At 45.1% G+C, this 72,089-nt stretch overlaps 1 protein-coding gene across 1 annotated transcript; it reads left to right on the plus strand.

The window, feature by feature from the left end:
• Positions 1-11,597: 11,597 nt before the first annotated feature.
• ACBD3 (acyl-CoA binding domain containing 3) lies at positions 11,598-38,020 on the plus strand. The gene is made up of 8 exons (XM_006268764.4): positions 11,598-11,858; positions 22,360-22,501; positions 24,039-24,179; positions 24,994-25,152; positions 27,479-27,653; positions 31,343-31,535; positions 32,533-32,817; positions 35,852-38,020. Exons 1-8 carry the CDS (start codon positions 11,654-11,656, stop codon positions 36,061-36,063), a joined length of 1,512 nt encoding a protein of 503 aa, XP_006268826.1. The 5' UTR covers positions 11,598-11,653; the 3' UTR covers positions 36,064-38,020.
• The last annotated feature ends 34,069 nt before the right edge of the window (positions 38,021-72,089 follow it).

The raw sequence follows: 72,089 nt of genomic DNA on the forward strand, positions 1-72,089 counted from the left end.
ACAGGAATTTTTTTCTGGCCCAGTTTATATATAATGAAGCAAATTAAACACATAGGCTAGGGACAGAAGTTACACATAAACCAGTTTAAGTGATCCAAAACTTGTTTAAACCTATAACAGAACAGAAGTTCAGTGCACATAAGCCAGTTTCAAAATGGCAGAAACTAGTTTAAGATAAATGTGGTTGCATGTATTATCAGACTTAACTGATTTAGTTAAACTGGTTTATGGAACTTCTTTCCAGATCAAAATGATTGTGACAGAGCAGCTCCAGTGCTCTGTTACTTTAAGGGCTGGAGCAGGCACCAGGCAGGTGTTTGATTAGGGTGGTCATTTAAGAGCCAGCTCTCTGGGCCCTGGCAGCAGTTTGCTGCCAGACACCAAGGGAGAAACATCATCCTGCTACTGCTCCAGGAACATATTGGAAGGGCTATGGGGAAGGAGGAGGCCGCTGGTCCTGGGCATGACCGAAAACTGCACCCTGCTGGAGAAGGGAGGCCCACCAGGGACTGCCAGTGACAGGGCAGCCCCATGTAAATACCAGGACCGCTAACTTCCCCAGTGAAAGGCGGGTTGGGATGCCTCAATAACCCCAGCTCCTATCATCCAGTGGGTTACTGGAGGGGAGTACTGGGGCCAGGTACTTCTACTAAGAGGCACCTGAGCCCTAAGGGGTGTAAGACCCTGTGCCTTAGCCAGAGTACAGAGTGGGGCCAGATCTGCTCAGAGAGCCTGCAGGGGTGTAAGATCCCAGACTCCAGCATAGGTGTGGAGTGTTGGCCCAAGGAAGGGGCAAAGTGGCCCAGTGAGGGACTAGGGGGTGAAGTTGGCCCATAGTTGGTTAATTGCCCAGCCTAGTTCACATAAGGGTCATGGGAGAGACCCAAAAGGCTGTGCTAGGACTGACCGAAGAGAGGAGAGCAAAGTCTGATGGCCAATGGGAGCCGCTTAAAGGAGCAGAGCAGAATGATTGAGGTGCAAAGGGGCACATGTGAAAGCAGGCAGAGAGGAAAAGGCCCCAGTGTGTGTGTGGCCCAAGAGGGCAGTGTGTGAGAGACCTAACTGTGTGCCTAGTTTGGCCCGGTCTTGAGTCGAAGATTTAACACACAGTGAGACATCTGCGAGGCATGGGACACATGTAAGGGCAGGTCCGAGCATGTATGTACCACCCATTACAGCTGGGTGCTGGAAGGGCAGCCTCCCACCTAATTAACATTTTAATTACTTTACAACAAGGCATGGCAGGTGAGTAGGCAGGTGGTTTGCCCATAGCCAGGAGGCGGCCTGATGTGAGCATCGGGCCTTGGGAGCTTGGCCCTGTCACAATGTCCTTCTGGTCCAGGCTGTTTAACATAACATAATCCTCAGGCATAAAAAACCATAACAGAGCCCTCACGGTCTGGAAAAATCAAATTCTGTCACCATTCAAGAGTGACACTGAGCTGCTGGATCTGGGATGACTTTACCGTCTCATTTTAGTTTCATCTTCTGTTATGAAAGGCACAAGCCCTCTCTTATTGGACAAGAAATCACTTCTAGTTTAGTCTGTCATCATGAAAGGTTCAAGAAGGAGGCTATAGTATTACTAGTGCACCAGTCTGGCATGATTCCAGCTTCAGTAGAAAGGCGTTTTACATTTGTCGTACTTAAAGGCTGTGGCATGTGACTGTGCCATAGCAGCTGATGATTGGATTTCCCCAGTGAATGTGTGAGAATGTCTCAGAACTTCACTGTTCTGAGCATGCAGCACAGTATAGGGGCTGGCTGTTCAAAAGTGTTCAGAAGACATGATTAAAAATATTCAACTAATTTGCTTATGTATTAGACAACATGAATAATTTAGGACACTTCTAAGAAGTGAGGAGAGTTAAGTTACTCCCTCTATGGCCAAATGCAGACAGTCAAAAAGTCTGAGGCTGAATTGATTCATCTTCCCAGGTTAGTCTAAGATTTGTAGATTGAACTGATAAGCAAGTAAACAGACATTCACTTTTAATTCCAGAAATGCAGCCACATGCCTGTAGCAGGGCCCATAGTTATATATAACATTATTAATATACTTGTAATTAATTTTAATGTACTTTATCTTCTTGAGACAAAAGGGAACCAATGTACCATGACCAGTTCATGCTCAGCAGATAGCCAGTGGTCTACTAAAAGCTGCAGAAAGCAGAAATCAGGGGTTTTTTTTAAACTGGAAAGATTAAGTGAAACCTGGTAACTAATAGGAAGTAAGGTATTTTTTTGAAGAGAAGTCTGTTTGTAGTTAAAACATAAGCTAGTCAGTCAAGAGAGAGGCTATGAGAGAGCCTAAGGTTTATCTTGACCTGCTTAAGCATGTGAAAAATACACATTTCCATGTCTGCAGCAGGATTCTTCCTTAACAGATGAGCACAGCTTTTTTCCCTAGTGTAGATTATGCAAAGAAGGGTGCAAATACAGTTAATAAGTACTTATCTAAAAGTCAAAATGTGTATTTTCTTCCCTCACAGAGAAACATACCAAACTCATGGAGAAGTCACAACTTCAGTTCCTTTTAGAATGAGGGTGGAATTTAGGATAAGGAGTACAAAAGGTCCAAAGACACTGTGGGCGCATCTACATGTATGCTTTACTATGGAGTTGACTAATTAACTCCGCAGTAAAGTGTCACCATTTACACATGTGCTGGAATTAGGGTGCAGTAAACTAATTTACTTGGCTGTAGGATAGTACTGTAGGGGACAAGTACTATTCTATAGCAGAGTAAACGTGTGATTAAATACATGTGCAATTAAATACTGGGCATAAATTGCGCCCAGTCAGCCTAGCCAACTCAGCTAGCTGTGGGGAGGGAGCCTACAGGGCAGGAGCCTGACCCTCATGCCCCAGCATGCCCTTCCACCATCACCCAGATCCCAGGGCTGATCCCCATGCCCCCTGCCAACCCAGTGCTGCTCCGCCCCAGCTCAAACTGCTGTGGTCCTGGGCTGGCAGCAGGCTTGTGGGGTCAGCTACACAGCTCCGCAGTTTTGGCACTCTTGTGCCCCACTTTCTGCTGCCACCTGGAGCCTGGTACTGACCCCCCTTAGCCTGCTGCCAGCTCGTGGGAGCTGTTTTCTCTGGTGTGAAGTGCACTGGAGTTTATTGCTTCGAGCTAATTGCTCACGTAGGTGCATCCTTGTTAAAAATTAAGCTCTGGAGGTGGTGCTATAATAAGCATTTATGGAGCACAATACACAAACACTGTAAAACATGGTAGAAGGTAGTACATGAAAACTCTGAATAATATAGTTTTGAATACATGTAACTCTATAGCTACCCTAACAGTCTTTGAGTGAAGGTGGGTCTGACAATGAAGGGTCAAAAATGTGAAGCACAACACATGCATATTGTCAGAGAAAATTATCCATCTAGGTTCCCAACCTGGTAAGGGAACACTTGCAGATTCTCCTGACCCCAGCAGGGCTCATTTCCCAGCTGAGACTCAAATAAGCGGGAGACGAGGGCGTGGTCTTTCCAGTTTATTCGGCCGAATGTCCCCTGTCCTCCTAAGGGCAGAGGCCCCGACTGCAACTCTGTAGCAGAAAGCCCCCTTTTCCTCTTGCCTGCATTTGCTCTCCCCTCTTTGGATATGTTTCTCTTTTTCTACCTTTTCTTCCTTCCTCTCTCTTTCACTTTAAGATAAGGAATTGTGTTTTAAAATTTGTGTGCGCGCATTTCGTATCTCCCCTTGTATTTTGGTATTTTTATCTATTTGTGTGCCATGGCATTTGTAGCTTATGTTTTATACTCCTCACCTTTCAACTAAATGTGTTTTAGTTTCATAAGTAAGTTAGTTTCATACAATGTATACATTGTAACAATGTTAACAAGGGCAGGAATCAAACTGCCCTTCCTTGTATCAGGTTGGCCCCTGAAAGAGGGAGTAAATCAGTGATTGAATGTGTAACACTGTAGCAGCAGACAGCAATTAACACCTGGGACACTGCAGATCAGCCAAGGGAAGAATTCAATAGAAGACAATGTAACAACCAGGAAATCTCTAAACCTCACTGATCAAGGGCTAGAAGCCCTGGCCTGAGTTAATCAATGCTGGGGACCAACTTTTGGGCTGAATATCTCCAGATCACTCCCAGAGCCCTATTCAAAATTCATCAATGGACTCCCAAACCTGCAAGTACATGTGGACAACCCCTGGGGCTGACAGATGCCGTCCAGTAGCCACTGAGGGGGGGAAGTCCCACGAGGGTCAATGACCCCTGGATTGGGCAAACCTGAAAACTGGGGTGTCACCAAAGTCTGTGAAGGACAGATAAAAGGCAGTGAAAAGTGACCCTCAGTGGCGCCCTCTTGATCTCCAACTCGACCAGACCTGTCCAGCTAGAAGGATCAGCCGGCGACCCCCTTCTGGAGGATAACACCACGCTGAAAGAAGCCTCGACTGGCCATCGACGGTAGACTCCAGCGCTTGTAGGATAGGTATACCTGACTCTGTAGCTTGCTAGTGTGTGTGTGTGTGTGTATGTGTGTGCCTGTGTGTATGTGTGTGTGTGTGTGGGGACCAGCCCCAAGGTTTATGATTTAACTCATTACAGTGTTTCAATCCGCCTAATAAACCAGAATTTTAAGGATCCCGAGTTGGACATTTGTAGCCAACAACTCAACACACATATTTATAAACTTCAGTTAAATAAGCTCCAGATTGCCAGAAATGCATAACGCGTTGCGCAAAACACTCAGCGGAAAATTAGCAACACAGCATGAATTTACTCATCCCACATGGTTGGGCCCAATCACCTTGCTTGACCATTTAGATTGACAGACCAGTGGCAATCTCAGTGCAATGTTGCATCAGCCAGCATCAACCAGAGGTCATGCAGAGGTCACATTAATTTTTCTAACAATTTTCTAACAATCCCCCCTTATGGCCAAAGGCCTATGGCCTGCTGGCCATTTCCCAGGTTTGCATAACATTGAGATTAATTACTTTTTGTGTAACTCGAAACTACACATGCTTTAATTACAGCAATTACTAAAATAATAACTAAGAAAATCCCTAATCCCCATAAAATGTATTCCAAGATATACCTTCCCCACATTCCTAGACTTGGGGCAATCCATTCCATTACTGACCAACTTTGTAAAGAGTTTACCCGTCATGCTGTGTCTCGAATTGTTTTTACTACGGCAGTTATATTGTCAGAGCGGTCAGGAATGTAGGTGCAGCAGGGTCCTCCTGTGATTAAAGCACATACCCCTCCTTCTCTAGCTAACAAATAGCCTAATGCTAGGTGATTTTCTAAAGTCATAGCACAGTTGGCTGAAGCCTGTTCTGAGACAGGGAACTGCTGCCCTTGCTACAAGATCTAGCTGAGCAGAATAGTATGCTATGGGATGATTAGAAACTCCCCACGGCTGAGTTAAGACACCTGAAGCAATGCCTCGATTTTCATAAGTAAATAGGGTGAAGGGTTTCTGGCAATCTGCTAGTCCTAGGACTGGAGTGACCATGAGCGAATGCTTGAGTTCGTGGAATGCTTTATTTAATGTAGGAGTCTAAACAATCACCTCTGGGGCTTCTTTTATCATAGCTTCTACTAATGGTCTGACCATCTCCCCATATGCTGGAATCCACTGTTGGCAGAAGCCCGCCATGCCCAATAAGGCTCGTACTTGCCGTTTATTTTTCGGTATGGGCAGATCTTGTATTGCTTTGATGCGTTTAGGTGACAGCTTACAGACACCTGGACCAATAATATACCCTAAGTACTCTACTTCTGACAGGCAATACTGAAGTTTTGTTGGGGATACCTTATGGCCTCTGGCAGCTAATCCTTGGAGTAGAGTCAGCGTGTCGCGCTTACATTGTTGTTCTGGCGGGCAGGCTAGAAGTAGGTCATCAACATACTGGACTAGAGCAGAGTTGGGCCCCAGAGTAATAGTAGATAAGTCTTTGTGCAATATCTGTGAAAACAAGGTGGGGGATTCCACGTATCCTTGGGGAAGGCGAGTCCAGCATAGCTGCCGATTTTCCCATGTAAAAGCAAACAGATACTGAGAGTCTTTACGAATGGGAATGCTGAAAAAAGCTGCACAAAGATCAACAACTGTAAAGTAAGTGTTGGTCACTGGGATCGAAGTAATTATGGTGGCTGGGTTAGGTACTACTGGGTGCCTAGGAACCACATAGTTGTTGATAGCTCGCAGATCCTGTACAAAACGGTAGACAGGTTTTCCTTCTGCATCAAGCTTAGGTTTTTTTACTGGCAATATGGGTGTATTGCAAGGTGAGGCACATTCCCTTAGAAAGTCTTGCTGCAAGTAGCTGTCTATGAGTGGTTGTAGACCCTTTACTGCTTCTTGTGGTATCGGGTATTGAGGGACTGAGGGTGGTGGACCAGGCTTCACTTTGATACGGATAGACTCTGCAGACCGCAGGAGGCCTACCTCTGTAACTTCCCAACCCCACAAGGAACGTGGTAACCCGTCTAAATCTGACGGGAGTGGAGAATTCTCTGGGCTAGGCAACAATGCCATCTGAAGGTGATCCATCCGATGCGCCGGCAAGGCGAGAGTGATACCACTCGGAGAGCATTTGATGGTAGCCTGTAATTTACAGAGTAAATCTCTCCCAAGGAGGTGCACTGGAGTTCCTTCAGCTAATAGGAAAGTGGTCAAGGGTCCTATCTGCACTTACGTTTCAATGCCACGGGGCACTCACATAGATTTCCCAGTTACTCCCATAATCTTTTCAGTTCCCGAGACTGCAATTCCCGCCCTCTTTGGAGATTCTCCCAGTGAGGACAGATCTGCTCCCGTATCTATAAGACATTTATAAATTTTCCCTGCTATTTGAAGTGGTACATAAGGGGATGAAGGGGCGCAGGTATACTCAAAAGAGGAAGATTCCCCTAGATACATCATGTGGAAGAGCCCCCCCCTTATTTCATTGGGAGTCATCTATGTCCTGTTGCAATCCCTAGATCCAGGGATCTGTAGGATCGGTGCTTGCAGCCTGGTTGCTTCCCTGGGTTCCCCCCTTTCTTCCTCCGTAAGGGGGGGGGGTCCCCTAGGGCGGTTCGGGCACTCTCGTTTCCAATGCCCCAATTGTTTACAATAATTACACATATCATTGGGGCCAGGTTCCCTTGGGGTATTAGGCCTCCCTTGGTACCCCTTATAACCTCCCCTTCCTCTTCCTTTCAGCTGGAACTGGGAACTGAGAGCAGCAGCCAAGAATCTGGCTTGTTGTTGTTTCATTTTTAGCTTTTCAGCTTTTTGAACTTCAGGTCTTCAATCAAAGGCGTGGTTAGCTAAATCTACCAATTGTTGTATGGTTTTTGTGTTCCAATCAGGGTTATATTTGACTATGTATTTTTTAATATCTGATGCGCAACCCCTACAAAGGTGGATGCTACAATGATTTGATTTTGCGGAGCCTGTATGTCGAAACCTCCTCCATGGGTTGCAATGGCTTTCAGCAGCCTGCTGTAGAAATCTTGCCGATGCTCGTTCGGACCTTGGACCACAGAAGTTACCTTGGTCCAGTCAATAGTTTTGCGTCCTGCCCTGTTCATTCCTTCTAACAAGGTCTGCCTAGCCAATTGTAATTTTCCTCTTTCATGATTATCTCTGTTTATTTCCCAATTTGGGTTAACCAACAGCCAAGGGACTCGTCCTGTTGGTTCTTCCTGTTGCCATTGGTTCCCCTGATTTATGATATCTAATTTCTCGGCAGAGGTTAACAGTGTATCTAAGAGTTGATTCATGTCTACCCATGTGGGGTTGTGTGTGGAAATGATAGTCTGTATCTTCCGTCGAACGGCCTCCGGGTCATCGCGAAACTTCAGTGTTCCCTGCTGCCATGCCTGAAGATCTTGGGGATTAAAGTGAATATGGGTATATGGATACTGGATCCCGTCGGCAGTGGGCACAGGATACTGTCTGAGAGGCATCTGTATGATCTGATTTAAACGCTGCCTAGTATGTCCTGCTATGGGACTGAAAGTAGGCTCTGAGGGTGCAGGTACAGACCCTGACGCTCCTGTTGTGGGAGGAGAGGAGCCTGATGGAGGGGTAGAAGGTGCCGGAAGGGCCATGGCCAAAGCAGCCGGGTTTATTGCGGCTGGTCCCCAAGTCACAGGTGGTGGCATAGTGGGCCGCCAGTCATCTGTTTCTGAGGCAGTTGGGTGAGGATAAGGGGGTGGAGACACCGCCGTTTCACATTGTTGGGTGGCCAGAAGTGGTCGGGTCCCCGACGGGGTTAAATCTGTTAAGTTGCACTAAAGATAACAATAATCCATCTGTCGGGGATGGGGTTCCTCTAGGAACCCCTTAAGGTACCTTAATTTATTCATACTGATGGATCCCAGTATCGGCCACTGGAGTTCAGGGGTCTCATAAGTGTAGCCAGGCCAGATACTAGTGCATAAGGCTATAGCGCACTTCTTACTCAATTGGCCATGTCCAGATAACTTATTCCAGTTACTTAACAATTCTCCAAGAGGACTACTGGCGGGAATTGACTGTTTCTGTCCCATTGTCACTCTTGGCGGACGTCCCTTTTCCCAGATAACCTAATACACTATAAAGTTCCCCAAGGACCCTGCTTTCTTGGCTACCCCAGACCTAACCAATCTGAAAAGGCAGGTTCTAGGGTGCCTCAAACAGATTGGAGGACTTATCCAGTTAGAAGGTCAGAGACAGAGACGGTTCCTCAGTGCGCGAAGGGAGACATAAAATGCGCCACACAGATTTATCGGCTCAAAAGAGTCAAATGGGCAATTAACTAAAATTGCCTGTGTGCCCAGGTTTGAGGAACCGGAGAGCAGACTGACCTATAACACATTAGACAAGACATACACAACATATAAAAGACCACACCATGCCAATAAAATTGAAGGCGTCACCTTATGTCCTGCCGTATCTGCAGCCTCAACCCAAGACTCCCATGGTGAACTCACCTCTGTTATGGCTTTAACAGGGTTGGGTTCAGGTGGCAGCGGCGACGAGGGTTGGGTTCAGGTGGCAGCGGCGACGCGACAAGCTGGGTGCTCCTGCCTGGCTCGCCAAATTGTCAGAGAAAATTATCCGTCTAGGTTCCCAACCTGGTAAGGGAACACTTGCGGACTCTCCTGACCCCAATGGGGCTCGTTTCCCAGCTGAGACTCAAATAAGCGGGAGACGAGGGTGTGGTCTTTCCAGTTTATTCAGCCGAATGTCCCCTGTCCTCGTAAGGGCAGAGGCCCCGACTGCAACTCAGCACACATATTTATAAACTTCAGTTACATAAGCTTTTCCATAACGCATGCGCAAAACACTCAGCGGAAAATTAGCAACACAGCATGAATTTACTTATCCCACATGGTTGGGCCCAATCACCTTGCTTGACCGTTTAGATTGACAGACCAGTGGCAATCTCAGTGCAATGTTGCATCAGCCAGCATCAACCAGAAGTCATGCAGAAGTCACGTTAATTTTTCTAACAATTTTCTAACAATATATCATTTGTACAGGCAGGTAATTTTATCTGTTCCACTGTTCAATGGAAGAGATAGCTCAGGACTTGCAGTTCACAGTATATAGAAAGCTAAGCTCGTCAAAGATAAAACAGTTTAAAAAAATAGGTGCTAGACCTTTATTGTGTATCAGGGAAAAGCAAACAGGATTGTGTTTCTTTTGATCAGAAAGACTCCAGTAAAGAAGCTACAGGTTGTTTCTGATCAGCCTTACAAACAAAATAAAACAACTCAGCTGAAGCATCAAATTCTGCCTCATCTGTGTATGTTTATTACAGACAATGTCCCCAGCAGCACTTCTCTTTCAGTTTGGATCCTAAGGACCTAACAGCGCTAATTAATGAGTCCAGCGGAAAATATTGTTTTTAAAATAACACTTTGTACTACGTTTGTTCCTTCAGAGGAATACTCTACAAATAGAAATGAATTACACCTCCCCATATTCCTGTGAGAATGCTAGGGGGTAATGATTATGCCCACTCTATTCAGCTTAATAATAGGTTATGTGACTTGCCTAAGGTTACCCAGCAATTAAATGGCAGAGCAAAGCAAAACCCCCAGTAAGCCTAACTCATGGGCCCATACTTCAGCAGACTACACAAAGCTGTAGAGGATTCTGTTCCTTGTAATGGGACCAGCTAAACATCAGAGGGGGAACTCAAGTTTCCAAGACTTGGATGCTTCATCTAGTCCTCAATAAATCAAACAGACAATTGACCACAAGCACCTGACAACGATGCATTGTTTTCTGAAGTAATGTGACACGTACTGCTTGGATTGCACAAACTAGAAGCAACTTTGTTTATTTCCCTGGTGCTGGATCACACCCTCTGATTCCTTCCTTGTGACCAGGAGACAATAGCAGTATTCTGGTGGCTGGTGTTTCCTGTAGGATCACAAGGAAGTGAGTTAATTATAGATAGAAATAACTGCACTCTTGCTTTCTCTGGCTCTCTTCCTCCCCTTCTTGCCCGTCAGGAAATTTAGGGCTTAAGGTGTGAGAGCTGAAGTATGTATTTCCTGAGACCTGCAAAACAGTCACACCATGCCAGAGCAGGAGAAAAGGGGCTTTCAGCTTTTCCAGAAAGCTACGGGAGGAAAAATTAAAAACCCCACCATCACTTTTCTGCATGTCCTTTCACAGCATCAGAGGAAGTGAGTTTGAGCTCACCAAAGCTTGTGCTCGGCATATATAGCTACTTTGATTCATTTTTAAGGGGCAAGTTGAGCCTGCCTCCTATATCACTTATATAAACCAGATGTGCCACACACGGTGGGTGACCTGCAGTGCTCCCTGCCATGCTGCCGCCCTCCACAAGTCTGCGATCCAAGGGGCAGCCAAGATCTGGGCTACCATTTTGGAAACAGACCCAATGCTTCATTTCTGCTGTGCCTTAGCCCAGGACCAGACAGACCCTTCAGCGTTGCCACAGCTAAGAGCCAGAGGCGCTTGGGGCAGGCCCGCGGGGTGCTGCTGTGCAGGCAAGACCCCGGCTAGGCTCACAGGCCCTGGCACCGCCCAGCTCTTGGCTAACACTAGCTCTGCCAACTCATGATTTTTGGCACTGTTCTTAAAGTCTACGCCGCAGGAACGTGAAAAACTTAGCTCTTCCTTTTAGATATATTATATATATCTAGAAGAAAGAGCTAAGGTCTTCACATTCCCACAGTGTAGACTTGAAGAACACCACCAAAGATCATGAGTTGGCTGGGCTATAGGTGAGCAGCTTGGCAGGGTTCTGGCTTGCCCAGGGTTGAGCTACTGCCCACGGCCAGGGCGTCCTCCTTGGCCCGGGGCTGGAGCAGTAGCAAAAGGCCCGGTCTGGGGCTATCGGGAAGGCCCTGAAGCAGCCTGTCTCCTTCCCTCCCCCCAGGATCCCTGGCTAGTGACTGATGGGAGCGCAGGGCCAGGGGGGCGGGGCCAAGCAGGGCGGGGCGAGGGAAGGTTACTCGGGCGGGGGGCGGGGCAGGGGCGCTGGCGCGGGGCCAAGCATGGAGGGGGCGAGGCGAGGGCTGGTTCGCCAAGAAAGGGGCGGGGCCAGCAGCGGGGCTCCCGCGCGCGGGGAGGGGGTGTGGCCGCCTCCGGAAGTTCCGGGTCAGAGGGGAACAGGAAGTCGGGACGTGGCCGCCGCGGCTGGGCCGGAGGGCGGAGGATGGCGGCGGCGGCGCTGAGCTCGGAGCGGCTCGAGGTGTCCATCGACGGGCTGACGCTGAGCCCCGACTCGGAGGAGGGGCGCGGCCGCGAGGCGCCCGGGGCGGCGGAGGAGCCCGGGGGGGACGCGGCGGCGCTGAGCCCGGAGCGGCGCTGGGGCTTCGGCCTGGACGAGCTGTACGGGCTGGCGCTGCGCTTCTTCAAAGGTGAGCGGCGGCCGCCCCCTCCCCTTTCCCTCTGGCGCCCTGGGCATGCGGCGGGGCCTGACGCTGGCCGGGGCGGGAGGCCCCCTGTGGAGAGGGAGCTCTTGACCGCCAGAGACTTTAGCAGGGATCTCTACGTGCGAGTGACTCGTGGATCCCCGGCCGGAGGTTGAGCCCCCCTGACGGGTGGTCAAATAAGAACTCACACTGAGAAATACTTGACATTTTGGTGCCTGCACCCCTACCCCCTGACTTTAAGTAGACTCACACGTTTGTTTCTTAGAGATGGTTAGAGATGGTCAGAGACGCATGCGGGAGGCTGGCAGGTGTCTGGCCCTCAGGAGATCCAGTTCTGGTGGCCACTTCCCTCATCATCAAAGAAAACGGCTTCCTGCATTTGCAGCCCAGGTGGCTATTGTCCTTGTTGTTGGAAAATCCCCCTCGGGCTGGAGAATTGAAGTTGTTCACTGCCACCTGTTGCTGATGTGGGGTTGGGTGATGGGTGTGTGACTGTGTTTTGACTCCTTGTCTGACTTCTCTGCGCCTGGGCAGATGATGTGGGTGGGTAAAGTAATTTGCTTTAATTAGTCATTACTGGGCATGAAGGTATGCCTTTTAATTCTTTCAAATAAGAGGCAGGCAGACCCTCCTAACCAGGTAGTTGATCCAGTAGATACTGCCCATATAAAATCTTTCTGAGCAACCCTGAAGAAGACTGCTGCATTCAAAAGCTTGTCTGGCTCCTGTTGAACTGCCTGTGTTTGGTAGACTTCCACAAAAATCCTTGTTGCTTGCATATTTTTTGAGCCTCAGGCTTGCAGCATCACTCCAACACTACCATGAGGAAGATAGTGGGGTTTTTATCCCCTAATGTAAGTGTGGGCAGGTTGAGAGCCAAAACTCTTATGTTCTGCTCCAAACTGTCAGGGGCTGTCAGTTTGAACAAGCCCTACACCCTCCTTGCCTTTTTTCTACCTGTGTAATACTTAACCTGGTCCATAGGTTTGTGTGTGGCTTAATGAGCACTTTCCTAAAGCACTCAAATTTATGGGTGAAAAGCACCTTATTATAACAGGTTTTCTTTGCCTTTCAGTTTTAACTATAGTCATAGTGGTTCTAGCTTTTACTTCCCTATGACGTAAGCAGCACATGTTGTAATCAAGCTCCCTGCATTACTATTAGCATCTTCTGTGGGCTTTTCATATGTCAGTTTGAACCAATCAAGTCAGTTAATCAAGTTTAATTTTTGCAGTTGGTCAGTTTCTAGCTGCTTATGCTACAATGTTTGGATTTTTGAAATATATATTATGGTTATGGTTGGACTTTGAAGTGTGTGTGTCTGTATATATAGACACACACACTTCAAAGTGTGTGTGTGTGTGTGTGTGTGTGTATATATATATATATATACACACACACACACACACACACACACACACACTCTATATATACATATAGACACTAATACATATTTCAAAGTCCAACTTTGATATATATATCAATGTGTGTGTGTGTATATAGATAGATAGATATAGAGATATATCTATCTACATGTATAAATGGGTGTGTAGATCTATATTTGTGTATACATAAAATAGTTGCCTTTAAAAAAAAAAAAAAGTCTTGTAGAAGACTTTACAAAATTTTATTTTTATTTTTACTTCAATCTTGTTTATGCTTAATGCTGGCTAACAAGAATAATTCTCTCTGGTGGAGTTTTGTTAATCTTACTTGAGCCAGGAAGTTTTCTTAAAAAGGATAAACAATTTTTCTGGGAAATCTTGATATTTCATAGTGAGAATCGCATCCTATCCAAGAATAGGGATCGGATGGGGGAGTGAAGTCCTGAAATTCCCTGTTCTTTTGATCTTTTTATCTAAATGTTCCCTTTGAATCACTGTTGTTCCCTCTTTTTCTTTTCATTTGTAAAATATTCATCATCTGTAGCAGTCCAAGGGCTATTTATCTGTAGCCATCCTAAAGTATCTGTAGTCATCCCAAATCCTTACCCTGGTTGCTGAGCCCAATATAAAACATGCTGGGTAGTGGTGGGATGTCTTTGAAATGAGCTGATCTCAGCCTTTCTTCTAAGACCACTGATACAGGTGCCCACTGTGGGCACAGGTGCCATATACAGTCAGACACCCAGTTATGTGGTTTCAAGTTACACTGATTCATGTATACGCACTTTATATAACATGACCATGTTTCAACTTATGCGAGACCCTGCTTCACATTTACACTGTTTGCGGTAGAGTGGTTGTTAGTTTGGAGTCTGCTTATATAGCATTAGCATCACTTCTTGTCTCCTCCAAGATTGTCCATCATTTTTGGTTACCTTAACCCCTGAATATCTGTAAAAATGGCATCAAAGAAAGCCTTTGATGTTGTGCCCAAAAGAGCACTTAAGTCTATCAACCTGGCCCAGAAAATAGAAATCCTTGATAAATTAAGAGAAGGCAATAGTGCTGCATCGATTGCTCACCAATACAGTTTAAATGAAACAACTGTGCATACCATTAAAAAAAGTGAGCAAAAAATTAGAGACTGTGTGAAAATGACAACCCCTGTGAGTTTCAGAGTGTTGTTGGTGACTAGAATTCCTCATTTAAATAAGGTTGAGAAACTCCTTAATCTTTGGATCAATGAAATGACCAATGCAAAAGCAGCAGTTGTTGACAGTGCGGCAATTAGGGCTAAAGCTTTGTCTCTATATGAGCACATAGCTGGGAGTAAAGGTTTTAATAAGGCTATTAATTCTATTATTTTGTTTTTAAATATCCTTTTATTATGAAATAATGTTATCAGATCTTGGTCCCAGGTCCCTATCCCCCTGTTTTCCATTGACTTAATGCCTCGAGTTACACGGTTTCAACTTGCATGGTGTTTTCCAGGAACATATGCCCCACGTAACTCAGGGGTCCAACTGTAGTTACTAGTCACTGAATTAAGGAGACGGTGTGCAAAATGAACCAAATCCTTTCATCCTTAGTAAGATGCATCCCAACATCGGCCTATACATGTGTGGGGTTGCTTTTACCTCATTCTCTAAAAGCTGCATGGATAGAAGAAGCTGTCAACCCGGCATTGTTTACAAACATAGAGTTGTTTTTAAAAAAATCTTCTCTGGAGATGTTTGCTGCAGGTGTTTGAGCTTATGATGCTTGAACATGAAACACACTGTTAAGGCATTCTTGTTTTGGGAATTGTTACTCTGGGTGGCATTAGGGCATGTGGTGTTGCGATGGAGAAATCCTAGGCTGGTACACTAAAGAGGTTGCCAGTCAAGATGGAAAGACATTCACTCTAATGAATAGAAAACTAATCACCTACTGCCTCTGCACATACACGTCTAGATGTAGCTCGCACTTTAGGGCCTTGCAGCTTTAGGTCCTTCTTACTTTAAACCAGTCTCGTGCCTGGTACTCTAGTTGCGAGATCCCAGCCTCTGTCCAAGAAAGTAAAAGCTCTTCTCCCCCAGTCTGGTGCCCTGTGCCTGCCTCTGCTACTTGTCAGAGACTGTGACTGCTCCTTTGGTAACTGCTGCCTACTCCCTGGCAGCCCCTGTGTCAACTGTGTCCACGCTTCCAGCAATGTTCTCTGTTGCAAGCAGACAAGGGGTTGGAGCCACACTTTGCAGCCTGGCTCACCCCATCTGCTCCTCCTGCACTCCTGGGACCAGCCAACAGAACTGCGGGGATGGTTGCTGGCATCTGCAGGAGCAGTTTCAGCAGCAGGGGCTCCTATTGCCCCCTCAGGTACAGACAGGCAGGGAGGGAGCAGCAGTGGACAGAGCACAGTAGAGTCAGGTCCTACCACTGCTGCCTTTACCTGGCAGCAGTTAGATCAGTGGCTCTTAATCTTTTTAGCCTCAAGGCATCTCTCTGCCTCTCTTCTGATGCAGATTGGGGCTGAGTCACTTTCAGCTGGAGTGCCTCAAAATTCAGAAAAGTTATGGAGGGGTGCCTTGAGGTTAAAAAGGTTGAGGACTAGTGCTGTAAAACCTTAGCTTTGAATAAAATGCTTCAGTATCATTTAATCACCGGGATTTATGATTGGCATGTGTTCAATATTGACCCCAAGTCTTTGCCTTTATCTGTGATAGTATGCAAAGAAAGAGAGTGTGATAAGACTGAAAATTGTTAAGGCCCTTGATTCTCACTCTCAAGGAGAGAATAATGAACTTGGATAATAAAAGGAACTAATTTAAAGAATTTTACTCTGGGGAGGCAGAGAGGGGGATGAGCACAATTGTCCCAGCATCAGTGGCAGCTAGGAGAACACTATTCACAATAATAGAAGCATAGAGGAGCTGAAGAAATGGCTGGTCTTAGTCTATCTCCTTGCCAGGTGAGACCGTTCCCTACTATACCACCACCCTTTTCTATGGCTGTATTCAGTCTATTTCAAAACTACTCTGATGGGGCTTTTGTTGCCTTTTATTTGGGGATTCATCCACATTTTTGAGCCATATATACTGGCAAAAGGTTTCCCTGGTATGGCAATCTTATACAGAAGTGTTATTACTGGTTTAGTTTATTTTGCTTGCTTCAATGGTACAAGTTGCAGTAGCAAACCAAAGTACCTGTACCAAAAGGATTTGTTGACATAGCTTTAGCAGCAAACCTTCTCTGGTGTAAACTAGGTTTTAGAGAGTTCAGTTTCATTAGTCAGCAGTATATTCCTCCCCACCCCCAACCTTCAGTATACATCAGTCTCCCAGGAACTTACTTACTATCTACCTTCAGGCAGTCTTCTGTTGGCATCACCTGTTTGATAGTTCATAAACAGTAATTATCTGATTATTGGGAAGCAATTCTGGAATCCTAAGTATTGTTTAATTTCATCTGAGAGTCATTTATTTTTGTGCCATGATAAAGAATTAAAATCTTTGTTCTTTAGAGATGCCCACAAATGCTTTGGTATAGGATGTGTGATACAGCCTTTTCTGCTGCTTGGCACATAATGATTGGTTCCTAAAAATGGCTCCGTTGTGCCTCCAGTGACTCACATCTGTGGATTCTTGTTCTTTCGAATTTGAAAAGCGTTACCTGCTGTAGAGACCTACATCTATGATTGGGACTGCACTAGTGTTTGTTAATCACATAGGATTCCTATGAGTGACTAGCCCTTGCCCTAGATGAGACTTATTTCTCTCATTTGCCTCGTGAATCTGTTCAGTGAGGGTGTGTATTTATAACTGCACATAGTTGGAAAGTGATTGGGCTTTTAAATCATTTCTCATAATGTTTTTTCTATCACTTATAAAACTTTATTAATTCTTTACTACAAGTATTTAAGGATATGAATTTGTATCTAAAGGTATTGGGGTGATAAATCCTTTTAAGAAAAAAAATTCCAGGCTCTTCTAACAAATTGCCTAGAATAGATGCAGTAATACACTAATCCTCCTTCTCAGACACTTCATGCATTGTACCACATTTTTTGTAATGGGCTTTTTAAGAGTCTTTTAGTTTAGTTTAAGAAAGCAGTGGTCATTCTAATATCTAGCCTTCTCTGAGCAGAATACTACAGCTCCTTTTCTCCAAGCTAAACTTATTGCGTTTTTCCCTTTGACTCTATATAATCATTTGCCCGTGTGATTCTTCATTTTTTTTTTTAAGTACTACTTCACAGTAATAGAACATCTCACTGAGAGTTTTATATTGCACCTTGCTATTGTTTGTGAGCTGTTTTTCATTGCTATTTCATTCTGAAATAGGCTCATCTTGGTTATGCTACTTTTGCCACCAAACATTAAACTATAACAATTATGTTTATTGTTAGCGGGTATAGCTTGCTTAGAGCAGGATTGGCCAGCCTGTGGTATTGGTGCCACAAGTGGCACAGGCAACCTCTTTGTGGCATGCAGCAGATCAGGGACAGGCAATACAGGGGCAGAGAGCAGGAATCAGAAAGCAAAGCAGCAAATGATATGCGGAGCACAGGGAAGGAAAAAGAAAGCAGATCAGGCAGGGAGCACAGGGCAGGGAGCAGAGCAGTAGATGGGGACTGGAGTGGCACTTGGGGTGTGGGGCTGATTTGTAGCATATCTGCCAAAATTGTTGGCTCCTACTGACTTGGCACATGTTAGCATGGATTAAAAGTGCTGCCTTCATAAGGATGGTCAGTTGAGTTGCTCATTGTGCAGCTTTACTTTGTTTGCAGCATCCTGTTAAAGTGGCAGCAATTTAAAGAGAGGCCACATCTGGAACAAAACTTTCTGGATTGGTAATAGCCAAGTATGCTAGACCTGTTTCTGTACAGAGGGCCAAGTATTCACATTTTGCTGTAGAATCCCTGCTGGCAGAATCTGAATGTGAACATAGCATATTAAAGGTCCTCATGGGTAAGAAATGGGACCTTGTTAACAAGTTCAGTTTTTTTTTTTAACCCTCCATTCATCCATTCCTCCATTCTGTGGTGGGATGCCTCCCAGTACCATTAGATGCCCTGCTGCCATCAGTGCATGTTCTTGTGGCAAATGGAATATATTCTTCGCAGTTCATCTGGCTCTTTTTGCAACTGTGGAACGTATTAAATTGAAACTAAATTATAACCTTGCCACAGTAGATGTTATCAGTGCTTACTCTGATTGTAGTGAAAATCTCGGTGATCACAGATATTTAAAGAGCCAGAACTTCTTCCTTTGCTAGGTAAACCTTGAGGATAACCTAGCTCTTGTGTCTGTCCAGCTCTGGTCCAGATGTTTTCAGCCATTCTCTTCCACATGATATAGTTTAATTGAAGATTTCTAAGCTTTGTGGGTGGTAGCATAGCTTGGTGCCCTCTGATTAATTAAAATAGGTACCAGTATACAACTGAGAAGGCCAAATTCTCTTGGCTCAGAAAAATGACATTTACTGATCTTCAGTATGCATAAGCCACTGAACATCTCTTCCTGACCCCTTATCTCTACTCTCAGTGGAAAGTTCTGTCTTTTTACTTCCTTCCCTTGAGGTATCTTTCTCCATGAAAATAGATTTCAACCTTATTTTAGCTTTTGGAGCTAGGCTTTCAGAGTGTTTTCTTGTCTAATCTGGGAAAAGGCAGATGCATTATTCTCAGTTGTTCATAGAAACAGGTTATCAATCCTGTTCTGAGCTGGCCTCAGGTGCTGCCTAGCTCTGCTCATAACATTTGTATGTAACCTACACCAGCGGTTCCCAACACGGTGCCTGTGTGCGCCATGGTGCCTCCCGAGGTTTATTCAGGTGCCCATGCACATTTTCACACTCAGTAAAAAATCATTATTCCAACAAAAAATGCTGTCACTGAAGTCAGGCTGTACACAACTGCCGCCAAAACAAAACTGAGTCAGTCTGACTGATGCAGTGACGGAGTGGCGCATACTACTCCCTCCCCAAATGAAACTATGCGCATATCCAGGATTCTCAATTCTAAACTTTAATATTCATATTGGCTTTTTCTTTTAAATTTGAATGTCTCCTTGAGCACACAAACGTTGGGAACCCCTGACCTACACTGTTAACACTTTGTCATTGAGCAGTGGAATTGCTCTGTCAGAGAACAGCAAATGCATATTTTGTATTGTTAAAGTTGTCCACCATATTTAGCAACTTGAAAGTATACTTCACTTGCCAATCTAGGCTAAATGTCGAGAGCAAATGACCAAAAAGTAATTTAGATTGGCTTTGTTCACATTCAAACTGATGTTGTTGTAGTAACATGACCTAGAAACCAGTCATACTGAAAATCAGATTCCAGTAATTCCATTTACTTTGTCTAATGCAGGATTTGAACAGTTGCTAAATTTGCAAACAACTTGCAGCCAAAGAACTGGGTTTCAGAAATTGGTGACCGATTTCAACTAAAACCTCTGTGTAAACTGCTTTCAGTAAAACTGCAAGCAAAGCAGCTAAATTTAGCAGACTGTAAGCGGCAGAGTTGGGCATACTTTGATGGTGTCACAGGTCTGGAAAACCTAGTCACAGGATAGCCTGTGAAATCAATCATTGCCATCTTCTATCCTGTTTTTATATAGATTCATATGTAATTGCCCATCATGGTATCTGAGCCGCAGTTTTTTCATTTAAGCTTGCAGAAAAACAATTTCAAAATGATCATATGAATAGCGAGCTAACTTCTATGCAGAAACCCTTCATAAATTCCTAAATAGTTGCCTCCCTTGCTGTGATAACTGAATACCCCTCCAGCTTGGGTTCAGTCCCAATTCTAATGCAACTTAGCCGCATTCATGTGCTTCATGAGTGACTTGTGCCTCTGGCATCTGGGGGGGACACAGTGGTGGTAAGCAGGGGAGCTCGCATGCACCCCCTACACGTTGCCCCTGATGTGCTTGATGCTGTACATTTGATAAACTTGGCCCCTAACCCAACAAGCCTGCCTTCTGAATCACGCTGCACTAAAAGGCTAAGTAAAAACTTAGTGAAAACTTGGTTTAAACTTGGCAGAAGTGTCTCCAAGTGAAATTAAGCTGTCACTTGTTGCCCTAGGGAGACAAATTTAAAACAAAAGGAAATATGGAAGAGGTGCAATAGAAAATGGCTTTTTAAAATGAGGCTGCTTTGAAAGAAGCAAAACAAGGGCTGAGATGTAGGCAAAGAATTTACCAGGCTGATGACACTACAGAAGCAAGAAACATACAGTTGTGCCTCACATTAGCCACAGCAACCTCTCTGAAGCAAAGCTTCAAGTCTCAGAAAGGTTGTACAATTTGGGGCTTTGACTAATCAAAATCATTTAACCTGTGTTGCAATACGTATTCAAAGAGAATATCTAGATCTTGCTGGTTGAACATTTTGGTCAGAGAACACATGTGGAAGTACTAATTCCTACTTGTAGCTTACCTTCATTTTGATGATTTAAAAGTATGATGGAAAGTTTATAAGTACATTGCCACACAGTAACTGTGATGGTGCAGAGATGGGAAAATGGGTCATGGATATACTCAAGATTCTGGAAGGAACATTGTGGCTCTGGAGAATGGACCAGAGGAGGATGTAAATGTTTCTTTATTTTCTTGCGCTCTGTCTCAAGCTTCAAACCTAATTGCCTGCATGTAGTAGTGAGTCACAATTCAATCAGAACCAATTAAGTCTACACTTCTGAGAACTGTTCCATTAAAAACATGCCTCCTACTTACTCCCCATGTCTAGTTTCTCTCCTGGTGCTTGGCATTCTTATATTTTTGGGACCCTAATTGGGTAAGTTGCTAAAAGAATAGAGGTCTTTGCTATTTTACCCAGGTGTACACTGCTGCTTTTTCTGTTAATAGCAGAGAGGCATCCTGAGGGCATAGTTAGGTGTCAGACCCAAAATCTTACTATTATGGAGCCATTCGGTTAAGTTGTCCTCTGGATGTCCAGCCCACCAGTGCGATAGACTGACATCTTTATTTGGTAAACTGACACCTGAAAACCTGTAGCTGCTTTGACTGTTAATTCATGACCACACACAGTGCGGGGACAGGTTAGGTTTGGAGTTCAGTAGACTATTTCTATGAATTCCCTATTGTGGTTACCTTTAATAACTGCTCTTTTATGCTAATTTTTCTTGGAAAAAGAGAGAGATCATTCATTCTATTTTATGAAACAGGAAACACGTCTCTTCAGTAAGCTACTGCTCTGCTGTCTTATTTTGACAGCTTGTTAAATATGCCGAGGTAGTGCTAGTTGACTGACTTTTAAATCTTCATCTTTAATGCATCATTTTCCTTGTTGGTTAATGTTTGATGTAATTGAATTAAAACCACTTCTCTGTATGCAGATCAGGCCATGCTGCACAAGATGCTGGGTTATAGAACTAGTGCAGAATCATTTATCTTTAAAAATCATTGATATAATGGATATATGAATGTTTTTAATGCTGTCCACCTCCACTAGGGCCAAAGCCCTCTCAGTTTAAGCCTTGTTATTAATAATTGTCAATGCTACTCCCTTAGTTGGTGGGCTACTACTGTATTTTGCTAAGGCAGTTGGAGTAATCAGACTGCCTTAAGCAGGACTTTCTCCTTCCATCTTGGTTTAGTTTATTTTGTGCAGTCTTTTTATAACTTTACAAAGAGTAGAGTTAAAATCCGTAAGGCAAAGTCAAACTTCACACAAAAGGTTTTTGCACTCATATTACAATGGACTTGGCAGGCATATTGGGAGAATTTCCATTAGAAGCTTTTTAAATATTTGAAAACTCTGTATCCATATGATGCAGTGTGAGCCTACTTTAATAGCTGTGTCTGTGATGAGCTTTCCAACTATAGATATAATCAAGGATGCAAAATCTTAGGGCACTAAGTTCTAATAACTAAAGCTGGATATCTCTCTTCTAGATACATTTGTGTCAATTTTTATTTAAATGTATTACTTTCATTTACCAAGGCACTAAGGGCACATTAGAGTCTTAATTTCTTCTGCAAAAAATCAAGGGAGAGGTTCTTTGAGGTTTTCTCACTGGTGTATGTGTGTGCGTATCTGATCTCATAATGAATAAATCAGAATACTAGATTCTTTTCTCTCTTCTGCAGAAAAAGATGGCAAAGCCTTTCATCCGACATATGAAGAAAAACTCAGACTTGTGGCCCTGCACAAACAAGTTCTGTTGGGACCTTACAATCCTGATGCTTGCCCTGAAGTTGGGTTCTTTGATGTGCTGGGAAATGATAGAAGGTAAAAAGTCTGTCACTTGCATTGTGATCTTTACTTCAACTGCATTCCTCCCAGTGCTTTTGATTCGGTTGTAGCCAAACAAATGCATTTGTCTGTCAAAAAGACACAAGTGGGGGAAAGGAAGTTCTCTGCGTAAGTATGTCATCTATGACTATACAACTAGAAGAATAAAATAGTGGTGTTTGGAATAGAGGTGCATACCATCGGTACCAATATAAAGAAAACTAGCTGTATCGGATATCAGCCTGATGAGGCTGAAAATTTGACTGATAAATGCCTGTGCTGCACGCAGCCGCAGCACTCGGGCAACGAGGAACAGAGCTGGCAGCGTAGAGAGCTGCCTCAAGCTGGTAAATCCAGTGTGGTGGAAGGGGCATGGGCAGATCAACGCCCCACCATGGTGAGGCAGGGGCAGGCACAGCCCAGGCAGGGCAGAGGGGGCTGGAGCCACAGCTGGGGGGGGGAGCAGCTCCCATCAATGCATGCACCCCGGGAGGGCATGCAAGGGGTGGTATGTACCCCCTGGATCGGCACATGGCAGGGTGGGCTGCAGCCAGGACTCTTCTGAGCAAGGGCTGGGCTTGGAGCAGGTGCCAGTAGTGCTGGGAGGGTGCTGCATCCACCCCAGATTTTGCCACTGCTCCGCTCCCAGTGCTACCAGCTGCCCAGCGCAGCCCTGGCTCAACGCCTAGCCTCCACCCACATCCCAGAAAGAGCCGGGGCTGCACTAGGTGGCTGGCAGCAGCAGCACTGGGAGCAGAGCAGTGGTGAAATTTGAGGTGGGTGCAGCATCCTCCAAGCACTGCTGGTGCCCACTCTGAGCCCAGCCCCTGCTGAGGAGAGCCCCACACAGCCCTGGCTACAGGCCTCCCCACTTCCCCTCTGTCTCATGATCCACCCCACCCTGGCTGTGCTGCGCTCCGCCCCATGCGTCTGCTCCTGCCCCACTGCCTCCCTCATCATGAGGGCCTCAATCTGCACCCTCCCCCCGCAACTTACCTGCCAGACTCTCTCTCCTAGCTGCTGGGTTGCATTTCTGGCCCCATGCATGCTGCAGCTGCACGCGGCATTTATTGGCAACATTACCAGCCCCATCAGCCAAAAAAAGCCAATTGTCAATAATGTCAATTTTCCTTTTATCGATGCCGATATGATATGGATCGATGCATCTCTGTAAAGCTGTAGTATGTGCCAGTTGACTGTGTTGATCATAAAACAGAACAAAGGAAGGAAGAGTACACCAGGTAACTATTTGCCAGTTTACCTGCATTTTAAAATGTTCAAAGTATGATGCAAAGTTGTATGTAGTTTTAATAGCATATGTTTGAAGATTTATTGGGAATACTTTAACAAAGTCCTTAAATTTTTACCCCCTAACTCACAAGTTGGATTGTGAGAGAAGTGCTTGGGAGCTCTACAAAGTCAAATGCTACTTTCTGCAAGAGTTGAAACTACTTGTTCTAGAACTATCGTGTCATTAATGCACATGGGTATCAAGACACTTTTTGTTGTTTTTATACTTTTTTTTCTCTCTCAGGAAAGAATGGGTTGCCCTTGGAAATATGTCAAAACAAGAAGCAATGGCAGAGTTTGTGAAGCTCTTAAATAGATGTTGTCATCTGTTTTCAACATACGTCACCTCCCATAAGATCGAGAAAGAAGAGCAAGAAAGAAAAAGGTGAAGCTTTGGGTAGAGAGCAGAGACTGAGTGCGTGCCTCTGCCTGCAGATAATGCCACAACTAACTTAGCTCTGTCACATTTTTCTCCTAAAAAATTACATTGCACCATTTGCACTTAAGCTTTTATACATAATAAGTATTTGAGGGACGGAAAGTAAGGGAACTGCTGGCATTCTTAGAATACCTTGGAAGTTGCAGTTTGTGCTGAATTCTGCTGAAACCTCTTATATCTCTATGAGCAGTTTGTGAGTATTTCTCACAACCTTTTCCAGAATCTTTCCAGCTGAACTAGAAAGTAATTCTTATCTTACAAGTTTTCAGCAAGCAGTGAATGTATACCCAGTACCACCTTGTGCAGCTAATGTATTAGAGTAGGAGCTGTGTAATACCTTCTAGGCAATTAAAAATGTGTAGGGAATAATTGAAATTTGAGCTCCAAGACATTTTAGGGTTGTGCAGTTCTTCTCTCCTCCCCCCCCAACACACACATTACTTGTTGCCAGAAACTATTAGAAAGTGGTTCTCAAGTTAGAATTCTAAGTTCACGCATTGTAAATCATAGTTCAGCAAAACCCAAAATCTTGTTGACGCTCTACTCTACGTTTTTAATGCAGCTGAAAAATGTTAGAATGGAAGGTGTAAACTAAATACTGAAACGTATCACAAATCAAAGAGAGCTCTTATGTGCTCACTGCAAGGAAATATATCTGTGCAGCTCTAACTTTTGACCTGAACCAGAATATATAATAGTACAAGTAACTTGCTCTAAGATTGTAAAGATGCTGAAATGTCTTACTGAATGGATGAAACAGGAGAGAAGAGGAGGAACGAAGGCGCTGTGAAGCGGAAGAACGAGAGCGCTTACAAAAGGAAGAAGAGAGACGCAGGAAAGAGGAGGAAGAAAGGTTGAGACAGGAAGAAGAGGAGCGGAGGCGGATAGAGGAAGAGAGGCTCCGGATGGAACAGCAGAAGTGAGTAGTTGGTATATAGCTGGTAAGATTATTAAGAGAACAGCTACCTGTACTCGGAAAAAGTTGCCTTTTCAGTCTGCTCCAGAACAGCTTTAGCATTATGGGAAGACAAAAGCGTTGGGCACAGGCATTCAAACTGCAAGTAAAGTATGACCTAAAGAATTTTACAATGCCATTTCTAGATGCCCAGCTTTATAGGGGTGCTGTCTGCAAAGGCTACATATCCCAGTATTCAGTGTATTTGGAGTTGACTTGATGTGCAGTTGTCTTAAGGCGCAGCCTTCAGTCTGGAATCTGTAGGGATGTTTTTTAATGAGCTGTACTTAATGCACATTTTGCAGCTTCTGTTCCTGGCAAGTTGCTAATGCAACCCTCTGTTGAGCAAATTTTGAGTGTATCCATGAAAAGGTTATTTAAACTGTGATTCTGAAAGGCCTATCTGAACTGAGATTAGCACTTTTTTTTTTCCCCCCCGAGGGGTTCAGTATACATTACTGTGCTTCAGTTCTGTCCACCTAGGGAAAAGAACTTTCAGACTTGATTTCCAAAATTATATCGCTGATTTTTGGATTTTTTCCAAGGTATAGAGTGTTTTTCAGTTCCCACTTGCTACTGAGCTCCCACAACTTAGGCTAAAGTACCTCTAGAAATCAAACTATTGAAGAGCCTGAACTTTATGCACTCCGTACTAAAAATTAGTCAAAGGTAGTGATGCTTGGCATTACCACTTAAACAAAAACCCCTACAAAACACAGGTTGGATGTGTAAATCATCACACACACAATGATAAGCACTTCCAGAATGCTAAAAACATGGATCCGTTTGTTACGTCTGCAGTGTATAAGAGAGTTCTAGTTAACACAAGCTGGTACTGGAATGCAAGGCATGTTTTGTCCAGTACCTGATTCAGTCTTTGTTCCTAGGCAATTCCTGCTTTTGCCCTTTCTGGAAGAAAGGAAGTAGAAAGTGTATTTGGAACTCATCCATATATTTAACTCTGAAGCATTAACATATTGCGTCTGTTAGCAAATCAAGCAAACTGCCTGTTTGACAGCATTCTAAAGTCTTCCCTTGAATGGGAACATGGTTCATGCATTGTCTAAGGAAACTAAGGTAGATCTAATTTTATAAGATGTTCTCCCTAAGTATAAAGCTCAGCCTTAGCTGTTGTGAACAGGCCTGCTTCAGCACTCCAAGCCCCTCCAACACAGAAGGGATACCTGAACACCCCAAATGCCTTTTTTTGCCTCAGACCAAGGAATTAAATTATGTGTTTCTAGTGCTTCCTTTCTAGCTTCTCAGTTTAGAAACAGATGTTGCCAAATGAAGTGGATCAGCTGTGCCAAGATGCTTCATTGGGCAAACTGCATATCACCCTTTGTCCCACCTGCTGATGATGCAGGACAAGGGGTGATGTGCTCTCTCAGGGTTTGAGGGATCTGGTCACCTGAACACTGGGAATTCCTAGGCAGGGCTGGGCTCTTCAAGCCCTGAGAGTGCCTGCCTGGTTATACCTGCCTCCTTTGGGATCTCTAGGGGTAGGTCTGGGGAAAGTGGGGCATTTCCTGCTTATGCAGCCCCGGAGATGGGTCTGCTTTTCCTGCTTACCCAGGTGGGTCCCCAGAAATTCCAGGGGCAGGTTTGGGTAAGTGGGTCCTGACATGGAGTTGTAGGGGACCAGGGATTCCCCAGGTCCCATGCCTCTACACTGGGACCTGCAAAAATGTTTCCTGGTGGCACCCTGAATTTCCCTGGGGTAGTTCTCCAAGTATGGGAAAGCCAGGTAAGTGCTCCAGGGGCTCGAGGGGGGCCCTCAGGTTCTTAGAGCACCTGTCCACAGTGGCTAGAGCATGTGCTCCACACTCCTGTCACAGCTAATAGACATCTGCTGTAATCAAGTGACAGAACTCATTGCTACCTTTTTGCCATGCTGCTGATGTGCCATGAGAAGAGGTAGCAATGTCTGTTTGCTCACTATTTGTGCCACCATAAAATTTTCAGTGGCAGCACAAATGTGACATCTGTTTCTACCCTCTGACTGCAGATGGTGATACGGGATGTGCCTTACAGAGCCCTTGATTTGATACTTCAGGTTTTCAAGGACCAAGTAGAAAATAAGTTGGCTTCTTTGTTTATGCTTTCAGCTGGTGCATTGGAAATATGAGAGAACTCACTTGCAACATCTCTAGACTTTGTTCCATTATATAGACCCTATGTTAGTTTGCACAAGAATTCAGTTCACTGTACCAGAGGGCAGTTAGATATAGTGATCTCTCTGATTTCCTCTGCCAATTGTAATGATCACATTCTACTCCTGACAATCTAGGCAACAGATAATGGCAGCGCTGAACTCCCAAACCGCTGTTCAGTTCCAGCAGTACGCAGCCCAGCAGTATCCGGGCAACTACGAACAGCAGCAGATCCTAATTCGTCAGCTCCAAGAACAACACTATCAACAGTACATGCAGCAACTGTATCAAGTCCAGCTTGCACAGCAGCAGGTACAGTAGATTAGCTGAGAAGCACAGGGTCTGTGGCTTCTGGTATTCCCTGTCCTGGGCTGTGTCCAGAACTGCAAAAGCATCTGGTGTTATCCCTTGACAAAAAATAAAAGGACTTTTTTAAAATCTCTCTCTCTCAAAGGTTAATGCAGCGCTTAAAGCCAAGGTAGTGACAGTCCCCCAAGCAAGCTTTGTTCTTGGTTTTCTTTTTGTTTTTTGTTTCCCCCTAATTTCTTCCATTACCTTTTAAGGCAGCTGTCAATTTAAGACTAATCTAAACAGTTTAAACTTTATTCCTCTAAGAGGACTCCACTAATTGTTCTACTTCTAGTTCAAATTTTTGGTGGTCACAGGTGAAGCACTCCACAAAAATTAATGCATGTATATCAGTAATGAAGGGTGACATTCTTTTCAATTCCTTGTTTTCTAGGTCATCCATTGTAATAGTTCACGTGGTATCTTTGTTAGCCTAAATGTCAAACTTGCCACTCACACACAGGAAGGAATTCAATTCCTGGCTACAGTGCATGTGGATAGCTACATTCATGCACAGACTGGGTATGCGCAGGAAGCTACGCAGTAGACACGTACATAGCCAGGCCATGTACACGAACCCCTTGTGGACTCATGGTAGTGTCAAAGGCTGAGAAAGGTAGTTAACCAACACCAATGACTAGGAGGGCTGAGACTTGGGGACAGAGGGAGAAAGACTTTCTTGTCTTTTGACCTGAATAGCTGAGCAGCTAGGATGGCACTTGCCTGGGAAGCTGGAGGACCTGGGTTCTGTCCCCTCCTCCTTCTCTTTTCCCCGCCTTACCCAGAAGGGATTTAACCCTAGGTCTCTCACTTCTCAGAACCTTGCTCTAACCACCACACTACGGGTCAGGCATTATTCAGTTCCTTCTCCTCCTCCTTTTTGAAGCTGGCTTCCTGGGCAGTTGTGAAAGTGAGATGTGGGGCCACAAGGAAGAGAGCAAGACAGATGGTATGTGGCCCACTGAGGTGGCTGCTAGCTTGAAAGGGAAGGGGCCCAGGGTTTTAAAATCTGGGTCCTTGCTTTCCGTTTGTTGTTTGTTTGTTTCCAGTGACTAACATAGTTGAGGGGCAGGGACTTGGAGTCAAAAGGAGCACTGGGAAAGGGACTGGATAATGTCTGTCTGTGGCATGGTGGATTAGTGTGGGAAATGAGGTTCAAGTTCAAACCCCCTCTAGAGGATATTGGTCTAGAACCCAGTCCTCTGGCTTCCTATGCTAGTGTCTTTACTCAGCTGTTGGACAAAAGACAGGAAGACCCTCCTCCATTTTGTTGTGGCATACATGCTTAGTCTGTGCACATAGACAACTACATGTGTCCAGTCTGCATCCAGGAATAGAATTTATAATGGTGTGTAAGTGGCACTTATCTACATGGCATTTTTGGTCATCTGACCAAAACTGAGCACATAAATGACCAGGAAGGGAATAGTGCCACCCTACATGTGCCCACAGCAGTGACATCTGGACTTAGTGAACACAAGTAATAACATTTATGCATTCTTCCCTGTGTACACATTTCTTTTTGCATATCTTTTAGCATGTGCTAAAGACCTTAGTCTTTTGGCCGGTGAGATCTTTGCAGCCAAGTATACCCTGAGTACACTCATTCCCCACAACAAGCCCTGGAAGAGCTACGGCCAGCCAACCACTCTTTTTGTAGAAGAGACTGTCTCTAAAAAGAAGCATATTAATGGTGAGGTTAGTCCATAACATGCATCAGTGTCAATACTTTTTTTTCTTTTGTCCTCTCTCATTGGAACCTCTTAAAGAGGCACTGCATCCTCAAATTGCTAAAAGCTACCTTTGTTGGTCATTCATCCCTAAAGTTTCATTTTTGAAGCGTTATGTAATAAAGACAGATTAACCCATTTCCAAAGATCTACACCTCTTCACAGCCCCTCATCTTGGAAAGAGTGCTTGAGGTTCTTTCAAGCATGTGTGGATTTCCAGGGTTTAAGTAGGAATTCATGGTGATAGAAATAATTCCACCAGGATTTTCTGTTCAGTTCCATGTTATGCTGACTGCTCCATGCCCTCCTCCCCCAAAATCCTTCTACAGGGGCCTATCTCATTATGGACTGTTAGACTGGGTAGTTCATAGAGCAGTGGTTCTCAACCAGGATGCTGCGAGACCCTTCATCTACGGGTGCAGTGACACAGGAGCCACCATAGCAGCCAAGTAAAACTGCCACGAATGCAGGGCTTCAGCATGTATGTTTCGCTAACTTTCAAGTAGGCAGAAGAGCTACATTATGCTAGAGCCCTTCCCAGTCTGGCCTGACCCACACCATCCCAGCAGCAAAGGTGTGCAGGATAGTTCCACCTGTCCTGTGCACCTCTGTTCCCAGGAGATGGTATATTGCTGGAACTGACAGACAGACAGCAGTTTCTAGTTAAGGTGCTGCTTTTGAAAAGGCTGAACTCTGGATTCTCTTAAAATGCAAAATCCTGCCACCTTCCACTTAAAAATGTTCTCATACAATACATGCATGAGCAGTTGCTTGCAGGAGAGAAGCTACTTACCTGTACAGTAACTGGAATTCCAGATGTGGTGCTGTGTATGTGTGTTTATTTTGTGACCTCCTGCTTTGGAGGCCTATCAGTTGGACTCTGAGCTGAGCACTGGTTGACTGCTTCTTTTTAATGCCCTCTGTGCTGTCATGTTAGGATCATAGGGTCATGTTATATATGGATGATGCATCTGCATAGCACTGGTACAGTAGTTTTGAGTTTGAGATGTGTAACTTGCATTTTATAATGCAGAATTTCTGGAAGAGTAAAAATTTTATTGCAATAAGTAATTCTCAAGCAGTGAGTCATCTAGGAGTTAATCAAATCCTAAGCATTTCTAACAATACTGGTCTTTATGAGAAGAGGCTAATATAGCTGTTCTCTTGATGTTTGTTATGCTTATGATCTCCCCATCCTGTCTGATTCATTAACTTCCCAAAACTTTTCAGGACTGACCTATTGAGTTGATTCCCCACTGGCTAACAGTAATTGTAATAAGCTCAAAGAGCCTCTGATGGCATGGCGGTGTCTTTCCTTTTGTTGAAGGGACCAAATCTTTGCAGAGAACCAGCGCAAATCTGTGCCAGTCCCATCCCAGTAAGGCTTGTGATGATGATAGAAGTATGCAGGCCTTATTCTGCTTGCAGTGAATCCACTGCCTAGGCCTTGCACCTCGACCCATAGCTTATTTTCTAAAGCTGCTCCCTACTGCTGTTCTTCTCTGGCTTCTAAGCTCCAGACAAACTTGAAAGAATTGCTCTTTAAAGAAGATATTGTAAACCCACAAATTGGCAGGGGATTTAATGCTGTCCTCAAGTACTTCTGACTTTTAAAGTCATGACTAGATTTCCGGCTGGACGCATTCCAGAAAGCTAATAAGTCCATTAATGCGTCACTGGTGGGTACAAAGCTTTTCAAAGCAAGTATCAGCTAAGGCTTTTTCATGAGCAGAATTACTATAGCAGTTGATTGAAGCATGAAACATTGCTGCAGTTAGATGTAAGCTCCCAGGTTGGAGAGAAAAGTTGGCCTAAATTCTTAGAAGTTTTTCTCTTGAGAGCTGCTGTCATGGGAAAGGGACAGAACTCTCAAAGACTTTTTTTCTTCCTTGCTTTTACTTGACTGAATGTTTCTAATTGTAGGCAGCCTTGCAGAAACAGCAGGAGGCAGCAGTAGCAGCAGCAGGGGCTTCTATCAGTACCATGTCAAAGGTGAATGCAGCTGCCCGTGGGGAAGTCCCATCTGTTAATGGACAAGCCAATGCACATACGGACAGCCCTGAAAAAGAGCTCGATGCAGATGGTTTGGAAGAAGCACTGGAGAATGGACCAAAAGGTACAAGTGCAACTAGATTCTTTTTTAAAGCTACCAAGAGCACAAAAGCTTTCATGAGAATCATGCGTCTGTCTTGGCTGTGGCTTTCTGGTTATTGCACTTTGCTTGCCATGCAAGAGTTCCAGTTAATTCCTGGGCTCGGTCTCTTCCTCTCCTAAGGCAAGAGGACCTGGCTGTCGAGACTAGACCGTCAGCTCTTAAGGGAACAAGACCTGTGTTCAGCAGCTAACGTACCTAAAATGCGAGGAGGGTTGGATGGATCTAGAGCCTCAGCCTCTCTTGGACTAAAGTTTATAGCCTTATAACAGTGCATAAGGGACCAGGTAGGATGAGGCCAGCTCTCTTTCTGGTCTTGCCTGTGTATGAGCTGTGTTCAGAAGCTGACTCCTGTTCTACCCTGCTCAAATTCTTGAAAACTGTTAGCAAAAAACAAAAGGAATGTTTGCAGTCCCTTGTGGGAAACAGTTCTAGTGACTAGCTGTCAGTATACCCTGCCATGTATTTAGGAGCTACATTTCAAGGATTTGTTTTAATGGGTTTAAGTAATCTTGAGTAGGTGTCACAGAATCAGCCCCCGCATCAGTCCTTTCCTTTGATTTATGCCATATTATAGTGTACCGAACTGATGTCTTGAAAAGAACTCGCTTTCCTACTTGGTCTTGAGTAAATGTGTTTATGCATTTAAAAAAACCCAACCCCTTGTCAGGCAGCCTAGGTATGCAAAATAAGGAAAAATCTCTCAGCTAGGTGAATGGGTCTGAATAGTGATTTTTGTAAAGTGAGTTTCATGGGAGTTTGTCAAACCTCTGTTATGAGAGCTTTGCTTTGTTGTATGAATGATCTAATTTGGAAGTAGTCAGTCTTGTTCTGTCTGAACTATATGGGGCACTGTTTTATTAGAGTGGCATATTAAATGATATTAAAATATCTATATCTTCTTGGGTAAATTGTTTAACTTCCATCTCCTCACCTCCCAACTGCCTTCCTCTTTTTTCAGAATCTGTTCCAGTGATAGCAGCTCCATCCATGTGGACGCGGCCCCAAATAAAAGACTTCAAGGAGAAGATCCGACAGGATGCAGACTCTGTGATCACTGTCGGGCGAGGAGAAGTGGTTACCGTTAGAGTCCCCACTCATGAAGAGGGATCATATCTCTTCTGGGAATTTGCTACAGACAATTATGACATTGGTTTTGGGGTATATTTTGAATGGACAGACTCCCCTAACACTGCAGTCAGTGTGCATGTCAGTGAATCCAGTGACGATGAGGATGAAGATGAAGGTACACTTGCTTTATTTTATGTACCCTCATGTTGATGCAAGAGCTTAGCCAACTAAGAATGTATTATAGTCTCTCATGCCTAACCTCCCAGGTGGTAGCCCACAGAAGTTTGCTGTACAGTGCATAGCAGCTGTCCAGCTGGTAACCCTCTTAAAAACAATTTAGTCCATTTTGAATTGGACTCAAAGCTGTTTTAGGTCCTCTGCCTACCCAAGGCCAGTTTCAGACAATGCACGGAATTGGCTTCCAAGGTTGTCTGTTCCATTGTCCTGCTTTTGACTTAGTGGTTGTCTATCTGCTGGTGCTGTGTCCCAATGCAAAAGACTTCAGGAACAGGACCTCCACTTTCCTTACGTTCTTCCATAGGATTAATTGAAATCAATGATCTAGGGATGAAGGGGTCTGTGTACGGTTGGTACTTCCTGAACAAGCCTAAATCTGGCACTTTTGATAAACTTTCCAGGCAAGAAATTCCTCTGTGTTCTGGCTGCTGGCAGATGTTAATTTAAACATTTGACTGCAATTTGAGGGGTTTTATCTTGCATCTGCAAAAAATGCACATTCTCACATGCCAAATGTGCATGGCATAATAATATCCAATTTTTGGTATCTGGGATAAAATTCCTCAGGTCCCAGTATGTGCAACTGCTGGCTTGTGGAGAATCCTACACAGGGGACTGGTTCCTGATGCTCTGCTTCCCATGGTGCCCTTTCATTTTGCTGGCACCCAGACTTGTAAAAGTGCACTGTGCAGCCTGACAAGGGGAGAACTGGTTTCAGCAGTTTGGATCTATACAGATGTGCCCATGTAATCTGGGCACAAGGGACACTTGCATGTTACATGCCACATGTTCAAAGTTAAATGCAGTTGTAAACCAGCCACAAAGATGTTACACATTTAATGTTGAACATCTCTGGGGCCTTTTTGCCATTTTATTTCATCATAAAATTCTTGCACATGTGGCATATGGTAGTTTATTGTGCAATTAATGCATTTTGAGAAATACATGTAATGTCTGTCAAGGGCCTCCAGAACCCCTCAGCATTTCCTTCTCTTCCTGACCACCACATTGCATCAAGTATTCTAACCAAAGGCTTGGCCTCGACTCCATTTTTCTCAGCTACAGGGGAATCTGGCATGTCATCATAAGCTTTTGACCCAGGCATACATCTTCTGGTCCACTAAATTGCTAAGCCAGCTCTGTGTATGCAGTTCACTGTAAAAGTATACACCAGGATTCACTTTGAGGTGCAGATCTTTTCCCTGGGGAAGGAAATTGTGACCTACATTGTTTACTACGGAATGAGGCAAAGGGACATTTAGTCATGTAGTTGAGTCTTTAGGTTAAGCCACCCCACTTTAACACCAGCTGTTATATGTGCAGGCTGGGGGCGAGCCGGGCCCGTCTTTGCGCACATGGGCTGTGGCCAGCAGCCCGGGCACGCGAGGCCGGAGAAGACCGGGGGCACGCTAGAATTAGTCACGGAGGTGTAATGGTTGATTTAAAGATTATTTACTTACACCCGAGATGGTCGCGGTGTAGGCTGGACAGTTTCCAGGTGCAGCTCCGCTTAAATCCTCGTTGGAGGACTACGACAAATTCGGTTCTTTGGCCCCGGAGTTGTTAAGGCTCTGCGGGTTCGGTAATTTCTTTCCCACGGAGTTGTCGAAGCTCCGTGGGTTCAGTTCGGCTCTCTGGTCCCGGAGTTGTTAAAGCTCCATGGGTTCGAATCTTTAATATGCAGGAAAGGGATACGTCTAGGATTGTGCTCGGCGACGGGGAGAGGCCAGAGGCTGTTTAGACCTCTGTTGCCTTCTTAAGAAATGTGTTGGGTCCGTAAGGATCTGCAGCGCTTAGAGATCTTCACACAGCGCGAAGTCTCCTCCTCCTGGTGAGTTCTCTAATTTCTCCTGATGTTCGTGGAGTCCTCCAACTTGGGCGGAAACCACCCAAGCTCTTTATACGGCTAGAAAGCCAATTGCTAGCTGCCACGTGTGCATGTATTAGAATCGGCCAATAACGTGGCACGAATCTTCATACAAATGGCAGGAACTCCTTTGCACCGTGCATTTCTGAGATGCAAAAGAAATGCACCATGCAAAGAAAGCTACAAATTGGCGAGAAATTCTCCGTTGCACCGGGGTTCTCTTCTGCAGCAGAGAACTCCACCGTGCAAGGAAGCTGCAATTTAGCGGGAACATAATTTAGCAGTGCCGAAGTGCGCACAAACAAAAAATCACAATTTTGGATTGTGACATTATACAGCATATGACCATAGTTCAACTAGCTGATCTGCTTATACTATCCATTCAGCGGTCAGCTGAGTTTAATGGGAGCTGTAGGTTCTCAACACATTTGAAGATGAGGCCATAAATGCACGAGTGTCTAACATCAAAACACTACAACTATAATCAGAGTGTATGATTGAAGAATGTTTGGATTGAACTGTGGTGCATTTACCCTTCTTATAACATCAATTACCATTTGCTACTTTTCCTTAAAATGGATAAAATGCCTGAGGATAGAAAAAACAATTTTCTGTTGCTTCCTCTTAGAAATCCGTTGCAATTTGATTGACTGCATCCGTAATTCAGTTAAAATGCCTTTTTTAACTATAAAGGCAGAGAATGTTCTAAAACACTAACAATGCTAACTATATATTAAATAGCAATATTACAGTACTTATTAATGACTGCCCACATGGCAATTAGTTACAGCACTTGATCAGAATACTTAAGAGGTTGCTTAGTGAGGGACATTGTAGCTGTCCCATGCTGACTGGCTAACTGTAGCAGAGTATAACAAAATTATAATCTGTCCTCAAATCCTTACCCTGAATGTGTAGTCAAACAATTTCAAACCCCCTTCTCCTCCCACCAAATTCTTCTTTTTTGGTTAAAGGAGTAAATTTGCATATGTGTGGTCCCTGATAAACTTGAGAAAATTGACTCATCAAAATTAGATTTTATTTTTATTTTACTTGCAAAATATTGTCCACACTTAATGACTACTATTATTTTTTTTCCTTACAGAAAATGCTAGCAATGAAGAAAAAGCCAAAAAGAACGCCAACAAGCCTCAACTAGATGAAATTGTGCCTGTGTACAGACGAGACTGTCATGAAGAAGTCTATGCTGGCAGCCACCAGTACCCAGGGAGAGGAGTTTATCTCCTTAAATTTGACAACTCCTATTCATTGTGGAGGTCAAAAACAGTTTACTACAGAGTCTATTACACTAGATAAAGATGTTGCAGTGTCAGAGGCTGGGGCTGTGCAGAAGATGTCATTTTATTTGGAATTTTCTTCAGTTGGATCTTTTGAGTCTGTTTTTACCCCAACTGTATCTATACGGTTTATGTGAACTTTAAACATTAGAAGCTGGGATCTTCCTGTTGCATGACACTAATGCATATTGCATTAGGGCTTAACATAGGATGACCCAGCCCTTTCTGGCATCGAGGGGTTAATCATTGAAAATGTTGGCTCCAGTGTTCAGATAGGCCACACACACTGCATTGGTAAAACCTCTCAACTATTACATACACGTGCATTTGGGTGGTGCCTGGTATGGTGGTACCTAGTCTGTTTGCTTTGGATAACTTAATTCTTTTTGAGGGTCCCATCATTTAATAGGCAGGATCAAAAAAAAAAAAAAAAAAGCAAGTTGCATTGTAGCAAGTCTCAAAACTGTATTTGAATGTCAGAATTTTACACCATTAAACTTGAAACCTTAGTGGATGCAGTTTAGAAACAGTTGTCTTGCTTCTGTCTTCATGCAAGAGGTAACTTATGGTCAATCGCTTTAAAGAATGTAGTGAATAAAGTAAAAATGAACAGCAGTTGTCTCCAGTGGGACTGCATAGCCCAAGTCAATAAGATGGTGAAGTCATGTTTTTCTGGGAAGCCTCTTGCCTGTCTTCTGATCTTGAAGACTTAATCCGGACAGTGATCAGCAATGAGATGTGTAACTCTCTAGGGACAAATAGAAATTTTCTTCCTTCTCTACCCATGGTTAAATCTGGGTCTCACTTCTCGATTGGATTCTGGTTTGGAACCAACCTAGTTCCTGCCTCGTTTTCTGTTGTGGTTCTGTTAAGCAGACTTCACACTGAAACCAGTTTTCTGTACAACTTGTAAGTCCTGCTTTGTGGGGGGAGGGGTTTGATTTTTTTTTTTAAACCTAAATTGCATTAGCAAACTGTATGGATTAATGTTGCACTAATTACGGAAATCACTGCCAGGAACAACCTGCTTTCATTTTAATCTGGTAGTATTTGTGTGCAAACTCTCTGCTTCAATTCTCATATCTAATTATGTTTTGCAGGGGAATGCACCTGCAGATAGTAAATATGGTAGCTTTAATCTGCATAACGTTTTAGGTACCACTGAAGGTTCTTCATAGATTTTGCTTAGAAAAATGCAGATGGCTATCTGGTGTGTATTTGCAGTAACAATCCATTTTTTTTTTTTTTTTATGGAGCCCTGTTTCCAAAGGGTGAGGTAGAGTAGAGATAGTGCAACACTGACTTGTGTAAGTGCATTCTGTAGGTGTAATGCACTCTGTTACTGAATATAGTTTTGATTAATTTTGGATCTTTTGAATCACTTCTAGCAGTAGGATTTCCATCAATTAGCTGCAGCTTGTACAGTTTCATAGCCATGGGAATGTTGGCATTTGGTGGGGGAGTTTTTGTACATACCCATTCCTTTTACTTTCTCGTACCAACTATGGAGAAACTTCTAAAGTACTCTCTTGCATTTGGTTCAGCAACACCATACCAGCTAATAGCTAGTTAGTGCTGCTCTATCCAAAAGACCTGTAAAATGTTCTGCTCATGTACATACAGTATATAAACCATGGAGTTAGAAAGTACCTTGCCTTTAAAAAAAACTGTATTTAAAATGTAAACAAGACTTTAAAAAGGCAGGCACTAATATATTTCTTCCAGTCCTCAATTTAGATTATTTTGTCCATACAAAAAAAAGTGTTAAGATGACTTTTGTCTAAAAATAATTGTTCTTGGGAGCGGTGTTTGTCGCTTTAAATGGCAGCAATTACTGTCGCGTGTTGGATGTTAGAACTTTTCAGTTTCCAAACTTTTTTTATTGCCTCTGGCTGTTGATTAGTACAGTACAAGTGCGATTTCAAAATACCTTGGAATAATATATTTAATCTTAATTAAAATACATTTATCTGTAATCCTGTTGGCTTTTTATTAAGATGGAAATTTTCTTCATTATCACGTCTTCCTTGACAGCTGCATAGATGACAGTAATTTTTCAAAACTGTCTTTTTCTTATAAAGATACAGGATAAAACCACCAACAGTTAGCGCCGACCTAGTGAAGGGGCACTTAGAGGGGCTGGATGTGTTCAAATCAGCAGGCCCAGATGATCTTCATCCAAGAGTGCTGAAGAAATTGGCCTGTGTCATAGCTGAACCACTGGCATGATTGAGCACTCATGGTGCTCAGGACAGGTCCCAGAGGACTAGAAAAGGGCCAATGTGTGGTTCCTATTTTCAAGGAGAGAAAAGATGATCTGTGTAACTAAGCCAGTTAGTCTCACCTCTATCCTCAGGAAAACCTTTGAAAAAATTAAGGACCACATTTGTGGGAGTCCAGCGGGAAAAATAATACTGAAGGGTAACCAGCATAGATTCATAGCAATTAGATCCTGCCTGACTAACCTTGTTTCTTTTTATGATCAGGTCACCAAATGCTTAGATGAAGGAATTGAAGTAGATGTCATTTACTTGGATTTCAAAAAGGCCTTTGATATGGTGTCTCATCCCATTCTTATAAATAAACTAAGCGGCTGTGTTGTAGATGATTACATGGTCAGATGGGTGGCAAATAGGCTTATGGGACACACCCAGACAGTGGTGGTGGATGAGTTGGTATCAACCTAGAAAGATGTGAGCAGTGGAGTGCCCCAAGGTTTGGTCCTTGGACCAGTGCTATTCAATATCTTCATTAGTGACTTGGATGAGGGCGTGAAGAGCACTCCGTTCAAATTTGCGGGTGACACCAAATTATGGGACAAAGTAAACAGGCTGGGGGGCAGGGAATGGATTCAGGAGGATTTGGACAGGTTGAAAAAGTGGGCAGAACAGAATAGGATGCAGTGTGACAAAGATAAGTGCAAAGTGCTGCACAGCACTAGGGAGAAAGAATCAACAATGCACTCACAGACTGGGGAATGACTTTTCAAGCAGCACAGCAGCAGAAAGGGGTCTTGGGAGGCATAGTCAACTGCAAGATGAATATGAGTCATCAATGTGACGAAATGATAGGTAAAGCTAACCGCACCCTGTCATGCATTAGCAGGTGCACCATGAGCAGATTTAAGGAGGTGATACTTCCCCTCTATGTGGGCATTGGTGAGACCACAGCTGGAGTACTGTCCAGTTTTGGGTGCCACACTTCAAGAGGGATGTGGATAACCCTGAGAGGGTCCAGAGGAGGGCCACTCGTGGTTAAGGGCCTGCAGATCAGGTCCTATGAGGAGAGATTGAGGGACCTGGACCTTGTCAGCCTCTGCAAGAGAAGACTGAGTGATGGTCTTGTGGCCATCTATAAATTTCTCATTTTGGGGGGGGAGCAAGGAAGAGGAGATACTGCAAGGGGCACTCCGGTAAACAGTAACTAGAAACAGCAGCCACAACCAGACAGACAGCATTTTTAAATTAGACATCAGGAACTTCTTTACAGTAAGGATGACCAGAATCTGGAATGGGCTTCCAAGGGATGTGGTGCTCTCCCCTACCTTGGAGGTCTTTAAGAGGGGACTGGATAAGCACCTGGCTGGGTTCATCTGACCCCAGCGCTCTTTCCTGCCCAGGGCAGGGCATCAGACTAGATGATCTACTGACATCCCTTCTAACCCTAAAAATATATGAAAATAATCTCTCTCACTGCAGTCCTGCTGTGCTTAGCTGCTAGTGTGAAGGTAGCATTGGTTCAATTAAAGAAGCATAAAACTGAGAGAAGTTTGTTTTTCTTCAGGAAAAACATTGGAATAGTTGATGTTTTGGCAGGGAGGAAAGGTGAAGACTTTTTGAACTGTAAGTGTTTTCTTTAGTAGTGCCTGGTGAACAACAGAATAGAGCCCCATTGTGCCAGGTACGGCACACACACCAGTTGATGGTGTCTGTCCTGAAAACTTTAGACCAAGGGATATTAGTGAGGGAACAGCTGGATGGTAGCGAGCAGCATGTCAGTGCCATGATTTTTCAGATTTCACAAACGGGGGTTAACTGAGTGGAAAAGTACAGGAAGGAGCGATGAGAAGTCAGGGAGGCCTTGTAGACTGAGGTAGGCAGTGGTGGTGGGGAGCAATGAGACATTACTTCCTTGTTCCCATCCCTCCCTCCCTTGGTCAGCAGAGGAGTATCTTGCAGCTTTCTCTGCCTGCTTTTGCCATGCTCCATTTCCTTAGATATTCAAGGGGGAGCCAGGTTTGGGGCACTCAGGCCTCACTTGACTGCAGATGCTGCTGATGCCTGAAAGTTGTTAACGTGGATTTGTGAAGGCTGATTTTTTTTTTTTTTTTTTTCCCCCCCACAGGCCCCACCTAGGAGATACTTTTCTGCATTTGGTCCAGGGTATTCCACTAAGCAGCTGTGAGTAGATAATTGAGGGATCTGACCTTCCACTATCGATTCATGGGCCAGTGATGTGTAAGGCATTCTCTATTGATGCCCTTTTAATTTCCCCAGGTGCCATCCCTTTTCCATAAAACGGGCCAAGTGTAAAGGAGGAACACAGATGCTGCCTCCTACAAAGTATGAAAAGGGACAGATGCGACAAAACTGCTACTTCATCCATACTCTAGAGGGGAGGAGGAAAGAGGGTTCAGAAAAGAATTAAAGTGATGAGCAGTGAATAGGGTGGGACAAGAGGAAAGGACTTCTTGCTGCAGGATGATCTAGAGCAGTTGGGAAATTCTGGCCTCATGCTCAAATGCACGAGGCTGGGAATGGTTACAATAATGTTAGGCACCAACTGCTAAGTTACTGAAGCAGCTGTTGTTCTGCTACTCAGTGACTTGCTGAGGAGTGAAGACTGCTTCATAGCAGTGATTGCATGTTTTTGTCTCTTAATCTTATGATGCCAGTGTTGACCTTCCTGAGTCATTTCAGTTCAGAGCTAGGAGGAACAGAGTTTTTCGTGCTATTCAGTTAACATAATATTGGTTGAATGTGCAACAGCAGGTGCCATCCTTCATAGTTTTGCAATGAGCAGGGTGCAAGCCTGGTAGCTTGTGTTTAGTGCGTGGGACAGTTCTGCATGCACACAATGAAAGTTATTGCAGAGCTATTTTTTGGCATCATCAGACCTTTGAAAGCATATTAGAATGCAGTGTCTTGTTTCTCAGGGGGTGAGATGGGAAGGAATGCACTGTAGGTAATTTTCACCCAGCTGTACACTTGTAGTAGCAATGGTGCTGGAAAGCTCAGTCAGATGTTACAAAACAAGTGGTGCTTCTGGGTTTGAACACTTTCTTTTCAGTTAAGGTAAGAGTAATCAATTTTTAAATTGAACCTAAGGAAGGAAAAGCAGCCTCATTTTGAGAGATAAGTGGAAAAAGTAAAGTCTCGGATGCACAGTGCTTTATTAATCATATGTGCACGCATATAGTGTTATAAAAAAGGAAGGGCTTACACATTCAGGCTGGCTGTAGTGCTACAAAAATGGCCAATCCATCCCCAAAAGTGTTCATGTTTCAAACATGTGAACAGTGACACGTAGTGCTACAGGGGGTTTGGCTCCATGATGGAGGTAGTTAGCCATGCTAGTCTGAAGCCCAGCAGACACCAGGCTAGATATGGTCAGTAGCAAACAGCTGCACTGGGTGTCTTCCCAGTTTTAGCCAGACTAGAGGGTCTCGTTGCTGTCCTTTCACAGGTCACTTGCTATCAAGGCAGCCACCTTTCTAATCTACATTGGGTAAGGTTTTCACAAGCCCCCAGATGGGGAAGGAGGATGTGCATGTGCACACACCACTCATGTTTTCCCCCCCCCCCCCCCCAAGTCATACCTGATGCCATTATTTCATAATTCTCAGCATCCCACTAAAAAGGAGGAAGCATGTCTAGTGATTAAACGGCATCTGGGTTCTATGCCCAGCTTTAACAGCTTCCATGTGGTACTCCAAGCAAGTTACTTGGTTAACACAGCTGAGAAACTTGGATACAAAAAGCAGCAGGTAGTATTTACATTTTGGATTTGGCTGCCTTGGGGCTCTGAAGAAGAGGTCCTTGGTCCCTGGAGCTTGGCCACCCCAGAAGTTGCCAAGCTCCAAAATGATTTGAAAACTAAGGTTTTCTTCCAGCAAACACAGCTGTTTGCAACTGCCCCCCATAGGAAGCAGAAGCACAGCACTACCTCTTTTCTCCATCTCACAAGTCTAGGGTTTGGTTTTCCTTGCATCTCCTCCCTGCAAGTGAGGTTTCCACCTACAAGGCTATACAGCATTTGAAGGAGAGGAATACTGGTTGTTATGCAATTAGGCTGGTCACTGGGACGACTTGGGTCCAAGGTGCTTATTATAAGTAGCGTAATCCCTGAGTATCTTTGTTGTTTCTAGCTTGCAAAGCATCAGACTAGTCCAGTGTGTGGCCTGACAATGACCAGCTGCTTCAGAGAAAGATGCAGGAAACCTTGTAGTGGAAAGTCAAAATCTCCCACACTTGGAAGAAGTGTCACCCCCCAAAAATCCTCTTGCAGTTAGAAGTTGGCTTGTTCTAAAGGTTCAGCATACATTGCTTCTTGGATGCAAGAACACCCATAGTAATAACATCTAATAAAGTGTGTGGTTGGGGCTGTTTTATTATTTTGCTAAATCCAATTGTTGCAGGTTTCTACCCAGTAAGAACTTGACCGAGGCTACCTCATTATAAGATCATAGGGAAAGAGGGCTGGACTAGATGATCTCACAAGGTCAGCTACCTGCTCAAGGCAGACTCATCCCTGATTAAACCATCCCAGCCAAGCTTCTGTCTAATCTGCTTTTGAAAGTTTTCCAAGGATGGAGATTCCACTGCTTCTCTAGGTCCAGTGCTTGACCACCCTCACATTCAAGAATCTCCTCCTAATCCCCAACCTAAATTTTCTCTGCTGCAACTTGCAGCTGTTACTCCTAGTCCTGTCTGTTACAGTCACAGACAAAAGCCCATCTTCATCTGCTCTATAATCACCCTTCAGATATTTGAACACTTATCCAATCCCCACTCAACCTGCTCCAGGCTCAATAACCCTAGTTCTTTCAGTCTTTTTTCATGAGTCTTGCCTCCAAGGCACCTAATCATTTTGGTGCCCCATGCTGTACACTTTCCAAACTGTCCAAATACTTCTTTGATGTGTGGGGCCCAGGATTGGATGCAGTACTTAAGGTGAGGAGGCCTCACTAGCACTGAATAGAGCAGAAGAATCACTTCTTTTGATTTTGCAAGCAATGTTCCTGCTAGTAAAGACCAGTATGCTGTTGAATTTTGTTGTGCAACCTCCTCCTGACCCCTGCCCCCCCCCCCCAAAAAAAACCCCCAAAAAACCACAACAACTTATAGTCCATTGTAACCCTTCAGGTCCTTCTCTGCAGTACTGCAGCCTAGCCAGTCATCCCCTCCTCCCCACACCTTTGTGCATGCAGTTATTCCATCCCAAGTACAGGACTTCTCAATCAGTGAGATGAGATGCAACAAATGTAAACTATTGCTCCAGTCTGTCCATATCATTCTGGATCCTAGCTCTGCCCTCTGGAGTGTCTACAACTCCACCCAAATTGGTGTCTTCTGCAAATCTGTGTGTGCACTCGATTCTATGACCCAAATCATTAATGACGATGGTCTTGTGAGGTCCCTTCCAGTCCCTAATATCTATGACAAACAATACCAGACTCAGGACAGAACCATGGGGAACCCCATTTGATACCTTCTCTCAGCTTCACATTGAGGACTACTTACTGAGTATGATATTCCAACCTTTGGGTTATCTGTGGGTCAGCAGGGTTAGGCTACCAGTCAGCTGAAGTACTTTGAAAGGTCTCTTTTCATAGCTTACCTGTGATCCAATCATTTGAGCTGTTGGCTTCCTTTCAGCTGTGGCATAGCTTGAAATTGTTACATCATTTTCTGCCTCACAAGTCCAACCTGTGAGCTGTGTATAACTACCCTGTTAAGCAATTATGAAAAAGCATCCCAGGTACAAAAATGGTATTGGGAATCTTCTGCTGCATCAAAGTTGCCCATATTAATGGAGTAGATAAAAATTCCTTGGTACTTTGCATCCAAGCACCCCAAAGGCATTAGGAAGCAAGTGAGGCTTTGTTCACTGATGTGACTATCACTAACCTTATTTTACAGTTGGAGAAATAGAGCTACAGGCCCACAACAAGAGCACGTGCGTGTTACTGCTTAGTGGGACCCCAGCATGGAGTGAAGAAGCACTTGTAGACTGGAGCGAGGGTCTTCTGTGCTTAGGAAAAGAGTGTACACAAGCTAGCAGGTGCAGTGGGGGAGCTGCCTAAGCATCTCTGCAAGAAGTACTGAGAAGTGGGGTGAGGCTACTAGGGGGAAATAGAGGGAAGCAGTCTCAAAGACCCAGGATCATGTTCATGCCAACTCAAAGCACAGGCTTTCTGTAGGGCAGACATCAGGACTCCAATGAGAAGGGTAGTTGGAGCAGTTGCAGGGAAAGGACACAGGTAGAAGTGGCTTCAATGCTGATGAGAGGTGCTGATGTTACAGAAGATGTCTTGGATTACTTCATGGCAGATGCTGCTTGCTTTGTATTTTAGGGAGATTACCCAACTTGCCTTGACCAAATTGGAACGTGGCATCCATAGTTGCTGTCACTTGTTCTTACTGCCAAGCTCTGACATTACAGCAGCTTATCCTGACTCACCCCAAGGCTTCTACGAAGCTATCAAGTTTCAAAGCCCAGTTGCACCACTCTGGTCAAGTGAGTTGACAAGAACACACTTGCTTGTCATCCATTGCCTCCATCTGCAGCTTCTAAATGAACTGTCAGATGAGTTGTGAAAGATTGCAAACTGGTACTAGGAATCCAGGTCCCTCAGCATCAGTGGCCTGATCCTGCAACTGCCAAAGTTAGAGCAAAGCTTCCCTTGGTCTTGTACCTTTTGACTTCAACCCTAAAGTGTTCAGGTAGTGGTGCTTTGTTCTAAGTGCCACCCACCAAAAGGTAGCAGATCTGGCAGGAGTTGGATAATGCTAGGAGGTATTTTCCTCAAAGGTGCCCTTTCCTGTAGTTGCCTTTGCTTAAACACAGTTTATGCAACAACTCTGCCAGAAATCAAGTCAAAAGTGAAGGTTGAAATTATTTTATGAAGACACTAGTTCTCTCTTGCATACCTGCCCATACACACCCATGGCCATGTCTGGGACAAATGAAATACAAGCTGTTATCCCAACATGCTCAATATTAAACCTCACAAAAGAGCCTTCTCCCTCTCTCAAGCGGTCCCTTATTGAAGTATATATTTTTCTGATGACTAAGCCCCCAGAGTGGTTTATCAGAAAGCTGCAATCCAAAACTAAAAGGGAGCTCAGATTAAAAATACTGACACGTCCAAAGGCTGTTGGCAGAAATCCCAGAAGGAGCTTCCAAAAACATTCTTTATTGGGTAAAGCCACTCAAAGATTAATGCTCCAGAGCAGGGGTAGCAAACCTGTGGCTCTTCAGAAGTTAATATGCATCTCCTTGAATCTTTGCACAAGCACATGGTGACCAGTGGAAGGGGGGTCCAAATGGAAGCTGGTAACTAAGCATGGCGTGCAGTAGTTGCTTATTCTTACTTAAAATAGACTAGGCTATGAGGCCTTACCTGCAAATAGGGACAATTTAAGACTAGTAACTAAGTACTAGAAAACTGTGAAAGAGGGTCACCAGTTAGGTCAGTTTTCTGGCTACCGCAAGAATCTAGCTGCTCCGGGTGCAGTGAGTAACAGCAACAATTTTTTGTATTACCTTCCTGTTTTTCCTGCCTGTCATGGTGATGGTGTTTGGCAAGTCCTCAACTACTTTGCCACTCACACCTGGCCATGCTTCAACTTAACAGCACTGACCTAAGCCAAAGACTACCTGGAGGGTTGCACTGGCTTAATTCATGCCAGAGAGAGGTAGCTATTGTTGCAGGTCAAGTCAGGCAAGAGGCAGGGTGCCTAACCATTTTCATTGCCCTGAAGCGGTCTTCTTCCCTCCCCATTCCCTTTGCAAAATATCCCTTAAAACATAGCTAACATAAAGTAAGGGTAGAAATGCATCTAGATAGACTGACTCAATGAGATCTATAATATTCCCCCTCAAAACACGGCTAGCATGAAGTAAGGGTACAAAATAGTTAATTAGTAAAAGGTACATTTCCAAGTTATACAGAGAGCATAAGCTTTTGGGAATTTGAGCTTACTTCACTGACTTTCACAGTTTCTGATGAAGTGAGCTTGAGTCCACAAAAGCTTTTGCTCTCTTTATATTTTAGACTAAAACTTACATTTCTATTTTCATAGATTTCATAGATATTAGGGCTGGAAGTGACCTCGGAAGATCATTGAGTCCAGCCCCCTGCCCAAAGGGCAGGAAGTCAGCTGGGGTCACAGGATCCCAGCAAGATGAGCATCCAGTTTGCTCTTGAAGGTGTTCAATGTAGGTGCTTGAACCAGCTCCAGAGGCAGGTGGTTCCAGACCTTGGGGGCTCAGACAGTAAAGAAATTCTTCCTTATGTCCAGCCTGAAACAATCTTGCAGTAGTTTATGACCATTTGACCTAGTCGTCATCCCTTGGGGTGCTCCGGTGAACAAACTTTCCCCCAGATACTGGTGGTCACCCCTGATAAACTTGTAGGTGGCCATCAGATCACCCCTGAGCCTGTGCTTTTCCAGGCTAAAGAGCCCCAGGGCTCTCAGCCTGTCATCGTAGGGTCTGCTTCCCTGACCTCTGATCATGCGCATGGCTCTTCTCTGGACTCTCTCAAGCTTCTCCACATCCTTTTTGAATTGTGGAGCCCAAAACTGGATGCAGTACTCCAGCTGCGGCCTCACTAAGGCCGAGTACAGGGGGAGAATGACGTCCCGGGATTTGCTTGAGAAGCATCTATGGATGCAAGCCAGCGTTTTGGTCGCTTTACTAGCTGCACCATCGCACTGCAGGCTCATGTTCATTTTGTGGTCAATGATGACCCCCAAGTCTCTTTCTTGCATAGTGCTAGCCAACATAGCACTGCCGAGCCTATAAGGATGCTGCAGGTTTTTCTTCCCAAGGTGGAGAACCTTGCATTTATCGGCGTTGAACACCATCAGATTCTCATCCGCCCACTTGCTGAGCCTGTCCAGGTCAGCCTGGATCACCCGCCTGTCTTCTGGTGTGGATGCTTTTCCCCAAAGTTTGGTGTCATCGGCGAACTTGGCCAGTCCGCTTCTGACTCCAGTGTCCACATCATTAATGAAGATGTTGAACAGTATGGGTCCAAGGACAGAGCCTTGGGGGACCCCACTGGTCACAGGACACCACGATGAGTGGCTTCCATCAATTACTACCCTCTGGGTCCGACCCCGGAGCCAATTTTCCAGCCATTGGATCGTGGAGGACCCAAGGCGACAATTGGCCAGTTTCTCTAAGAGGTGATCATGGGAAACCAGATCGAAGGCTTTTTTGAAGTCAAGATATATGACATCAATCTCTTCTCCCTTGTCCAGGTGATAGGTCACCTGGTCGTAGAAGGAAATGAGATTGGTCAAGCAAGACCTACCCGCAACAAACCCATGCTGGCTATCCCTTAAGATGTTGGCGTCGGCCAGTCCATTAAGGATGGCCTCTTTAATAAACTTTTCTAAGATCTTCCCCGGGATAGAAGTCAGGCTAATGGGCCTATAGTTAGCTGGATCCACTTTCCTCCCTTTCTTGAAGAATTTTCTACCCTTACTTCATGCCAGCCTTGTTTTAAGGGGTATTTTGCAAAGGGGATGGGAAAGGAAGATGACAGGGCACATACCTCAGGAGGAGAGACTGAAGGAACTGGGCTTATTTAGTCTGGAGAAGAGAAGACGGGATTTCATAGAATCATAGAAGTAGCATTGGAAGGGACCTTGTAGATCTTCAAGTCCGACCCCCTGCCTAGGCAGGAGGAAAACTGAGCTCAAATGACGCCAGCCAGGTAGGCATCAAGCTGCTTCTTAAAGACCCCCAGGGTATGAGCCAGCACCATTTTCCTTGGAAGTTGGTTCCAGATCCTAGCCACCCTGACTGAAGTAGTTCTTACAGATGTCTAATCTAAACCTACTCTCCAACAACTTGTGGCCGTTATTCCTTGTTATCCCGGGGGGTGCTAGGGGAAACAAGGTCTCCCCCAAACCTTTCTGGTCCCCCCTAGTGAGTTTATAGATGATCACAAGATTTAATAGCAGCCTTCAACTCCCTGAAGGGGGGCTCCAAAGTGGATGGAGCTAGACTGTTTTCAGTGGTGGCAGATGAGACCATTGCCAAATTGCAGAAAGGGAAATTGAGGTTAGATGTTAGGAAAAACTCTCACCAGCAGTGTGGTAAAACACTGGAACAGGCTACCTTCGAGCTTGTAGACTCTCCATCCTTGGAGGTTTTTAAGACCCAGGCAGACAATGCCTTGGCTGGGATGATCTAGTTGGGGCTGGTTCTGCTTTGAGTAGGGGGCTGGACTAGATGACCACCTGAGGTCCCTTCCAACCCTCATTTTTCTTTTTTATAGTTCTACGAGTAAGCCATTTATTCAGCGCTCCCCCTGCTGTGATAGAATTCTGTCAGTGATGCCTACCTCAATCCAACCTGGTCTTCTGTGCCTTTTATTTTTTGCACAAGATTATACAGCAGAAAAAGGAGGAAGAAGACCCACAATGTTGCATTAGAAAGCAATATATTTTAGCCAAGAAAAGTTCAATATCCCTGTTACTAACAACTTCAACAGCATAGTCTCAATGGATCCAGCTATCATCATTATAAGCTACTTCTGGCATTTGTCTCACCTTGGGGGCATGCGAGTCAGTGAGGATTTTATTTTTTTTCTTGTTGGATCCTCAGTCTATGCACAGTTCTGCAGATATCCCAGACCAGCCCCTGGACAGTTCTAGCACCCAGCAGCCTGCATCCAGTGCAAGGGGACTTCAAGGTATTTGAGAAGGTAAATCTGTAAAACCTGAATAATGGCAAGCAATTACATGACTTGCCACATACTGGGGATTAAAGTTTGTGAATACATGGCCCTGGAGCCCCTTGGGCCATCCACCAAAAGATGCAACTTTGCTTGTATCTACACAACTCCCACCAGCCGCATTATCTTCAGATCCAGAGTCAGTCCTGCAGTCCCCCACCACGCTACAGAACATGCGACCAAGCACTGATGCTAGAGGCAGGCTGCTGGCCTTCAAGAAGTATTAGCTGTCCACCCTTTCCTCACTCAATCACATACTTGCCTCTGCTCCTGTAGGCTGCGCTTCCCCAGCCAGCCACTAATGGGAGAAGCCTCCCATGTTTAATTACATATGCAGCGTTACAACTAAAGCCAAATCCAGGAGGCATGTATCTGTGAGGTGCTGCACTTAGAGGTGCATGTGCGGCTTCCTCTGTTCCTAGCTTACCGGCCAAGAGAGAAATCTTCCTGGCTTCCCTTCTTTTCTCAGGAACATGTGCAGTCTGCTGGATTCATACTGCTGGCCGCTCAAATTAAGGGCTCATTTGCCTTTCCAGAAAAACACTATGTCCTTTGTCTTAGCTGCTGCACTTATGCCTTCACTGGAGGGCAAGCAAGCAGCTCCACTTCTCAATGATGGTACTCTAGGCCAGGGGTCAGGAACATACAGCCTGCAGGCTGGATCTGGCCCACAGGGCCACTCGCTCTAACCTGAAGAGTCAGAAGGATTTGCTTGAGCGGATGCAGTTTGCTCATACTAGTGCAAACCCCGACTAGCTGGAAGCTGCATCCACCCCACGGCTAGGGAGCAGGGGGCTAGGAGAAGCAGCAGCAGCATGAGCACAGCTCCCAGCTGTCTGGCACCAGTGCAGGTGCAGGGAAAGTCATCCAGCCTGCACTGGACCAGAGCCAAGTTGTTCCAGTTTACAGTTTGAAAAAGGTTGCCAGCCCCTGCTCTAGGCCACTAGCTCTACAAACACCCTGCATGCATGTGCACGCACACACCTCCCCACCCAGCCACCCTCCTGCTCATGTTTATTCATTTGTACTTTGGCCCCAATCCTACTCCTGCTGACTTCATTGGGGCCAGGGTTAGATCCCTTTTAAAGTGCAGTTTCTTTTTTTTTCTCCTTGTTAAAGCCAGATGCAGCAGGGAAAGCATTTAGACAGGTGCCTTCCCTTGCTTCCTCCCACTGTTGCAAGTAGCTTGAAACTTGTATTTTAGTCACAGAACTCCAGGCCAGAATGGGCCTCTGGTATATACAGCAGGCCATTATATTTCACCCAGTTACGCCTGTACAAAGCCCAGAGACCAGGGTTTGACAAACCATCTTTCTAGAAAAGTTTCCAGGTTTGATTGGAAAAATATCAGTCTGCTTTTCTTCCCTCCCCCATCCCCATCTACAGAATAAATATTGATTGACTGCTTTCACCTTTTTCTGGATCATTACTGATTTTACCTCTGTCTCTAGACTGCTGACAGGTGTTTTTCTGTTCCTAATAAAAACTCCTTTTTACTGCCCTAAGCCTAATCAGCCATGGATTTTTCCCTTCCCTTATCAATTTCTACACTTCAGAACTTAATTACGTTGCTTACTAGTTGCTTCTTTTCCTCTCCCCTCTTCTCCATCTCTGTTAAGAATTTCTTTTCCCTTTCCAGACGTTACCTTCATGTTTTCCAGCAAATAAGCATGATCCTTCAGCTAAAGGTGGCCTTTTAGAAATGGTAAAGGAAGGGGGACTGGTCATCTAATAAACTCTTAAAATAATTCCCATTTTCAGTCTAACATTTCTTCTGGTTGCTTCATTTTTCCTGTGATCTGGAAAACCAGTAGTTAAAAGCAGCAAGTTAAACATTACAGGTTAGGGTTTTCCTTTGTATCTACTGCACTGACCACAGGCAACTATCAACTTTCAGTCCAGTCATCAATCCACCCTTATCTGTCACAATGAAGTCCAGACTAGAATTATCCTGCACTGAGTTTTCTAACACAAAGGTACCGAGCCCATTGCATATCATCATCTGTGGAAATTCGGTTCTTGTTTTTTAGCTAGGTTCATGAGCTCTTCAACTTGTTTATCCCAAACTGAAGTTCCCTATAGCACTGTAACCTGCAACTCTCAACACACCCACACAGGCACATGCACACACGCGTGCGCACACTCTCTCTTAGGGAATAATTCAGCCTCTCCCTGTTTTATTTCAGCAGTAAGTGCTCTTTCCCCCTTCCTGCTTATACCACTTCCTGGACTTCTGTAACACAGCACAGGGCTGTCCAGCTGGCAGACCATGAGGAGTTAAATTGTGGCCTCTCCATGCTCCTGCCTGGCCACTACTTGTCCCCTCATCCATCCCTGTCCCCCCCCCCCCCCCCCCCCCATCTCCTCCCACTATTGCTCTGGCTGCAACAGCAGGAGTTTCTGGCCACCCCCTCCCTCTTCTAGCTGTTGCTTCCTGTCCTCGTCCCAGGGGATGGGGGCACAGTCCTGCAGGACAGGGAGCTGCAGGTGAGCCTGAGGCACCGCAGTGGGTGTAGTGAGGATGGGGTGTTGCAGGCACAGCAACTGGGGGCAAACATGAGGTATGCAGTAGGCCTGGTGTGAAGCAGCTAGTATTCGCTTTGGATTCAGTAGATTCAGGGGACAGTGCTTCGGTGATTCGGATCACTGTCCTGATTCGATTCGCCTGAACCCGATTCAGAGATTTGAATCAGCCAGGCCAGGCCCATCCCCTGCCCTTCTCCCAGCCCAGCCACTGCTGTCACGCCTGCCCCAGCTCCCAGCACTTTGGGGGAAAAAAGCCCTGGCTCAGCAGGTGCTGCTGGGCAGGGGGCGATCCCTGCTACCCCGCACTGCCCCATGTTGCATGGGGGGGCTCAGCACAAACCCCTGAACCCCCCACCCCCTCATGGGTGCCCCTCACAGGCCAGCTCCAGCCATTTAAGAAAAAAAAAAAAACCTGAAAAAACCCCAGGACTCACCGCTGCTGCCGGTGGGGGTGAATCCCGGCGCCACGCGGGGGGCTGTGCACAAGTCCCTGAAGACACCAGGAGCAGAGAGTCCTGGGGCTTTTCTTGGCTACTTTTTTTCTTAAAGGGCCGGAGCCCTAGCATGCAGGGCAGCCATGGGGGGGCCAGAGGAGCGGGGGCGGGGGTCGACAGGGCTCATGCAGAGCCCCCCATGCAGTGGGGGGCAGTCGGGATCGCCCCCCGCCCAGTAGCACCCGGTGAGCACCAGGGCTTTTTTTTAAAGTTCCGAGCTGAGGCAGACGAGGGCAGCCATGAGGGGTCTGGGGGAGTGGACAGGGCTCAGGGGGGGCCAGGTGTCCTCCCCATGGTCCCTTCCCCCAGCCCACAGTACTTACCAGCTCGGAGTGGCTGCAGCTCCTTGCTGCAGCCACCAGGGACTGTCCAAATCATCAAAGCTCTCCAAATCTTTTGCTGAAGATTCAGAGAGCTTTGAATCAATTTGGAGCTTTAAATTGGTCCCCTGATTTGATTCCAATTCGGAGATTTGGCCACCGAATCGGGCCAAATCTCCTCCAAATCGAATCACCACCCAAAGCTTCGCACAGCCCTAGTATGCAGCCTAGGAGGGCACACAGCTCACACTGGTGTGGCCCCTGCAGCTTGGAAGTTGTAGAGCCCTGATTGAGCACATTAAATGCTTGTACATTCAAGACCCTGCATCTCAGTTACCGATAGCTCTATAGCAAGTAATGGGGTCCTGAATGCAGAGCACTGCCACCCCTCCTCTACTTTTTTTAGTCACTCTCTCCTTCCTGATCAGATTATAACCAGCTATCTTAACATTTTAGCTATGCAAGTTATGTGATCAGGTTTCTGCAATACTAGTAAGCATCAGCCTCCTTGTTTTTGATAGTTAGAGTAATACTGTAGTTGTGATAGGCCAGGAAAAGATGCGAGAGGGAAGGATTTTTCTGGGTCATAGCTCTTATTAGACCAACTGTGGAGCTGGGAAGGCTATAGATAAGGTTTTGGGTGTGAAGTACTCTTCATCAGGTCTCATCCCTCTCATGAACCAATGAGAAGAATCATTTTTTTTAGTGATAAGAATTATCTAGCCCTTTTGTTACCCTGACTCCTAGTATTTGTATAGGCAAGCAAAAAGTTTCCTCTCTTCACATTCCTTGTCATACCTGATGAATTTGTTTGCAACTGGACTTTGCATTTGTACTGCATTTTCCTTCTGAACAACCTCCCCTTCCACTACTAACAATGCTGTCCTGGCTGCTTCAGCCAGGTTCCAGCAGAGCAGTCACAGCACTCACCCAGCCCCCAAGGCTGAAAAGCTGGGGCCCACCACTATAGCACATTTGAGATTGCAGGTTTTCAAGGCAAGGACCACCTCCTGCTGTGGTCATCTGCCACACCTACTGCAACAGAAACCTGAGGCCAGCTGTTCCCAAACTAGGGGTCTCAAGCTGCACATCAGTTGTATTGGAAGAGGATGGCTTCCACCAGAAGGGGAGCCCTAAGGAAATCAGAAGGGGACAAGTAAACCCAGAAAGACTGAGACCCACTACTCTAGTAGGCCCTGATGCGATACAGTATCAGCACACATTGGTCACTCACTACAGATTCTGCAACAGGCTTGCCTATACACACTCATACCCTCTTAACTTGCTCACACGTGCTTTCCTGATCTTTCACTTGAGCCTGTGAACCAGAGGGGGAAGAGGACATGTACACAAGAGAGAATCAAGAATCTGCTACAAAAGGAGTCCAAGGATGGGGACAGAGGGGAAGTGGCACGAAGACCAATGCTGCTGCATTATAAACAAGGCAAACTGGCAGCAGGAGGACGCTGGCCCTCTGAGAAGGGCTGGGATGTCTTGCTGCTCAAGTGGGAAGCACCAGGGTGGACATGACGTAGCAGGACTCTGGTCCTGTCACCAGCAGGCCCAGCAGAGGAGGATACCCAGATTATAATAGATACAGGGCTGTGCTGCTAGCTTGCCAACTTTCTGCCCTGAGGGTGGGCAGGGAGGAGATTAACAAAAAGCCACACATGCATACAGGGACCACAGCTGAGAGCAGCTAATACAGATCTATATACTGATCAGATCTGTATACTGTTCAGGCTCAGCAAGGAATTCAGGCAGACTCTCAGCTTAAAGCAGGTTCTTCACACACACTTAGATGCTTCACTAGCTCTTTGGACCAGGGACTGCCTTTCAGTTCCATTTGTACAATGCTGCAAATGGCAAAGCCCTGTTCTCAAGGAACCGTTGTCCATGCCCTCACCCAGGGAAGCATGGAGGAATGCTTAAACATGACGGATATAGTTGACCTCTGTCATCAATAGGCTTAATCTGCTCAGAAAATCATACAGATTTAGGGCAATGATACCATTTTCTATACCTTCTTTCCTACAACTATGCCACTCTGATCCTAAGCACAAACTAAACCATATTAAAAAACAAAAAAGAAAGAAAAAAATCCCCCAAGTTGTTCCAATTTAACAAATTTTAATTATACCAGTGTAATTTCAGTCTCTAGGCAAGCTTTGCCAGCACCATCTCTGCTGGAGGATGATGCAGTTGCTAGTTTTGTGCTATCTCCCTTTGCTTCCCTCACTGATCCCAAAAGTGTTTGCCAAGCCTCTGATGTTCCCTAACAAAACGCTGTTTTCAGGAGTGCATATACTACTAGTATTGTGATAAATCCTGTGGTATGATATATGTGCAGCAGAGGGCGCCAGTGTTATTCTGCAGAAAGAATCATTACACTCTCCTTAGCAAAATAAGATAGAGAGAAAGCATGCAGGGGTTTAAAGAGCAATACAAAAAGTTTGCCTTAGTGGCACCCTGTGCAGTGCCAGCCCAAACCTCAAGCTGAACAACAAGAGCATAACAAACTCATGGCAACTGAGGAAATACACTGCATCACACATTTTGGCACCTCCAGTTGAAATCACTAACCCTGAGACTGCCACCTCACAAATCTCAAAAGGGCCTTCAGCCAACAAGGACACTCCTCCAGAGAGATAGATCACACTTTTGAAAAAGCCACCTGGATACCACATGAAGATTTCCTACAGTATAAAAAGAAAATCCCCACAAAACACACACCATTAGTTATAATATATCACCCTTCCCTGGAACCTACACAGAAAATCCTCAAACAATTGCAACCCGTACTAGAAGAAGACCCAATTCTTAAAGATATCTTCCCAGAACCACCCATCCTAGCCTTCAACCAAGCACCAAACCTTGCTAACTTCATCACCAGAAGCAAACTCCCTATGACCCAAACCACATTGACAAATAGATCCAGACCATGCCAGGACATGAAATGCAAAACCTGCCAACACATCTCCACCACCACCACTAAAACTACACCCCACAACAGAACCATCACCATTCCTGAATCTTACAGCTGCCCCTCCAAAAATGTTATACATCTCATCCAGTGCACCAAATGCCCTGCGGGAAAACATGTAAGAGAAACCAAACAACAACTGAGCATCAAAATGAACACACACTGAAAATCTATCAATGACAAGAATACCCAACTACCTGTAGATGCATACTTCTCACAAGACAATCACTCCCTCTCCCATCTCTCAGTTCTAATCCTCAAAGGGAATTTACAAAACACCTTTTGTAGACAAGCCTACAAACTTCACTTCATAAGTCTACTGGACACTAAAAAATCATGGACTCAATATAGACATTGGATTCGTGACACAATACAACCTGCCTGACATCTGATTCACCAGGTACCTGCCAGACCTGACCTTTTACATTCCCCACTTCCTTCCCCCCCATCACTTTTCTGCCCTTTGTCTTCCTAATTCCCAGCTATTTCCTTTTTCACAGACAGCCTCTTTTCTACCTTGAATTACTACCTCTGTAGAGATACCATTCCCGATTGCTTTTACCTCTGTAGAGTCTCCCTTACCTTTGGCTTTCTTTCCCCCTGCTTTTTTCACTCCTCCCTTCTCTGCTTTACATTTTGTTTTCCTAATTTCTACCTATTTACATTCTCACTGACATCCTGTCACATTTTTAGCTGCTTTCGTTCCTTGGAGTCTCAGAACAGCAGACTCCCCATGCCTGAAGAAGGGTGATTGTGCCCAAAAGCTTGCTAAGACCTTTTTTCCAGCTACTCAGTTGGTCTAATAAAAGATATCACATCTACTCAAAGAGCCTTGTCTGCCTATGTCCTTAAACCAACACGGCTACAACCGAAAAGCCAGCAATCACTAGCCCTGCCACTTCAGCCAAAGAAGGTTCTCTGTTAACACCAGTAGTGCCACTATGCTCCTCTGAGCGCTTCCGAGGTTCAGCAATAAAGGCACTCTCCAGTCTGTTACAGTACGGGCATCTTTACAAGCTGGCAAGGACCTTGAAAACCAAACTGGCTAATTTTCACTTACATCTCTTTACTGGCACATTATTTCTCCTCCATCCCTCGATCTTTAGCTGAGCTCGACATTGCCATTTTATGTAAACCTTCTTTCCCTTGTCTATCAAACGGTGACACCTTCATGCTAACAGGACAGGATTTTGAGAAGACCCACAATTTCTGGTGTAGACCTAAGGCTGTAATCAGGAGACCTCAGTCTTCTGGTACTGTGCTCATCCATGCTTTTGCCCCAAAAAATAATATAACATTTAATAAAAATAAAAAGCATTAAATAATGGGTCCCAAGTGTCCACCAAGATTATAGTAGAGAGTGGAGGGAAGCCAACAAGTGCTTTTTTCTGTGGGACAAACCTTTCTTAAATTCAATCTAAAGCCAGCACATGGCCTGAACATGTCTTATATTAAAAAACAAAACAAAACCATAGATCCTTCAGCTCAGTGTCTCTTCCCTGTGTATCTGTAGCATATTCTTAAATGCAAAGATAACAATCATTAAAAAAGGAAAAAGTTTATTTTTAACTTGCCAGAGCAAGACAAACCATGGAGAGACGACTCTTCATCTTCATCTCTCCACTGATATTCAGGCATAGTTTTTATGGACAACAAAAGTGGCAGAGGGGACCCTGGTGCAGGTTAGTGACTTGAAGGATGTGTGGATGCAGATGGAGTACAGCAATGCAGTCACTCCCCACCCCCCACTTTTGGCTGTGCTGCACATGAGCTCTTAGCTCATGCTCAGAGTTTGGCCAGAGTCCACTGCACATGTGCAACACAGTCAAAGTGTGGGGGATGGGACAGCACCCCTCATTGCCCCATTCCTGGATCTGCTCATGGGTGAAAGTGCAGGGGTCGAGTACAAACCTGACATTGAGATGGTGTATCAGGATGAGGTATTTAAATACAACACACAGAACTAGAAAGAAGATATTGTGCTAAGCTTGATACAGAAGGAAAACTTTTGGCAGGGAGCAGGAAAGACTGCTGTGCTCTTCCACAATGCAAAATACCGACAATCTTATTTAAACAGTCCTGCCATGGGATTTGAGCACAAGAACTTATATTAGCACCAACAAGTTGCACCAAAATAGTCTGATTTTTAATCTCGCATTCATTCAATGGGACAATTTGGATCTGACCCTCAACCCCAAAATTGTGCATCCTGTCATGCACATGTGGTGTGGCAAGAGGCATGATTACTGGGATGAAAGAACAGAACCCATTATGCCATTAAATGAAGTATGCCAGGAGCCTTGGAGACTGAAACACAATCAGTTCAGTTGTGTAGCTAATACAATACTAGACATTTCAAATTCGCTTCAAATGGATCGCCCACCCCTGGTGCACACTTTGAGAGTAACAAAGGTACTAAGACAGGAAGATATTTGGGGGTCCAAGTCAATCAGAGGAAGCGATGCCAATAATGATGTCAGTTTGTATTAGGGTCCACTAGGTGTCACTCTAGGAAGTTTTAAGCTGAACAGCAGGGCAAGACTAGGGGCCAACATCAGGGGAAGGAAACAGGATGGCTCCAACTTCTCCAGCATCCCTTCACCCTGCCCTCATCATCTCTCCCCTCCCTATGAGATGTTGTTTCCCACAAGGCAGCTCCAAGCAACCAACAGCGCACCAGAGACAAGCTCCCTGCCCCCTTAGCCTGCAGCAGCCTGGACAGTGCTGAAACATAAAAGATCTTTACATGGGCGAGGGGGACCCTGTGGTTTTCTTTCCCCAGTGGCTCATGATGATCTCCTGGTGAAGGGCAGCAGCTGGAAGGCAGGTGCTGTCTGGGAGGGCTGTTGACAATGCAGGGGACTCGAGTCAATTAGAGCAGCACAGTCAGGCCAAATGTAGTCACTGAACACACATGTCAATTAAATGGATATGCCAACGGGGTTAGAGAGGAAGAGATATTTTAAAACAAACCCGCTCAGCCTGGCCAGTGTCTGCAGCAATGTGAGTTATAGCAGTATTACACTGGAGAAACAGACTTAGAAACAGCCACTAATGGGGAAAGACGGACAGAACCAACGGCTCAGGTTGTTCCCTCCTGTGTTAAAGACGCATCTCTTTCTCAGAGTAAGCTTCATTGCACATGCACAGGAAATGCATCCCCAGATTCAAATCCTCATTAGGCCTGGGCTATTCATGCAGAAATCCTGTCCAGTTATGGTTGTTTGGGTGGCCATTGGTGAGACTCCATTGGGGCCACATTACCACAATACCATTCATATTTTAGGATTGTAGGGAAGTAGGCTAGAAGGGCCCTTGCAAGGTCATTTAATCCAGCCCTCTGCTCAAGGCAGGACCATTCCTGACTAAACCATCCCAGCCAAGTGTCTGTCCAATCTGCTCTTGGAAATGTTTAAGGATGGATATTTCACAGTTTCTCTAGGCAGCCTGCTCCAATGCTTGACCATCCTCATAGTAAGGAAGTTCTTCTAACCTAAATTTCTCCTGTTGCTACTTAAGACCATTTCTCCTAGTCCTGTCCCCTACAGCCACAGAGAAAAGCCCATCTTCATCCTCTTTATATACTAAACTTCAGGTATTTGAAGACTGTTATCGAATCCCCCCCCCCCCCCCCCCGGTCTTCTTTTTTCCAGTCTAATAGCCCCAGTTATTTCAGCTTTTCCTCACAAGTCTTGCTTCCTGGGCCCCTAATCTTTCTGCTGCTCTGTGCTTGATTGATTGTTTCTCAACTATACACATCCTTTTTGAAGTGTGGGGCCCAAAACTGGACACAGTACTCCAGGTGACGCCTCACCAATGCCGAACAGAGCAAAAAAAAATCACTTCCCTTGATTTGCAAGTGAAACTCCTGCTAATACAACCCAAGATGCTGTTGACTATTTTTTTTTAATTTTATTTTATTTTGCAAGAAAAGCACACTGTTGGCTCATAATCAGCTTATGGCCCACCATAACCCCAAAGTCCTTTGCTGAAGTACTGCAGCCTAGCCAGTTGTTCCTCCATCTGTATTTGTGCATGCAGTTATTCTGCCCCAAATGCAGGACTTTTCATTTGTCCTTGTTGAATCTCATCTGTAGTGTAGCTATTAAACAGTACCAAACCAAGGACAGACCCCTGGCAATCCCCACTTGACACCTCCCTCCCAACTAGACACTGAGCCATTGATAACTGCTTGTTCAGTCTAATGATCCAACCAGTTATGTATCTGTCTTACAGTACTTTCATCTAGTCTGTATTTCCTGAACTTGTTAATGACAGTATCATGGGAGGACCTCATCCAATGCACCAAATGCCCTGATGGAAGATATGTAGGAGAGACCAAACAACAACTGCGCACCAGAATGAATGCACACCGGAAATCTATCAAAGACAGAAATACCCAATTACCGGTGGGGGCACATCTCTCACAGGAGGACCACTCTCTCTCCAATCTCTCAGTCCTGATCCTCAAGGGAAACTTACACAACACTTCCCAGAGACGAGCCTATGAGCTCCATTTCATCAACCTCCTGGATAGAGATCATGGACTAAACATAGACATTGAATTTTTGATACATTATAATCTGCCTGGCAACTGACTCCCCAGCCCAGCCCCTGGCTTCTTTACTTTTCATTCCATCCAGGAAGAGCACACACCAACTGCTGAAACCCCCTTAGCCTGACGAAGGGTTTTTGAACCCGAAAGCTTGCTTAATAACTATTCTCCAACTATTCGGGTTGGTCTAATAAAAGATATCAAATTCACCCAAGGAACCTTGTCTGCCTATGTCCTTAGACCAACACGGCTACAACCTAAACCCCTGCTAAGTTGAGGCATATTACAGCCACTGTTCTTCCCCCATGTACCAAACCTGTCATGTTATCATCAAAGGAAATCAGATTAGTTAGGCATGACTTGCTTTTGATGAATCCATGCTGGCTGTTCCTGATCATCTTTTTCTCCTCTAGGTGCTTCACAGTAAATACCTTGAGGGCCTGTTCCATGATCTTTCCAGGTACTGAGGTCAGGCTGACTAGTTCATAATTCCCTGGATCCTCTTCCTTCCATTTCTTAAAGATGGGCACTTAAAGATGGGCACTATATTTGCCTTTTACCAATCATCCAGGACCTTGCCATGAATTCTTAAAGAGGATAGCCAATGGCCCTTAAATTACTTCCACTAATTTCTTCAATAACCTCAAGTGCAATTCATTCAGCCCTGCCAACTTGAATGCATCTAGATTCCTGATGACTCTGAAACTCATGCTAAGCTCAGGCCTACTCACAAAAGTTAAAATACAGAATACTGATGCTAACTGCATAATTCAAGAGGATGTGAGCTCATGGCTAGGCCATCTAAGAAGAAATAATGAGGTTTCTCTTCCAGCTTATCTTACTATATTCAGGATGATTTCAGGCAGGCTCCTAGTTGTCTAGTGTGAAATGTCTATCCTTGATTAATTAGCATGGTAAATATTTCTTTTGCGATTAACTCGTGTTTATGTGCAGGAAGAGACATTCTCCATATGTGATTGGTGTCTCCTCCTGATTTAGTTTTGTTTTTGTTCTTCTCTCATGATTTACCTTGTTTTCCAAGGACACGTATGTTTTTCCTGGCTGTTAATCAGGTTCTAGATATGTTCCAAACTGGATAACCTCTTGTCACTGAAGAAAGTAACTTATTCAAATTAGAAATTTCTGATAACCAATAATAAGCAGGCTGATTAACAGGATTTTTCTGTCAATTACTACTTGGGACTTTCTCTTGGTTTACACAACTAAAAGAATGCTTTGAAGACACTAAGCTAAGGGTATAAAGAGGCAGTAAAACAGCTAACAGCATGCACGCTTCAAGAGTGAGAAATCGCTCTGACACCAATTGCTGATGCACCCAACTTACTCGAGAAGTTGAAGAGAAACAGACCGCCTCTTCGTCACCTGTTTGGTGAGAAATCATCACCTTATAGCTAATTACTGGACTTTTAGATTCATATAGATTCATAGAAGTAGGGTCAGAAGGGACCTTGTAGATCATCAAGTCCAACCCCTGCCCTGGGCAGGAGGAAAACCGGGCTCAAACGACACCAGCCAGGTAGACATCAAGCCTCCTCTTAAAGACCCCCAAGGTAGGAGCCAGCACCACTTCCCTTGGAAGTTGGTTCCAGATCCTAGCTGCCCTGACCATGAAGTAGTGCCTTCGGATGTCTAGTCCAAACCTACTCTCTAATAATTTGTGGCCCTTATTCCTTGTTATCCCAGGGGGGCGCTAGGGGAAACCGGGTCTCTCCCAAACCCTGCTGATCCCCCCTAGTGAGTTTATAGATAGTCACCAGGTCCCCCCTCAGCCTTCTCTTGCAAAGGCTGAACAGATTCAGGTCCCATAGCCTCTCTTCGTAGGGTCTGCCCTGCTGTCCCTGGATCATGCGGGTGGCCCTCCTCTGGACCCTCTCAATGCTGTCCACATACCTCCTAAAGTGCGGCACCCAGAACTGGACACAGTACTCCAGCTGCGGCCTAACCAACGTCATAAAGAGGGGGAGGATCACCTCCTTGGCCCTGCTTGAGATGCACCTGTGGATGCACAACAAGGTATGGTTAGCCCTACTGACCGTGACCTCGCATTGTCGGTCCATGTTCATCTTGGAGTCAATAATGACTCCAAGATCTCTTTCTGCCACCGTGCTCTCTAGAAGGAAGTTTCCCAGCTTATAAGTGTGCTGCTGGCTCCTACTGCCCAAGTGCAGCACCCTGCACTTGTCAGTATTGAAACCCATCCTATTTTCATTAGCCCACCCCTGTAACCTGTCCAGGTCCTACTGTAATCTGTCCTTCCCTAATAGCATGCCCACCTCACCCCATATCTTGGTATCATCAGAAAATTTAAACAGGCTGCTTTTTACCCCGTCGTCCAAGTCACTAATAAAGAAATTGAACAGTGCGGGCCCGAGGACTGAGCCCTGGGGGACTCCACTGCCCACTTCCCTCCAGGTCAAAAATGACCCGTCCACCACCACCCTCTGAGTATAACCCTTCAGCCAATTTGCAATCTATCTGACTGTGTAGGCATCAATGCCACAGTCACCTGGTTTTTTGATGAGAATGGGGTGGGAGACAGTGTCAAGGGTCTTCCTGAAGTCCAGAAAGACTATGTCCACCGCGACACCTGTGTCCAATGCTTTTGTGACCTGATCGTAGAAGGCAATCAGGTTGGTCTGACAGGACCTGCCCCTATTGAAAATGTGCTGGTTGCCCTTGAGCATCATCCCTGCTGCTGGCCCATCATAGATGTGCTCCTTGATAATCTTCTCAAAGAGTTTCCCCAGGATTGAAGTAAGATTGAAGATTGAAGTAAGAACTTTGATTTGGTTTGGGCTCACTTGACTTGATTTTAAGTACTTGTAGTAAATACAGCCTTTCTGTCACTCATTGAATGAGGTGTCGTGTCAGTCCTGGGGCTAGTCCGGAATCCTAGGTTTTTATTTGCTAACAATTCCCTAACCACTACTCTAGGCTGTTTTGTCTCCTTCCCTATCTTTGCTGCCAACTGCACTCATCTGGTAACTGCCTCTTTCTGAGAAACCCAAAGCAAAAGAAGTATCAAATACTCCATCTTTCTCTGCAGCATCTGTAACTAGATTGCCTTCTACATTCTGTAAGGGACCTATGCTTTCTCTGGTTCTCCTCTTACTTCTGACTTGCTTGCAGAAACCCTCTTTATTCCCTTATGTCCCTTGCCAGCTGCATCTCAAATCATGCCTTGGGCTTCTTTATTGTCTCCCTGCATGCCAGTGCAATACTCTTATACTCTTCTTTAGTGCAATGACCAAGTTACCACTTTTTACAGGATTCTTTTTTGAGTTTCATCTCATTAAGAGAGATTGCTGTCTAGCCATGCTGGTCTCCTATTGCATCTTCCATCGACTCAAAGGCTAAACTGGCAGTGCAAGAAAACAAAGCCTTCCATTTTGAGTAGAGAGATAGTGGGTGCCACTGCAGTACTACATACAGCCCATATACCATTCTTATGGGATAAAACTTGCCAAGAACTGGTGCCAATTTGAGCTATGAAAGGGTTAACACTAGACTGCACTCCCCACCTGCCTCCTGGAAACTGGCATCTCTCATAACATAGTGTCTTCATGGAAAAGCATATATCACACCTTCCTACATTCTCCCTTCTAAAAGCAAGGTATGTGTCTTATTCGTGTTAGGGCCAGAAAAGAAGAAATGTGTGGTACATGTGAAAATACTGTATCTGTGATGCTTATGTGGCTCCCATTTCCCAGGTAATTCTGCTCACTGCACCACAAGCCAAAGTCTTCTGGGTCCCAAGCTATCTCTCTTCACTGGTGGGCTCTCCTCCTCTCTTCTGTACATGCTTTGTCCAATTACTTTTCATTTGCATCTTGCCATTGCTTTGGTTAGTTTGTACCCAACAGGCGCCCTCTCCCCTAGTGTGGAGCCACCTGTCACTGTTTGGAAACAGGAGTTAGGCCGGTAGAACCAGGGTTGTTCTTACCTCCCTTGTCACGGATGCACATACGTACCAACAGGTAAGGAAAAAAGGCTTGGCAAGTCTATCCTGTTCCATCTAGAGTAGCCCAAGCAGATGGCTAGTCTACTCATGTGCTCAGTCTGCATGGATTAAAGCTAGGGGAGCAGACTCAATGAGTCCCTCCCTGGGAGACATTTGCAGAATACCTACTTTTTGGTATACTTGGTTCCTGTGGGCAGTTGAAGAAAACTCACTCTTGGAAAGTGCTGTTGAGCAGAGAGCTTCCTGGACAAGGCTTTCATGGCAAGGATGTCTCAGCAGCATCCAGCCAAAAGATGCCACAAGAGTCCACTGAGGAATCCTTCCCTCAGTTTGGGAGACAGTTTTAACCAAGGCACTCCCTTCAGCACATTCCCTAGGGTGGACAAAGGCTCTCCTTTGTACGTTTATGCCCATCCCTTTTAACCCAGGACAGGGAGGCTCTGCGGAGGCAGATGGGACTTTAGCAAAGCAGGAGACCTTTGCCGCAGCACGCATTCTTGCTTAGGGTGGCCATCAGAGAGGACATTCCCATTTTCTGCTACTCTGTCCTCTATTGATATGAAACCGGATCCCTTTATGTCCTCTATTTCTCTCTTCAAGAAAAAATAGAGGACATAAAGGGATCCGGTTTCATATCAACAGAGGACAACCAGACTGTCCTTTATGATGGCCACCCTATTCTTGCCCCACACACAGCATGGAGGTGGCTGGGCATGAGACAGTTGCTCAAGGTGGCACTCAGTCCCACTCCACCCCCACATCCCCAACAGGGCTCAGGAAACCAGGATGTCGCATCTATTCTTTGCAAACAAACGAACAAAAGAAAAATCTCACTCAGTCATCCTCTTACTGCAAACCTCCCACAAGTCCTAGGCTCTGGCTAACTGCTTGGATCAAAAGCAGCAGCAGTGCCTAGGCAGCCTGATACTAGTACACAAGCTTTAATTAACTTTTCCTCAGCACCCCTGGAAGGCAGGGCAGCACTATTCCATTGTATGGAGGCCTTCCCCAAGTCCATGGCAGACTAACTTGGCTCTTCCAAATCCTCCACTATAGCCCAAGCTCCTCAGCTTCTCTGCCCCTTCCTTCCAATTTCTCATCTTCTACTTCTTCTCCCAGGTACTCCAGTAACTACGTAACCACTCCAGTAACTAATCTTTACTTGTGGCCCATCGCTTCTATGCCTTCAGGACTGTTGCTGTACTACTGCCTCAGACAATTTCTGCTTCTTGACCAACTCTAATTTCAGCTTCTCCCTTTCCTCCCAACAAGTACTACAACTATTACAGGCTTTGCTGCTTGGGCTTATCACATACACGTTACACTTGTCAGCAGCGTCACATTTCAATGAGCATAATATGACTCGGGCAGCTTATGCATTGTAAGCTGAAGAGTCCTGACACTGCTGATGTTGTTTCAGTCTCTCTAAGAGAACCCTCCCTCCTGCAGGATGGCTAATTTTAAAGGGGGACTCCAAACCCTAATAATTTGGGGGCTAACTTCCACAGGGCTGTAGCCCAGGTACACCCAGGGGGTGTGCCCTGTCCTCCAATGACAGTGGTGGTGGTCAGGCAGGATGCTGAGGAAGGAGTCAGCTACTAGACTGGTTTCCTCCCCTCTCTATAGAGCTAGGCCAAAACCAAGTACTTAACTATGTACATTTTATTACAAGAATAAATACAGACACTTAATAGAAAACATAGAATATTTACAAGGCTTAACATATAATACTATATATAATATTCCACGATTCACATACAATACAAAATATGAGCCAAATAACTTATAACCTATACAACACAAGTAACAGATAGGGATATTAACCTATATAACCCAAGTAAATTAACAATAATAATTCTTTAAACCTTCACAAATAACAATACTAATATACATATTGAGGCATTAAAATACACAAACCATATAAACCCCCTTAAAGAATACCCCTAGCTATATAGCCCTTAATACAATGACAACCTTAAAATAGGGGATGCACTCAGCACCTCCCCGAGGGGTTTCCCCGAAGCCCCTCCCCTTTAGGGCCCTGGGACATGGACACACCCCTCCCGCAAAGGAAGGCGGAGGCAACAGGCCCTCCTCACCTGTGCCAGCCTGTCCTGCGGCACCCACTTCCCCAGTAACTCGCGCTTCCTCTCTGAAGAAGTCAAGGCTCGTCCCCTGGTGGCTGACCCCGCAAAAGCCTCTCCCCAGCGGCGCCTTCGGCTCTCCTTGAAGGCCCAGCACCCTGCACTGGGCACCCAGGGCTCTGTCTCTCTCTCACAGAAGCCAAGCCCTTGCAGGCTCCGACTCCCCGGTCTCACACTGGGAGTTCTCCCCTTCCCTGGGCCCTGCTCTGGGCACTTTCTCTCCACTTCAGTTAAAAGTAGAGCCTCACTGCAGGGCTCTGGTCACTCAGCCTAGGGCTGGGGCTAGCATGAGCAGCCACGAGCTGCTTCCAAGACAGTTCTCCGTGTGCCAACCCGCACACCAGGTGAGGCCTGAGTAGCCTTGAGCTGCTCTCAGGGCCAACTCTCCATGTGCTGATCTGCACACCTTGCCAGACCCAAGCAGCCTTGAGCTGCTCCCAGGACCAGCTCTATGTGTGCCAATCTGCACACTGACTGCCCAGCTGCTTGCCGGGTTCGCAGGTTCAAGCTGCCTCAAGCAGCTCCTATAGCCTGATCCCCATGTGCCAATTCGTGTACCACTGAAGCTCAAGCAGGGTCCCAAGGACAGCCGTGCCCAGCACTCCTCTCTCCTCGCTGTCCCTTGTCATCTCTCTCCAGCACCCCTTTTATACTCTTCAGGGGCTCCACCCCCAAAGTTCACCGGACCTGGCTGGTGCAGTTCCAATTCAGGTCCAGCTGCTCCTTGCCCCTCCCTTCAGAAAAGGGTGGGGCATTGCTTCCCTTCTGCTGCCTCCGGATTGGTGGGCAGGCTCCACCAATCAAACAGACTTTTGATCCTGGGACTCAACCCAAGCTCCAAAAAGGTAAGCCTGCTACCAGGCAAAAAAGCAATTTCCTCCACTGCAGGAGTTACTGATCAAACTCTAGGGCCTGTGTTAGGCAAGTCAAACAAGATCACAGTGGTCTCTTTGGGCATTAATCTCTGAATAAGAGTTTAAAAACTTAAGTAAAGCAAGGGGGGGAGAGAGGGAAAGAGAGAGAGACTGACTACAATAGGGAAGAATTGACACAGGTGGACAGTATCTAGACCCCCAAATATTAGGCACTAACATTGGTTGAATCATTAAATACATTTTAACTTTATAAGAATTAAAAGATAATGGAATTAAACTGGGCTAATAATGTCAATACATTTTCTGTTAAGCTGTTTGAATTCAAGATTTACTTTGCATTTGTGCCATTTTACGTTCTCATTCCACACACAATCATACAACTGCATTTTCCTAACACAATTGTTCATAGAGAGTTCACATTTTGCAATCGTCTGCTTGAAAAGTAAATTAATAAATTGATATTTGAAATCCAATTATCTCCATTTGTCTCCCATCACTGATTGATTGGGTAATGCCATAGCTTTTATGTCAAATAGCAAACTAAGAAGTGAAAAAAAAATCAGAAATTGTTTGCAGTATAGAAAGATGAACTCAACTGAAAGGTAACTTTAGGTTGACTAAATTTATTAGATTTTTCCAAATAAATTTTAATCAAAAAAATCCCCCCCCAAATATTTTTGCTTTAAAAAGAAAGTTATAATATATTCATAAAAGGTAAATGAAACTTTTCTAACAAAGGAGTTGACTGTTTGGCATATGTCTGTACTCACACAAAACAAGTGAGGAGCGAGTCCTGTGGAATGGAATTGTCTTTGGAGTATTAACAGTTCTCACCAATAGCTGCATTTTGCTTTTCTGCAAACCATTCACTTGGCTTTAACACAAAACACAAGGGCAATGATTTCATGCCAAACTCCAAGCACAGGAAAGAGAGAAGTTTGCTGACAGCAGAACTGCACAAGAACAGAAGAGAGACCTCCTCATGGAGGGTCAAAAGCACTTGCATTTTTTCACTGTGAAACAAGCTACAGAAAACTCAGAGCAGCCCACAGCAGAGATCTAGTTCATCTTATTCCTTTGCCAAGAAGAGTCCCTGCTCACTCACTAGCATGTCTCTCTGAAACCCTGAGCACAGTGTCCATCTAGATCCTGCTGGGCAAACTGACAAGGGAACAAGAGCCACCTGTCAGCACATCCAGCTGGTGCTGCTCCCCTCCTGGGCCTGAATGCATCTCTGTAAGACAGACAGGCGTTACAGGTTTCTTTCCAGCAACCACCCTCTACTTGAATAGAGTGCTTGGCTTGCCCTAAACCCCAAAGGGCTAGCATAGCATGTTGCATTAGCTTTTGCTACTCTATAGACAAGATGCAGGATCACAGACCACCAGCTCTTTCATGCACTACCAGTGATAATACAACACTTGGTTAGAGTTGTGATCCCCACAAAAGGAAGAGGATCTAAAAAAAATTCACATGCACGGCCCCCATCTCCTCCAGTGTGTAAAGGGATGGGAGCTTATTGCAACCTGCCAATTCAAAGCCTGCACTGAGCTACATCAAATGAGACTTCAGTAACACACAGTAAAATCTATCCACTGGCACCCCATTCAGTCTAGGGATTGGATCACAGCTGCATTTCACTAAGTGTTGCTATTTGACCACTAAACTTTACCCAGCTGGTTTTCTCTCTCACAATGTTGGCAACTAAATCCACTTATAAAGCTGGGAACAAACAGATTTGTTTTCCTGCCACGAGATGGCATGCTAGTAGCAGGCTGCACCTTGTGACTTAACAGAGCTAAATCTCATTTTGTTACGTGGCTCCATCTAGAGAAACAGGGTTGGAATAACCATGGGCTATAATAAAAACCAAAGTGCTTTTCCCACAGCTGCACTAGGGGAGGTCATCAGATAGATACACATGGTGTTGCTGAACTCAGTATTTTCCAGCCTTGGATTCCTAACTTTAAGATCCTAAATCCACATTTAAATAGCTTTGAACCTAATGTATCTCCTGGGCTGGATACTGTTGCTTAAGTTTACTGGCAGAACTGGCCTCCAGATCCCCAAGGTGGGGTGTTCTTTCTGAAACACAGAAGACAATCAGGACATTTTAAACAACACAGAATACAATTTATAGCTAGTATTGCAACCTAATCCTTCATGCCTTACTTGAAAGCCAAGCCACCCTTGGGCAGGAGATGCACTCGGATGCAGGGGGATACAGCACAGCCAAGAGATGTGCCTCAGGTCACCTTGTCCTGAAACAGAACTTCCTCAATAAAACCAGTTGAATATTGTACTTTTTTACAAGAGGTGCTTCAGTTCACCTTTTTCAGGGTAGCAAAACAGAACATGCCCAAACTCTCACTGAAACCAGAGGGCCTCTCCCAAAGAATAGAAGTTGGAGCAAGGAATCTGTTTTGTCCCCCCCTACCCAATACATTAATTGCTCTCTTTTGCTCCCAAGTCTCAAAAATGTTATGGCTAATTCCTATTAATTAGTTCTTTATAATCTCTCTCCTCAACTCTTATCATTTACCCATTCACTCGCACTAGTGTATCCATCCTCTCACCCTTTCATTTATCTCTACCTCCAGCCTGGGCTTTCAGCACGTTAGTGTTTATTGCCTTGGAAATACTTATGATAATGCTACTTACACTCAACTCTCAGCCTACAGAATCAGGTGCAGTCTCCATTTACATATGGCGCATTGCCTACTCTTATATAAATGCCAGACAGACAGTAAGGTAAAAATATACAGGAAGAGAGGAAATTCCAAAATACAATTCAAACAAACTCTCTGGTCTCAAGCTTCCAAATCAGAAGAAGTAGTTTCAGGAAAAAGGCAGCCACACCAAACTAATACTATTCAATTCAGCCTTCAAAGAAACACCTTTTCCCTCAAATGCTCAAGGAAAAATCAAACTGTGCATTGTGCAGAAAAGGACAACAGCTTCAGACTGTGCCTGATGGAGACAAGGAGAGAACTCCACAGCTGACAGACCTTTAACGAGGAACACAGAAAATCCACAGCAGAGACCTCCAACAACTGCTCCAGGGTGGAGGGGGAAGAGGGTATGAAATCAGGAGACCTAGATTTGAGTCTCCTAATGATTCTGGGCCTTCGCTTTCTTTCAGGCTTCTTTATCAACTATCTCCAAGTAGGTAAAAGATGCAGACATATTTCTCCACCTTTTAATACATGTCTTTTAGCCAACGGGAATTTTGCCATAGACTTCCTTGGCAAGAAGAGAGGTGTTGCTATATCAACAGCCCAACCCTATTGTATAGTCTGTTAGGACAGAGTCAGAATCAAAGGGGATACAATTGGGGAAGAAACTTCCAGTGTTTGGAGGCAGTTTCCTTCCCAACACAGCTTCTTATAAGGGGCAAACTCATTCCAGCAAAAGGATTTGGTTCAAAATCCATACAGGGAAATCCACTAAGTTCTCCCCACCCCTTGGTTAGCCTGTCAAGAAGAAAAGAGAAGAACAGGGATGAGCCACATCCAGCCACCTCTACGGTGGAGTTAGCTGAAGAAATAGGTTGTTTGTGACCAATCTCTTCAACAGCTGAAAGAAGGGGGTTTCCAAATAAAATCTCACATCTATTTTACCAACACAGCCAAAGAGGAAAGATTAGGGATGCTAATTCACTGATTTGTCCATGTGAAATCAGAGGCTCCGCCCCACAGCATGAGGTACTGCAAATACCACACAAAGAGGTCGCCTCTAATCCAAACAGCTTGCAGTCCAAGCAAAGACCAAGTGCTGGACCCTCTCTAAACTAGGAGTGCATGAAAGCACTCAAAGCAACTGGCTGAAGTTGTACAACTGGTTGGAATGTCATCCTCTTGAAACCCATACAAGTGTTCAGAGTTAGGGGCAGCGGCCATACAGACAGTCTGTGATGGTGACAGCCCATGGTCAGGGGCCCCTATGTACCCATCCAAGCCTGCTGCATGTGCTCCCCAGGCTGCTAGAAAGAGCCCAGAGCATCCCAGCACACTGGCTGGTATATGGGCCATGCCCTCCTAGGGAACATCCCTACAAAGCAGCCACTTCCTACTGCCCTGCCCAGAGACTTCTAGAGAAGAGATCCCAAGTGAGTCCTGCCCCTGGTGAGCTGCAAGCATGTCGGTTTCTGCTCCTGCACCCTCCCTCATGCCCCTTTCGCAGAGGCTAGGGGACGTGGGAGTGGCATGGCTTCATCCTTGGCATCTTGCTCTCATGTCTACAGAAGCTCAGGGATATTTTGCTCAAGCCACTCCAGCTTCAACTTTCCCCACCGGGGGGGGGGAGGGGGGGGCCTGCAGAGCCATTACTGCCCTCAGGGCATCATGTGGCAGCCAGGTGGTGCACAGAGCACAAGCCACCCTTGGGCAGGAGATGCACTTGGATGCAGGGGGATACAGCACAGCAAAGAGACATGCCTCAGGTCACCTTGTTCAGTGAGCAATATACATCAACCCTCATCAAGACAGAATCCGAGGTTGAGGAAGTAGAAGGATTGTGGGTTAGGCTACATGGGGGGCAAGGAGAAAGGGATTTGGTGGTAGGGGTCTGCTACAGACCCCCACACCAAGCGGAAGAAATAGATGCGGGGTTCCTGAGGCAACTCTCGGAGACCATAAAAGCTAAAGAGGCGGTAGTCATGGGGGACCTAAACTACCCGGACATCTGCTGGGAGACGCAGACAGCAAGGTCCCATCACTCACGCAGGTTTCTAACCTGTGTACAGGACCTCCACCTGACTCAGGAGGTACACGGTCCCACTAGGGGGAATGCCATACTGGATCTGGTATTGGCAACAGGAGATGACATGATAGGGGACCTCCAGATCGGTAGCCATTTGGGAGACAGTGATCACCTTATAATAGAATTCAACATAAGACGGCGAGTGGGTAAGGTAACTAGTAGGGTGAAAGTGCTAGACTTTAGGAAAGCTGATCTCAATGCACTCAGGCGATTAGTCAAGGACGCACTGCAGAGTAGGAGTTTTGAAGGGATGGGAGACCAAGAAGGGTGGCTGTGCCTAAAGGAAACGATCCTTCGGGCACAAAGCAAGACGATCCCTGAGCGAGGCAAAAGAGGGAAAGGGGCCAGGAGGCTTCCCTGGCTGACCAGAGAAATCCAGGGCAGCCTAAGGGCCAAAAGGGGAGCACATAAAAAGTGGAAACAGGGAGA

Source organism: Alligator mississippiensis, chromosome 1, assembly GCF_030867095.1.
Source record: "Alligator mississippiensis isolate rAllMis1 chromosome 1, rAllMis1, whole genome shotgun sequence".
NCBI lineage: Eukaryota > Metazoa > Chordata > Crocodylia > Alligatoridae > Alligator > Alligator mississippiensis.

Coding starts and splice junctions, on each gene's coding strand:
- ACBD3 (XM_006268764.4), top strand. CDS start 11,654: ATGGCGGCGGCGGCGCTGAGCTCGGAGCGGCTCGAGGTGTCCATCGAC. Junction 27,654..31,342: donor TCCAGCTTGCACAGCAGCAG/GTACAGTAGATT, acceptor TTCTAATTGTAG/GCAGCCTTGCAGAAACAGCA. Junction 31,536..32,532: donor ACTGGAGAATGGACCAAAAG/GTACAAGTGCAA, acceptor CTCTTTTTTCAG/AATCTGTTCCAGTGATAGCA.